At 37.5% G+C, this 64,922-nt stretch overlaps 11 protein-coding genes across 12 annotated transcripts; 1 reads left to right on the forward strand and 10 right to left on the reverse strand.

The window, feature by feature from the left end:
- Positions 1-1,577: 1,577 nt before the first annotated feature.
- Positions 1,578-4,811, reverse strand: LOC122081960 (probable inactive receptor kinase RLK902). The gene is made up of 2 exons (XM_042649401.1): positions 3,356-4,811; positions 1,578-2,588 (listed from the first exon to the last, which is right to left on the reverse strand). Exons 1-2 carry the CDS (start codon positions 4,683-4,685, stop codon positions 1,933-1,935), a joined length of 1,986 nt encoding a protein of 661 aa, XP_042505335.1. The 5' UTR covers positions 4,686-4,811; the 3' UTR covers positions 1,578-1,932.
- An 11,419-nt stretch (positions 4,812-16,230) lies between these two features.
- LOC122081501 (histone H4) lies at positions 16,231-16,774 on the forward strand. Its single transcript, XM_042648651.1, has one exon. The coding sequence runs from the start codon at positions 16,339-16,341 to the stop codon at positions 16,648-16,650; it is 312 nt and encodes a 103-aa protein (XP_042504585.1). The 5' UTR covers positions 16,231-16,338; the 3' UTR covers positions 16,651-16,774.
- Positions 16,775-20,431: 3,657 nt separating this feature from the next.
- On the reverse strand, positions 20,432-21,206 carry LOC122081500. Its single transcript, XM_042648650.1, has one exon. The coding sequence runs from the start codon at positions 20,969-20,971 to the stop codon at positions 20,576-20,578; it is 396 nt and encodes a 131-aa protein (XP_042504584.1). The 5' UTR covers positions 20,972-21,206; the 3' UTR covers positions 20,432-20,575.
- A 1,474-nt stretch (positions 21,207-22,680) lies between these two features.
- On the reverse strand, positions 22,681-23,751 carry LOC122081499 (15.7 kDa heat shock protein, peroxisomal). The gene is made up of 2 exons (XM_042648648.1): positions 23,295-23,751; positions 22,681-23,188 (listed from the first exon to the last, which is right to left on the reverse strand). Exons 1-2 carry the CDS (start codon positions 23,431-23,433, stop codon positions 22,902-22,904), a joined length of 426 nt encoding a protein of 141 aa, XP_042504582.1. The 5' UTR covers positions 23,434-23,751; the 3' UTR covers positions 22,681-22,901.
- Positions 23,752-24,279: 528 nt separating this feature from the next.
- On the reverse strand, positions 24,280-34,176 carry LOC122081497 (chaperone protein DnaJ-like). Its single transcript, XM_042648646.1, has 11 exons — positions 33,085-34,176; positions 32,651-32,719; positions 32,271-32,366; positions 32,001-32,101; positions 30,676-30,871; positions 28,815-28,990; positions 26,289-26,418; positions 25,938-26,098; positions 25,449-25,525; positions 25,238-25,346; positions 24,280-24,662 (listed from the first exon to the last, which is right to left on the reverse strand). The coding sequence occupies exons 1-11, from the start codon at positions 33,427-33,429 to the stop codon at positions 24,455-24,457; spliced, it is 1,668 nt and encodes a 555-aa protein (XP_042504580.1). The 5' UTR covers positions 33,430-34,176; the 3' UTR covers positions 24,280-24,454.
- Positions 34,177-36,651: 2,475 nt separating this feature from the next.
- Positions 36,652-39,236, reverse strand: LOC122081498 (plasmodesmata-located protein 7). The gene is made up of 3 exons (XM_042648647.1): positions 38,401-39,236; positions 37,223-37,342; positions 36,652-37,131 (listed from the first exon to the last, which is right to left on the reverse strand). Exons 1-3 carry the CDS (start codon positions 39,131-39,133, stop codon positions 37,118-37,120), a joined length of 867 nt encoding a protein of 288 aa, XP_042504581.1. The 5' UTR covers positions 39,134-39,236; the 3' UTR covers positions 36,652-37,117.
- Positions 39,237-44,969: 5,733 nt separating this feature from the next.
- On the reverse strand, positions 44,970-45,744 carry LOC122081627 (calcium-binding protein CML42-like). Its single transcript, XM_042648810.1, has one exon. The coding sequence runs from the start codon at positions 45,621-45,623 to the stop codon at positions 45,027-45,029; it is 597 nt and encodes a 198-aa protein (XP_042504744.1). The 5' UTR covers positions 45,624-45,744; the 3' UTR covers positions 44,970-45,026.
- Positions 45,745-46,859: 1,115 nt separating this feature from the next.
- LOC122082755 (probable peroxygenase 4) lies at positions 46,860-48,803 on the reverse strand. The gene is made up of 6 exons (XM_042650518.1): positions 48,511-48,803; positions 48,292-48,387; positions 48,098-48,183; positions 47,913-48,004; positions 47,392-47,517; positions 46,860-47,305 (listed from the first exon to the last, which is right to left on the reverse strand). The coding sequence occupies exons 1-6, from the start codon at positions 48,560-48,562 to the stop codon at positions 47,155-47,157; spliced, it is 603 nt and encodes a 200-aa protein (XP_042506452.1). The 5' UTR covers positions 48,563-48,803; the 3' UTR covers positions 46,860-47,154.
- Positions 48,804-50,174: 1,371 nt separating this feature from the next.
- Positions 50,175-53,515, reverse strand: LOC122081968 (probable peroxygenase 5). Of its 2 annotated transcripts, none has more exons than XM_042649416.1 (6): positions 53,196-53,515; positions 52,975-53,070; positions 52,790-52,875; positions 51,022-51,113; positions 50,686-50,811; positions 50,175-50,599 (listed from the first exon to the last, which is right to left on the reverse strand). In XM_042649416.1, exons 1-6 carry the CDS (start codon positions 53,248-53,250, stop codon positions 50,449-50,451), a joined length of 606 nt encoding a protein of 201 aa, XP_042505350.1. In that variant the 5' UTR covers positions 53,251-53,515; the 3' UTR covers positions 50,175-50,448. The 2 variants fall into 2 exon arrangements, with proteins under 2 accessions (XP_042505350.1, XP_042505349.1); XM_042649415.1 differs by having other exon boundaries at positions 52,975-53,076; positions 53,196-53,510.
- Positions 53,516-54,301: 786 nt separating this feature from the next.
- LOC122081969 (probable peroxygenase 4) lies at positions 54,302-57,291 on the reverse strand. The gene is given in 7 exon segments (XM_042649418.1): positions 54,302-54,632; positions 54,723-54,848; positions 54,971-55,062; positions 56,696-56,758; positions 56,760-56,782; positions 56,926-57,006; positions 57,097-57,291. Coding segments are annotated over 7 exon segments (582 nt in total). The 5' UTR covers positions 57,143-57,291; the 3' UTR covers positions 54,302-54,481.
- Positions 57,292-60,258: 2,967 nt separating this feature from the next.
- Positions 60,259-62,059, reverse strand: LOC122081971 (ubiquitin-conjugating enzyme E2 variant 1B-like). Its single transcript, XM_042649422.1, has 4 exons — positions 61,898-62,059; positions 61,534-61,659; positions 61,328-61,454; positions 60,259-60,495 (listed from the first exon to the last, which is right to left on the reverse strand). Exons 1-4 carry the CDS (start codon positions 61,958-61,960, stop codon positions 60,437-60,439), a joined length of 375 nt encoding a protein of 124 aa, XP_042505356.1. The 5' UTR covers positions 61,961-62,059; the 3' UTR covers positions 60,259-60,436.
- Between the last annotated feature and the right edge of the window lie 2,863 nt (positions 62,060-64,922).

Consider the following 64,922-nt stretch of genomic DNA (forward strand, 5'->3'; position numbering starts at 1 on the left):
TTGAACCCTTGTTTGTTTAAAGTGAAATGAAATAAGAGTGGTTTCGAATGGGGCATTTGCTCAAAGTATGGTTGATGTAAAATGTTATCAAAAAACATGTGGGAATCACAATTAAAGAAAATGAGACACATGAAATAAGTGATCTCCTTCAATAATCTCTCTAAGCGGTCTTGTGTAGAAAAACCTTTGTCATAAATAAGCATTTTGAGTAAAATACTCAACAAAGAAAAAGGTTAGGGGTCCACAACAATTTGCATTATAAGGAAACTTGAAAATTGGGTTTCAATGAATATAATAATTTGAATTTGTTTGCATCTTGAATAATTTTATCTACTTAGTTTTACTCAATTTATCATATTCATTTTACAGGTGAAAATTCTATTTCACTTTACTTCAAACAAATGGACTAACGTTTCAAATTCGATTACAAAAATAGATTACCTGTTGGGTTATTTGCTTGATATATAGCCCACTAAATTTTGACATACCACTTATGTACATAATTTTTCATCTATCCAACGATCAAAATGTCAGAAAATTTTCCTTATACAAAAAACAGTAGTGCACCCAGTGAAACCCATTTTCCTATATTTAAATTATAACATCATAATTTTGCCCAAACTAGTTGAAATGTGTGGGACTGGCATCCTCCACCAACTATTTACAAATAATATATAAATTAAGGGAAAAGGCTTTGCAGTGGGCACACCGGCCTGCCTATTTCTCTCCCATAAATTGACTAATGATTAAGGGCTATGACAAAAATCCTTGTCAAGGTAGCCTCAAGGATAAGCAATCTTTGCCTTACAGATTCAAATTCCAATGGCGTAACATGAAAGAGAGAGAATAGAGAGAAGCCAAAATGCATGCTACCTCACAACTTTTGCTACAAACCCTTTTTGATTCATTCTTTATAATCCTTTTCACCGGCAACTGATTATCACCTCTATATTGAATATGCAACAATGTGGGACTTCTCCATCCTTTGTCAACCTGAAATTCCAAAAACTCATGACCTAATCTCTTCTGTGTCTGCTAACCGTTTACCCTTCAACCTAGAGGTCCAGAAACCAGTCAAGAGCCACAGAATTTAGTGATTGACCCGAACCTATGTTATGAATTTATTTTATTTTTTAATTTTTTTAATTTTTTATTATATTATATTCTATGAGAGTGATGTTTTTATGAAGGCCGGTCTAGAGAGAATTTGGTTTATGTTGTATTGCTTAAAATGACTACAAAAGGAAAGACTCATACCAGTAAGAGAAGAATTCATTAGTTTCAGAGGGAAAAAAAAAGACAGAATTCATCGGCTATGAATAGAAATTCATTCGATTGGAAGGAGGTTTACGAATTCACGATGACCTTGCCGTGCATCAACTCAGGTCATTACTCCCCTAGACTCAGCCTTTCCTAATTTGAGGTAGGACTCCAATTCTAGAGCAGTAGTTAATTCCAACCACAACAATGCGCGCCAGAAAACTACTAACTTCTAGGCTGAAGACCCTCTCTTATTCTAGAGAGAGAGAGAGAGAGAGAGAGAGAGAGAGATTGAAAACAACAAACCAAGACACAACTTGAAGCCAAGAACGAAACATTTCAATCTCAACAAATCAGAAGTTGCTTCAAAGGTGAAAATCAATGTAATTACAGCAAACACCATCCCGACCCCCAACCCACTATTAAGAACTAATAATACACAGTTACATACGAGAAGCATGTAAGGAGGAAAAGAAAAGGAAAGAAAGATAAAACCACCTTCCCCCATCCCATCATGTAAATATGAAGGTAAAACTAATTAAAAAAAGGCTGCCAATGCTCAATCGATTCTTAATGAGAAGATTTGAGCAGATCTGAAATCCTGATTCAATGAAACCACCAAAAACCCAGATTAAACTTGCTTAAAATGGGCATGACAATTGGTCCTCTTCTTCAGTCCAGAAAAGAGGGAGGTGGTTGGCCCAATCCAACTCGCTGGGATGATCCATCGTCCAATTCATCAACCACATCAGGGTGCAGATCTATGCTGGAACGTCGGAGGTCTTCAATTCGCCGGGTCACCTCAGTCATTGAGGGGCGCTTATCGGGATACTGAGCACTACAATCTATTGCAAGCTGTAGGAGCTGAACCATCTCATCCTCCACATTCTGGTACCTCAAGAGCTCAAGGTCAAACACCTCTGATGTCCACTCCTCTCGCACTACCGATTGAACCCACCTTGGTAGATCAACTCCATCTTCATTCAAGAGTGCATGGGTTGGAGGCTTCCCGGTCAACAGCTCCAATAGAAGAACACCGAAGCTGTAGACATCTGCCTTTTGCGATACCTTACGGGCATCTGTCACCTCAGGAGCACGGTATCCTGCAACGCGGTTGGGGGTGGAAGTAGGACCAACAAGGTGTGCAAGACCGAAGTCAGATACGCGGGCATCATAGGATTTGGTGAGGAGGATATTAGATGACTTGATGTTGCCATGCGAGATATTGGATCCCCTCGCATGGAGATACTCAATGCCACGAGCAACTCCAAGAGCAATGCCAGACCTGATAACCCAACTCAATGGAGTCCTACCGGCTCCTCTGTTTCCTGTAGTTGCGAGAGATAAAGAGATACAAAAAAACAGAAAAAATTGTAGTTAGGCACAGACAGATTCTGCTCTCATAAGCTCACTTGCTTTTCTTCTATCAGTGTTTGATGGGTTTCTTCACATTTAACGTGGTTGAGAGAAGTTCTAAGGGTGACTCGAATAATTTTATTTCAAACTCAATTTAGTGAAAACTGCAGATGAATGAAGAATAACTTGTAATTACACTGCATACATCAAGATCACAGTAATACCAGAAGCAACAACGAAGCAAGAGTAGAAGCAACTATAGTTTTTTCCATTGATAATGCAATCCAAAACAATGTATAACTTTTTTATTTTTTTGGTAACAATCCAAAACAATATATAATTAGATAGAAAAGATCCATTAGCCAGGAAAAATCGCAAAAATTGCTGGCATGGATGGAGGACAAATCCCAAGCAGTAAGGTATAAAAAATTTAGACAAGTTACCTATTCAAAAAATTAGGGGGGGGGGGGTGGATCTCTGAGCTTCTTGAAGATTTTTACGCAATGTAGACATACAGAGCAATCCCAATAAACAATGTGAGCAAAAAATTTAAAATTAGTAACAAGGGGAAATAAAAAAATCTTAAAAATAAAAATGAGGCACAATAAACATATCACAGAGATCATTAAAAATGAAAACCCCCCATTAAAAAAGGGAACTGAAATCAGACCCACAAAATACTAAAAGCAGAGCATGATGCTGTAAAGGTAATGAAAGGAAGAAGACGGAAAAGTCTCACCATGCAATAGTGCAGATAGACTGCCCATAGACAAGTAATCGTAGACAAGGAGCTTCTCGTCTTTGCTGTAATAGTAAGCCCTGAGCGGGACTAAGTTTTCGTGATCCATGGATCCAACAGTTTCAAGCTTCTCCCTGAATTCCCTCTCCGAAATGGTAACATCTTTGAGCCTCTTCACAGCCAAAACCGTACCCATCTCCAAAACGGCCTTGTACGCCGTACCAAACGTTCCCTTCCCCAAAACTTCCGCCGAAGCCCTCAACAGATCCTCCAGATCGAAAACCCTAGAAGCATTTCCGAAGAAAATAAGCTTCTTATTCCCACTACCGTTCATGTCACCCTTGGAAGCTGTTGCCACTGCCGTGGTAGTAGCTGTGGGCGCAGCAGTAGCAGAGGGAACCGCACTGCTACTCAGACCACCATTTTCTCTCTTCTCACCCGGCATCTCTACTTCAGACCCCTGCTTCACTGAAGCAATGTCTACCGATCTCGTCTTTCCACTACTCTTCTTCCGGCACAAAATGAACAAAACGAGAAGAATCAACAAAAACCCAATCACGGATCCAATCGCAATCCCAGCAATTGCTCCTCCTGACAACTTCTTCTTTTCACTACCACTACCGCCACCTTTTACGCTACTCGTGGGCGATGGTGCCTCCCCAGGACAAGCAAGGAGTGGACCGCCGCAGAGCGAATTCCCGACAAATGCATTGGCACTTTTATCACTTAGACTCGGCGGGATTGAACCATTCAAGTGATTATACGAAACATTGAACTGAACAAGACTCTTGATTTCTGGTAGATTCGGAATCGAACCACTGAGTTGATTGTTCTCCAAATAGAGAGTCCCCAACCTGGTGAGGTTGTTAAACTCCGTCGAGATCCCACCAGAGAAGTTGTTCTCCCCAAGGTTCAGACGAACGAGGTTGTCAAGACCGAACAAGAAGTTAGGGATCTCACCAGAGAAATGGTTTCCATGCAAGTATAGATTACGGAGGTCCGTACAGGCGGCGAGATCCGACGGAAGTTGACCGGAGAGGGCGTTGAGACGGAGGCTGAGAGTGCGGAGGTGTGTGAGGTTGCCGAAGACACCAGTCGGGATTTCTCCGGTGAGTGCAGTACCGGGGAGACGAATATAGGTAACGCTGTTGTTCACGCACTGAATGCCCGGCCATGTGCATGGCGTGGGTGAACTCTGGTTCCACCGAAGATACTTGCCGACGGCGGCCTTGAATACCAGAAGTGCTGCCTTTTCCGACGCGAGATCTGGTTTTCCGAGAGGAAGGAAAACCAGAAAAGAGACAAGAACTAGACAATGAGATAACGCCATTGGCGTTTTCGCAGAGCCAAAACCTCTCTTTTCTCCTTAAAAAGCAGTTTTCATGACTCCACCATTCTCCTCCTTCTCCTCCTCCTTCACAGTCCACGCAGAGAGTGAGAATAGAAAGAGGAAAATAAAGAGCCCTTCGCTAAGCGTTATAAAACCCTTGTTATAGGGAGTTTATAGTAATTTTCTTGCAGAGAGTGAGAATAGAAAGAGGAAAATAAAGAGCCCTTCGCTAAGCGTTATAAAACCCTTGTTATAGGGAGTTTATAGTAATTTTCTTTTTAATTTCTCTACCAGAGAAGTGTGAGTTACAGATAGCTTTTAATTATTTTTTAATTTTTAAATCTGTAACCAAGCTGGAAGTTTTATTTATGGTAAAAATGTGAGATATTATCATAATGACGCCTGATGACCAATGGGTGGGCCCCTGTTGGCAGACTTTATAATCGTCTGTTTTGGGTTGTGATCTTGTGGTTTTGCATCACTTGGGACCCCACATAACAAACGGTATAGATTGGTCTGTTAGTTAATTGTCTGTAATGGAAAAGTCAAGATTATAGTTGGGGAAATGGGGAAATGCTTTAGTGTCAACGGCCGGTAACCTGTACGTCAAGATAGGGTCCACTTCCCAAACTCCTAACGGCAGATAGCGGCTGTTTTACTGATTAACCCATTCATTTTTGCACATAAAACCCACATATCAGTACCAACTCCCCGTTGCCGTTACTGATTAACCGTCAAATCAAAGATGGAGTGGGACCTACCAGGTCTGACGCCGTTCCATCCGGATATTGGCCGTTAGAGTCGGAAGGAAAACGCTGTAATTTTTTTTTTTTTTTTTTTTGGGGAAAGACCGCCGAGTTGCGGCTTTTCCGACTCGTTGCCTCGGACATCGCCAAAACCTGGAGGCTTGAAATACCTAAAACACCCGTGAAATACTGGCTTCATGGGGATAAATTTGACATTTCAGGAAATGCCTTTTATGATTCATCTGCTTTTGCGTCCGCCGAGGCGCGGGAGGGAAATATTGTTTGGGTGTCTTCCCAAGTGTGGATTATGGAAACCTAAAAATAATAGGGAAGAGAGGGGGTGAGCTCTGCCTGTGGGTCCCACTAAAGCTCACTGGACGAAGCACACGTTTAATCTTGTTCAACACAGATTCGAGATTTCCCAAGAACAGGGAGTGGAGAGAGGGACCACTTTGTGAAACTGTTACTCTTAACCGTTCGATCTATCACGTCATACAATCCCAGTTAGTCATCCACGCGCTGGCTGTCGGCCACGTGTAACTGTGTCCAAGAGGATACTATAGGTGAAAATTGGTTTTCGTCTATAAATCTGGTCCACTAGACACCATACACGTGGTCGACACTTGTCTGGGACCCACTGCTTCACTGCTCTTTACTCTCACTTTGGAGGTGTGTGGACTCCTACTGTGGAGTGTGGATATAAAGTAGTTGTACCTCGAGATTATTTATAATCATAACCTATCTGGCTTCCAGACCATCTATGTGACCCCCATTGGGCTTGTACCTGCCACCAAATATCTCCATATCTTCTGAGGTGGTTAATGTACGGTGAAGATCTCACTTTGATCTGATCTTCTCAGTTTCTATCGGGGTTGATGATTGGGACCCATCTAAGGCTGTGTTGTGGTGTTGGTGATGGTGGTAGGGACATGATATCCTAAAAAAACAGGGAGAGTGGGTCAGGTGGGCTGTCTTTTGCTGTGGAAGAGGTTAAGAAATGAGACAACAGTGACAAGAACATTATTTTGAGGCTGGCAGCTTTGGTGGAGTGATTATGAGGAGGGAAAATTAAAAATGGAATCCAAAGTAACTTTTTAAGATCTCAAGCAGGGAGAGGATCCGCCTCTTCTCCAACCGGTTGGGCTAGAAAGATTCAGACACATATTTTATCATTGATTGGTTTTTTTTTTTTTTTTTTTTACAAAAGATGGGTATTCAGGCTTCGACCTGATTAGTCATGCGGGTTTATATTAACCTCACAACTATATAGATTAGATCATATCGAGGTTGAATAAAAATCATTCGATTTTCATTGAAAGCAATGAAGAGTACTAAACACCCCTGTGTGAGTGATCTAAAATGTCATTGATTTAAACCCTCTTTAGTTGGGGTAGTTGGAGAAGACCAACATATGAACATACACCCTGAAGTTCCCATCAGATGTCTAGTTGGGTGTCCCAACAATTAGAGGAAGATCTTTTTTAGTTCAAAGAATTAGTTTTGATATCGATGTTGATCAATATAGCCAATGTAATACTAATACCAAAAACCATGATCTCAAACATCTATAAGTTAAAAGCTATCAGCTATCAAGCACAATTTCAAAAATCAAGATCATATCAGTGGATCCATATCGGGCTGAGCTAGAATTTATCTCAATTCCACTTGATCCAGCTCATTGATTCTTGTGTGAAAATCTTAGATGCCAAGAATATATCATTTCCAAGCTACTTTAGATTGATCTTGGTCGATTTGTTTCAATCCATGTCGAAATTGGCCAGGACCAATTTGGATACGGATTCCATGTTTAATCCCTGCCACCAAGGCATGATTCAGAACAAAATGAAATAAAATCAGACAATCTGGATCAAGATAGTCCAAATTGGCTGATTTGGATCTGAATCAATTGCGGTCAATCGTGACTCCTCCCTTCCGAAATGGTTGATTCATACTTGGTTTCTAGGATTCAGGTAGAACTTAATCAATTCTGACTAGTTTAGAATGAAATCAAATCAAAATCGACTAGACCCAATCCTGAATCGTGATCCTAATCTTGATTCCAAATTTAATAACCTTGTTAACAAAGCTGCCAACAATAAAACAATGGAGAAGTGAAAAAATTGGAGGGAATTGGAAGAATTTAGGTAAGGGGGAGGAGTAAAGTGGGGATTTCTTATGAGACATTCATTATAATTAATAAGAGCAGTCAAAGAAGAAGAGAAAGAGAGAACCAAAATTGGATACTAATAAGAGCAAAGTAGACAATATTAGATAAGTAGAGCCAACTACCCATGCATTGAAAAAGTCCTTAAAATTTGGCTGTTGGAGTAACTCACAATAAGGGTTTTGGCTTTTCTTTTCTTTTGTATACTTGTCGGCTGTTCACATGCACAGTAATGGGTGCTTTCAAATAGAATACGTGCTTTTGCTTTCCTTTTCTCGTGATTCCAGGGCCAATCCAATACTTTTTAATTTACTTTCCATGGCTTACGTTTGGTTGGTTAGAATTTAGGAAAGTTTAGTTTCTCAAGAAACCTAAAAATCCAACAATTCGATTGACACTAATCCACCCTTTATGACCCTTACCCAACCAATAAAAACAGAAAAAATGGTATTTGGGTGCTCACTCTATTACAGACCTATAATTTATCCGTCGCATTGAATTGTATTAGACAGTTTTGCCTTTCATCAAGAAGAAAAAAAGAAAAAAAATTTACCATCAATTTTAATTAAAGAATCAAAATTTTGAATAAATTTATCCTTACTAAGAATCATTTCACCCAAAGACGATTTGCTAGGTATTAGTATTGGTCTTCGTCTTTACGATGAATTCGATACTAATATTTAAAACTATGAATAAGACCTACATTTGATGAAATCCATTTAATGATTCTAAAGTTAAATTGTCGAATTAGTACATACAACTGAACTTAATCTTATCCCAACTAAATGTGATTGACTTCAGAATAAGTAATAAGAAATTTAATAGCAGTCTTAAGGACTAAAATGTGGACTAACTACGGTACGCAACACAAGAACAATGTCGCTGAGCAGTATTTTTGACCAAATAATTTTAAAAACAAACACTTCATCAGCAAAGTTTAAAAGATCAGAATCAAAACAGTTGGATCGATTTGTACTAAATATCTAGGATTAGGACATATATTTTGGCTGGTTTGGGATTCCATTCTTTTAAACCCTACCAATCATTTCAGTGTCTAACCAATTTTAGAAGCAATGGGAAATCATTAATGGCTGTCCCCATCTATAATCTCCCCTTTCAAAAGGGTGTAGTACATGTTAATATAACTAATGGATGAATACAAGGTAGGCTAACCAAATTGTAGGCTGGTTGGAAAAATCTATCTGTTCGATTTATTATTTTTGAAGTCTTGATCCTATGAAATTGTTTGTCAAAATTAGTATGTTGTCAACTATTCAAACTTTAACAATATATATATATATATATATATATATGTGTATGAATTTAAAATCAGTAATAATTATGCATTTATTATAGATTTAAAATTGTGGATAAAATGACTCCTCCATGGGTTTAGGAAAACCTTTTCATTTAATATATAAGAATCACATGGCTTCACTTGTTAAATATTTTACATGCATGTCATTACTCATTATTGCAGTTAGGGGTACCAATCGGTCAGGCCTCGTCAGTCTTAGTAGGGCCTAGCTCGGCTTATGTCCTTGGACCATGATCTACCTATTTAAGGAATGAGTCGGTCTTGATTGGTGTCATGTCGGGCTCGATCGAGTTCTGGGCTTCAATCGGGCTATAATTGAGCCTTAACTGGGATAATGTATCAATAAAGCCTTAAACAGTATTTATTTTTCTTAAATTTAAGATACTTTAATTTTTTTTGTTAAATTATCAACAATTTTGAAAAATTATTATACTTGATTATAATCAATAATTGATAAAAATGTCAATATATATCCTATTCTATCCCGAAAAATCAAAGTACCTATATAAATTATCGGGCTTGTAAACAGGTCAGGCAGATTGGGAGACCCCATCGGGTTTATCTCTTGCACCGTGTACTACTTATTTATAAACGGGCTAGTTCAAGTTGAGTCATAAACGTGTTGAGCTCGATCGAACCTACCGATGCAGGCTTGAAATTGACACCTCTAATTACATTTATTATTACTGGTAATAGCCAAACTTTAATAAGACGACGTTTGGATTATTGATAGTAGAAGCTAATTAAAGCTGCCTAATTCTAGGTGAGATGACCAGGTGGAGATGAAACAATGCAGCAAAAGGAGTCAGCTTTGACTGCTAAAGTTGAATCTTATCTCAAAAATGAACATGGCCATGGCCAACTAGTAACTTTTTGAAGGTCCAGATTTAAGGGTAATGAGAATCATGTTGGTGGAACTGTAGCATTAATTTTTATTTCAAAAAGAGAGAGAGTTTCCCATGCGGATAGTGTTGGGTGGGTGGAGGGAGGGAATCTCATATCCTACATTAATCATGGCGTGAGAAACAATTTCCTTTGATAGGGACTCGTATATTTAAGATGAGAGAGAAAATCATTGTGGGATCCACATGGCCAGAATATGTGTTGAAATGTTGGTGTAGAGTTGTCGACTTGTAGTTACACATGGGTCATATGAGGCTCTAGATATGTTTTCATATGCCATTGGATTTTCTTTACGTGATACTTCAAATATGAATTTAGGTATTAATATTGTAAGAATTGTATTCGATACATATTGACCAACACAATCAAAATGTAGGTTTATTTTTCTCATCAAAAAGTGATTTTTTTTGTATTGGAATCGGCCCAATATAACCATTTTGTATGATTATTGATATTGATATTGCGTCTGGCACCGGTATCATGATCACTAAAACCTTGACCTTAAGGATGTGAGTTGGATTTTTCAATATGGTATAAAATCTTACATTCATTTGTTTGTTCTCTTAAGTTGTATGTTTATATGTAGAGTATAATGAAGCTATATCCATCTAATAACTTGAGTTTTTTGTATTTGAGTAGTGTTTCAGTTTGAAAATCATCTATTATGAAACAATGAAATGCAGTGAGCATCCAACTGTTGAGGTGCATGACTGGGCCCTCTCAACCGTGTAATGTTCATTACACCTTATCACTTGTTGTAGACAATTTCAACCTAATATTTCATGGGGTTATCCCACTTTATTTAGCAATAAAGAGAGAAAGTGTGTGATAGTGTGAGTGTATCCCGCACTAAGTGTGGAACCATTTTTTAAGAAAAGAAAAAGAGCTTTACAATAACTCAATTTGGTAGACTAATGTGCAACATAACTAGTTCCACATGACATCTTTTCATAAAGGATGTCTTCAGAATCAGAAATCTCTGTTTCAAAAATGATATCAAATTTATTTTGTTTCAGATATTTTATCAATTTTTTATGATTATTTTTCTGGTTGGGACATTCATTGCAAAATGGCACAATTCATTACAAAGGAAGCAACGACAATCTTTTTTTGATTTACGTTGTCCCGTGAATTTAGATTTTGTAGGTTGTTTATATACAAAACGCCTTTTTGAAAACTTATTTTTTGGTTGAAGCCTATTTTTCCAAGGCTTCCATTTTCACCATTAAAATTTTTTAATTATCTTTTACCTTCTTGAAGGTTTATAATGAGAATGTGGTTTACCAAACTCATAATTTGTTGAATAATATCTTCGATATAAAACTGGGTTAACTTTATGTTTAATTGCCTTAGCTGCTTTAGCTTTGAGGTAGTCATCAATAATAATGCGAAAAATGAAATTGATTCAGTTTCCTAAGGTATCTGAATTCCCTGAACTGGTAAGGTATTTTGAATAATTTTTTGCACCTAATTCATCCTAAGGTGTGGTAGTTTTGAAAGAATTGTTGTAACCAATGGTTAGAATGTGTGTCATCTAACAGATGATAATAATGCATGTATGCTTTTGCAAAGTCTTCAAAAGCTTTCATTTTATTAAATTAAAACTTATATCATCTATGTAGGTATTAGTGGGTTTGGTACCACAAAATTTTGTTTTTATAATTTTAGTAAATTCTTGAAGGATGTCTTCCCAACTAGCAAAGTTAGCTAGGAGGTCAGCCTTCTTAGTTTTTTCTGCATTTGTGTTTTGGTATTTTTGAATAAATTACAGAACATCTCCTTGTAAGCTTCCTGCAATGTATTCAATGAATTTTTCTTTAGACCATAAATTTTTATGATTGGTTATCATTATACCAAATGTTTGTGCCCAATCATCAATTGTTGATTCATAGTCTTTAAAAGGTATATGGGTCGGGTCAAGATAGGTTCCTCTTGAAGTAATATTGATCTTGTTTAAGTCATATTTTCTTTGGTAGAAAGAAGTGGGAGTTAGATCATCTTCTTCTTTGATAGTGAAGATGTTGTCTTCAAAATGAGTTTGAGCTCCATATTAAGGGGCGAACTCAAGATCTTTTTCAAAGTAATCATCAGAAGAAATTTTTCGTTTCGATTTAGAGCTAGACTCAGGTTGGTCTGTAACTAGCTCTTCATTTTCATTTGAAGACTCATCCGTTGTTTTGGACTTGTCAGATTGATGATCTGTAATGGCTTGGATGTCAGTCTCAGATTCATCATCACTAAACAACATATATGAATGTTCTCTAAAAACTGATTTGTGTTCAGTATAGAAAACTTGCTACATACTTAAAAGTTTTTTCTATTCAGTGTGGTCTGAAGACTCTTTATATCTATATTTATAATGATCTAAGACTTCCTTGTAGTAAGGATAATCATAATCTTGATTGTTTATTTAGACCGTTGGATTGTTAATTGTTGATATAACGACAAATTTAGAACGAACAGTAAATGGTTGATCCGTTTCTGCTCTAGGTCCGAATCTGTATATTTTTTCATATATTTTATTAAAAGAAAATAAGAAAAGTCCATTAAACAATTTAAAGTACTACTAATAGATACTAAGATAGGGTCAGAATGAAAACTATGATTATATTTTTCTTGTATGCTTGAATCACAAGAGAAAGCAGAAGGATTCATAACCTCTGATTAAATCTGTAATTTTGGTACCTAAGACCGTCTCTTTCTTACTGATCTGCCAACAACCAAGCTCTTTTTTCAAACGGGAACTAGCCAAAATTAGAACCAAAAGGTAGATACGAAAGAGATGTATGAGTTTTAAATTAGTAGATGTAACCAGAAAGTGTATCTTTCTATACTTTTTTTTTTTAATTAAACAAACACATTTTGCTATTTGAATAATAGAAAGTACAGTAGAAAACATATTTACTTACTTTGTTACCGTCCACAGATCGGAGGCTAATAGAAGCTATCCCCGCAAGAGATAGATTAGACGATCTGCTAAAGATCAACAGTAATCCACTCTGATCAATAGCCCTGATATGAGAATCATGTGATCCCCTTAGCTATCTAACCAAGGGTAAAGTTGAAGAGCCACAGTGATCGTTGCTGCCGCTCTGATACCAACTCTAGCCGGAGGCTGCCGGGGCAAAATATAAGAGAGTTTACATAGAAATTTCTTACAATAGAGAAACCATACAACAAGAGAACTTTACAGAAAAACTTAGAGAGATACTAAGATAACCGAATGATCACAACTGAGGAGGGGGTCTCTTTTTATAGACTCTAGATTTAAAGACCTTTGAAGTCCGTGGATTTCAGTGTAACTTAAATCCGTAAACAATAACTTGCTGCAGTACCGATAATAAGTGCATAGTTTCTATAAAATATGGTGACGTCAACATAAGAGTCATGTGTGATGTCATAATGGTTCTATATGGTTGGTCTATTTGATGCTTCTATCATATTGAGAAACAGTGGTAGAGTGCATCATAAAAACAAATTCGACATTTGAGTCGGAACAAGCAGAAGTCGAAACAGTTTCTAATTCATAAAGGATGTCTTCAGAATAAAAAATCCCTGTTTCAAAAATGATATCAAATTCATTTTGTTCTAGAGATTTTATCATTTTTTTTTATGATTATTTTTCTGGTTGGGATATTCATTTGGAAAATGGCCTAATTCATTGCAAAGGAAGCAACGACAATATTTTTTTGATTTACGTTGTCTCGTGAATTTGGATTTTGTAGGTTGTTTACATATAAAATGCCTTTTTAAAAACTTATTTTTTGGTTGAAACTTATTTTCCAAGGTTTTCATTTTCGCAATTTAAAATTTTTAATTATCTTATACCTTCTCGAAGGTTTGTAAACCACCTTCTCATTATAAACAGTGAAAAATACTAAAAAATAAATAAAAATAATAATAAAAAAATAATGAGTGTTTTATTTTTTGTAAATAATTTTTTTGTGCAATAGATTATGAGATTCTAACAACACACAAATATTTAAGAATTGTCAAAAAGTGCATGATGTTGGCTGTCTTAGGAGTCCATTAATAATGAGTTCACTTCAGGTCATTATAGAATTGGTTGAGAAGCTTATTTAATTCTCTCTCTCTCCTTTTTCATGTGGTGGGTAAGCCATAAGGATTGTGGAAATTTCGGTCAATGAAAGCAACAGGTAGTGGTGGTTGGTCGGTTCGGTCGACTGACAGCTTTACACCCAAGCTTTAACCCGACCCATTTATTAGCCAGGTTGAAGAGATGCCAACCCTTGCCTACTAATAATAGTGTCAAACACTAAACTCAAGTCGATCAAATCGAACCAAACCAGGCCAGGTTTTGGTTGGGGTGTTATGACATTGGATAAAAATTGGTTCAAAAATAGGCTCAAACTAGACCGAATGAAACTCAGTCTTCTCTTGGACTGGCTTCAATTTCACTCATTATCAGTCGGAATTGGTTTAATCAGTCTAAAATTATATTGAACCGACTGATTAACACCCTTATATACATACAAGAAAAAGAGCAAACAGCAGAAGATGAATCTGGATGACTAGATCTATAAATGGATACAACCAAGTCTTTCTATTACTTGCCATGTAATTAATAACTTAAATTCACCAAAAAAATAAATTAACGACTTAAATTGAAAACAGAAGATTAACAAAGATAAATGAATCAAACACACAACATTGTTGTTACCCGTGCAAGCAACGTCTTCCTTGAGGAGTAACACAGGGTTTTGTTAAGACTTAATTATGAAGGCTTTCCAAAATTACCTATTTTAATTAGTGTTATAGATTATTCTTTTGAGAGAGAGAGAGAGAGAGAATTAAAATATCTTGCAATGGTTGAATCTCTCAAATAAAAATTCGAATTTGATATTAATTTTGACAAAGTGGATACTAAGGGCCCGTTTGATAACGTTTCAAGAAACGCATTTCTGCCGTTTCTGTTTCCAGAAACAGCAGAAACAGAGTAAAAAGCGTTTGATAAAACTGTTTCGTTTCACTTATTTTCAAAAATAGAAATAGAAATTTTTACTTATTTATGGTTCAAAAAACGACCTAGGCGAAACAAGTTCAACTTGTTTCGCCGTTTCTGAAAACGACTTGTGGCCATTCTTTCATTGGTTACTATCGATTTCTAAAAACATGACTTATCAAACACCTTCAATTCCGTTTCTGTTTCTAGAAACGAAAATTTATGTTTCTGCCGTTTCTTAAAACAAAAATGACAGAAAACATTATCAAACGAACCCTAAGAAGTAATTAAAAGAGTAAAGTTTTTGTAGTATGAACGTCCTGTCAACATATTCTCACATTCTTGTAGCTAACGGCTCAATCAAGTGGAGCGGGGTGGGATAAAATAGGGTGACATGGGCATGAGATAATTTCTAGAGAATAAAAAACAGAAAATGACACAAGCTGAGCACCCGCATGACAATTGCCTTTTCCCTTACATTATAAAGCAACTATGTTATAAAAAATGTCCTTAAAATTGTGTAAAAGAAAAGTGAAAATGCCGACAAGAAGAGCCACACCTTTTCAGTGATCATGTAGGGAATAGATGTGTCCACATTCACATGTTACTGCTCAATCAAGAGGGCACCATAACTATAAGTGTCCCTTTTATCAATGCAAAAGGGAGAAACTGAGACTCTGTTTGTTGATAAACTATTAAACTATGTTTTGATTAGTGAAAGGCTTGATAGAATTGAAATACTAATAATTAATTACCGTGGCACCTTATCAATTAATGATATGGTTCTTAAAATATACCACTTTATCTTATAAGATTAACATGACTTGTTCTCTTAAATACCAAATTTAGGACCACCTTTTCCTTTTTTTTTTTTTTTTTTTTTTTTTTGTTTGAGAGGCGAAGGGGATAAACAATAAAAGTGAACTAATTATAAAACCATGTATTTCAAATATGTTAGTATGTTACATAAAACCCTCATTAGTAAAAAAAAAAGAGATTCCTTGTTTAGTTAAAGAGTGGCATTAGAGAGTCATATGTACGGGCGAATCCATACAGATAGAATCCACCATAGAATTAATTATTGGGTAGATTCTATCTGTGTGGATCAACCCCGTGCAAGAATAATTCTCATATGAAGACTTGATCTACTAATTCCATAAATCACATCATCAGTTAATGAGAGACTAAGTTTTGTGAATTACCAAAAAAAAAAAAAATGAGTGGCTTGAGACTTGTGAGGGCTTATGGTAAGGTGAGTGGGTCATTGGTTCATCGGGTTCGTGACTAAAAATGTCCATCGTCGATTCATATATGATCTACGACTCGTAATCAACCAAATCGTAGCACGCGGATCGACCTCTTCAGCCGTAGATTAAGCGCTGAAATCGGCTGATGGCGCTATCAACACCCGCCAAGAATGGAATTCAAAAACTTTCATCTATAAAACCCCTCTTGAATCTCCCTACCCACTTCACCAAAACGGAAACCAGAAGCGAAGCAGTGGTTTGCTCCCGATCGAGATATCTTAGCAAAAACCAGGTTGAAGGAGGCATTTGAAGATGTCTGGTCGTGGGAAGGGTGGTAAGGGTTTGGGCAAAGGAGGAGCGAAGCGTCACAGGAAGGTTTTGCGAGACAATATCCAGGGCATCACTAAGCCTGCAATTCGTCGACTTGCAAGGAGAGGAGGTGTTAAGAGGATCAGTGGTCTCATTTACGAAGAGACAAGGGGTGTTCTCAAGATCTTCCTTGAGAATGTCATTCGTGATGCTGTGACTTATACAGAGCACGCAAGGAGGAAGACAGTGACGGCCATGGATGTCGTCTATGCCCTGAAGAGGCAGGGAAGAACCCTCTACGGATTCGGTGGTTAAGGCTTTTCTTTTGTGTTTTATTGCTGTATTTTCTGAAATATTATTAGTGATTGTTGATGCTGGCTGAACTTTTTCCTGAATTTCACAAATTTCTGAAATATTAATGACAAGAACGGTTGTCTTACCATTGTCTCACTCTGTTATGCCAAAATATGATCTTCGAGATTACTTTACAGAGAGGTCATGGCAAATCTTTAATCACCTAAAGTTTCTTTGCTCAAAAGGTTGCTAAGAGCTTGAGCTGATATAGAAATGTAAGAACTCGAGAACTAATCAGAAACAGAAGACATCCGATGACCAGTCTCAATAATCTAGTCACCATTTTATGAAGGTAGGGAAATGCCAAGTCCTTGGGCAAGAGTTTGTGGGCACGGATGGCTGTGGTCTCCCTGTTAGAAGGAATCACCTATGCACAGATTGGATCTACTGCTACTGCAATCCTAATGAAACACCAAAACCATGGAATCTCTCTTCATCGTGGTTTAGGAAAACCCAGTCCAAAATATATATTGAAAATTGAATTCCCAAGTAGAGAAAAAGGTTTCATCTGGTCCAATCCTAAAATTATCTGTGAACCTGACCTGGTTACTTCATTTTCAAAATTTTAAGTTGATCCCATAAGATTTTGAATGAAGTTTTCCGAACAATCATAGTTATCAAAACCATGAACAAATCACTAGGGTTTTTTGCCAATTGGTTTAAGATGAAAATTTTAACATGATATTAGAGTGGGTGCATTGGGCCTCCGTGGATGTTGAATTCTTTGTTTGACCCACGGAGACAGTCCTAAGATGCCTACACATAAAAGGGAGTATTGAGATAGTCCCATATCAGTTATGTGTGAATAACTCAATTATCTTGTATAAGAACCACAAGATATAATCCCACTTTAAGCCAATTGGTTTTAAGATTAAAGCTTTAACATAATCTAAGGTCAAAATATCATCAAGCACATCCATTACCCCCTTTTCTGGGTCATGGACTTAGATTGTTGCAATCCTCATCTATTCCTAGCCTGTTATCTCCAGCCCATGCTACTGATATGGCCTTACCTGGATACTTTGAGCTGCTCTTATTATCAATCCCACATAGTTAACTGCAATGAAGTTTCTCTACTAAATGTCATGAAAGAGGGACATCTGTTTCTCGCTTGTGATAAATAATTTGTTGCTCCCATAGAATTTGGATATACACAGCACATTGGAAGCAGAGACGAGGAATGCTCCAAAGAGTACAACAAGCAAAGCAATTGGGAACTAGTTCCGCAAGGGTTTAGACTAATTGTCAGAATTTGGTCGACTTGTTACAGCAAAGTATGGGCAAGTGACACAGGAACTAATTCACTTTCCTTTATTATATTAAGAATGTTATGAAGAACTATACTTCCGTATTGATTATTAAGCAGGATCGTAGGATAATATCATTAATGCATAATCCGGCTACAAGGGCAAGGATGAACAGAAGTAGTCTTCTTTTTTTTATGGGGGGGGGGGCGGGGGGCGGGGGGGTTAAAGGAAGAAACGAAGATTAACTGTAGGGCCTGTATGGCAACGTTTCTATTCCAAATTAGAAATTCTACGGCTGAAATTCTATTTTGTGTCTGTTAATTACATCCAATACTTCTAGCCAATAAATGTTGTATTACTTTCATTAACAAAAAAAAAAAAGAAAAAAAGAAAAATGCATGGAATGCGTCTTTAATTGAAGTATTTTTCTTCTTTTATTATCAAACAACCTAATATGCCATCTTACAGACTCAAGGTATGATCAGAACCATAGTTGCCGCGGGCAATGCTTTGATGCCTAAGCTGAATAGCAATGCTCATCTCTGCTTGTTTGCTGTGTAGCTTCTTCATCAAGTTGTTTGGTTCTATCTGAAAATGGAAAATATACTTTTATCAACCATTACATCATCTCATCCACTTGGGAGATTCACTTGGAACTTGAGGTTGCATTGCTTGCCTTTGCTTGTATATGGTTCGAGTTGCCGGAATCAAAGGAAAGCAACCCACAATGAAAACGGGTGGACTGAGGGAGGAGAGGAAGAAAAATTTCCTTCTTCTAGGGTTACTGAAAAGTGAAGAACCACGGGAGCAATCAATATAAACCAAGGAGATTTCTTACCAAATGGTCATTGCAGTCGAAAATGGAGGCCAGCAGCGAGGTCCTTCCATCAGTCAAAATCAAACTTGAATGCTGTTTTGCTCACAATACATAATAAAGAGCAACAAATGACCCCGGCGGGACCAGCAGTGACATTCCGGTGACTGTAGACATGCAGCGGTGTGGTGGAATGGATCAAGCAGTGGTTCCCTTCGGGAGCTTTTACTTGAGAGGGTCGAGGAAGATGAGAGTGCAAGATTTTAGTAACTATGATGTTCCAACTCTCCTGCTCTACTATCCACCTAAACCCCAAAGAAACTTGCAAAAGCAGCATTGAACCCTGCCATGCATCTTCCCCAATCTCCCCACGGTATAGAAAGCCAATCCTCCACACAACTCCCTCATCATAATGCAAACCATTACCCAGTTCATTAACCTAAGCATTATGGTAGTCACATAAATTCTACAACTCACTAGTATCAATCTCCTATCACTACAGGAAAGATTGGTTACAGAAGAACAAATACGATGAAGCTGATCCTAACGAGGAGCAAAAATAGAGGTGGTCCTCAAGTATTCAGTACTAAAGTGTAACCTGAGGCCTACACAACTAGTTAATAGATCATGCTCCTCAGATTTCCAATGGATGACAAGCATTAGATGATCACAGGCAAACAACAATCCCACAAAAATCCAAGATTCCACCAGTCATCCTTGGACAGATCATAATTTGCCCAGATACAAACTAGAAGATCAGTATACATGAATCTTATCAGAAAAAAAAAAAAAAATCCAAGAATACAATTATATCTGTGTTCATAAACTTCATCAGTCACCAAAAAAAGATTACACCAGCCTAGATCATAATCTTAAAAACTATTGTTTTCTAGAAAAATCTTCACTATTGGCATTACTAAGTCAACAACCGTCGAACATAAAAGCAGACAACAGATTAGCACTGAAAGCAGTGATAGGATTGAGCTCAACAAGGACAAATCACAGACAGATACCAAAGAGATAAGAACTTCAGTTGAGCAATACTCCATTGTTGTCTCCAATTATAATGCCTTCACAAATCCTACAGAACACACTAGGAACTGTTGGAACAGAGTGTGATTTTGTTTCAAGGAGAGGAACATTTATTCACATAGAAACCTCCAGCATTTTTGTATAGTGCTTTGCAGGGCATTCTCGTTCACTTGGCTAAGACATGTCAGCTGGCACGACTTCACAGATGATTTTACATAGGAAACTTCAAAACTAAATCAGTAAGAGATAAGAAACCCCAAACGCATCCATGTTCCCAGCAGTCTGGAAACTCGAGGATGCAAAGAGAGCATAAACTCAACGGAAAATCCTCAAATTAACAGAAGTAAAAATGCACACCAAAATCATAACCTCTCCACATGTAGGTCGTAAAACATATGCTTTAAACAAATTAGTGCGATTTGCTCTCACACCGACTTCGAAGATGATCTGTGAAAGGTTATGAACTGTCATATCTTTCTGCAATACTTCCCAAATCTAACAAGAATAAAAAGCAGGGTTGTAAATCAAAATCCAGAACTAATGGATCGATCCAATTCAACTCTAACAATCTCATCATCATACTCGCTCGCAAAACATCAGATTTTTAAACCATCGAAGGAATCATACTCGCAATTGACTAGCATAAATCTATCAATTATGACTGTCCTACCAAATCTCCATTAACATCCATAAATATGTAAAACGTGTACACAAAACAAAATCCAACAACAACAAACTCCAATCGAAATAGAAGAAATTTTTTTGAAGTAAAACCAAGCTTATCTTTCTCCAGTTAGTCCTGATTCTTCTTCAACTTCTCAACGCGCTGGTTGAGCTGCTCGAGGCGGACAACGAGATGGGTAACGGAGTACAAAAGCCAGTAGAAGATGAGAGCAGCAGCGATCAAAAGGGCATTCCGTTGGCTCTTCATGATGGATTTCTGGTGGCGGAGATGCTCCGTAGGAGTACATGATTGACCCTCACAGCTCGGCCTTGTCTCGTACTTCCAGTATATATCCATCAGCAAAAACAAACAGAACGGAACCACCGAAAGGAAGGGCTTCAGTAGGTTCTTGGTGACAGTTATGAGACCCTTCCGCAACCGATCCAGACCCGGTAAGGTCAGTAAGAGAAGCATGATCGCCTCCGCACCGGCGGCATATCCGAGAACTACCCACTCCAAAGCCATGGCTGAAACACAAACCCTAACTTCCTAAGAAAATTTGAACAGAGTTACAGTGATCTGTGTCTGGAATTTCGATTCCAATGAGCTAAGACAGGAAGCAACTGGTGAGAAATCGAGATGCAGATCGAGATTGGAGAGGGAGTTATTATATATTAATTTGAGAAGCCATGGAAAGATGACGAGAGGGACGGGACACGGGCGGCCAGGGTATTGAGTCTAGAGACAGGGCGCGTGGAAGCTTGAGAGCTTTTGAACACTTTACGCGTCAATATTGGATTTGTATTACTTCCAAAAGAAGGAAACGGAATTCGCCGGTTCGCCATCTTGACCGAGTTGGAGAGGGCAGTGGTCAGGCCGGACGGACCGGGATTGTACCCAATCCGTTTTGGTTGAATCCATGCCGACAACCACCAGAAAATGGTGAGGGCATTAGAGGAGATTGAATTCCTTTGTGGAGGAGCAGGGCATTTGGCTTGGCGCTCATCCAATGCCCAGGAGCCCAAGGCAGTAGCACATAACTCAGGTTTTCTGAGCATTGGATGCATGTCAAATGCTCTATTATGCCACAAATGATTCAAGTCCCACTAGGAGGAGGGGAGACGAGTATTGTACCATCCTTGGTTGTAACCATTGTGATAATCAAAGCAACTAATGTCAATTAACAAACTCTTTTGACTCAATTAGAAGAAGAAGAAGTCCAACAATTAAAAAACCATTAACCTGCCTCATTGAAATTTTTTTGGTCTATTTCTCATTGAAATTAACGATATGAAAAATGTTTATGTCAAGTCTATTTTTGTATTCTTATTTATCATGGACATCATTTCTTAGTCACGTGAGATTATGCTTTACAAACTAATCTCATCCATATGATTCACATTGTATAGTTTTTTAATTTTCTTTCAAATAATTCTTGTTGCATTTATTTTGTTCACTTTTTATTAGGTATACACGAATTTATTTGGATCGAAGAATTCTATGAATAAGAAATGGTCTGAACATGTAGATCTTGTTATCTGGTTAAAGAAGATAGCCTATAGGGCTATGAATAGAAAAAATATGATTAGCAAACCTAATTCTATGTTAAACTCTTTTTATGACATCTAATATATATATATTCTAATAAAAAAATAGGTATTGAGACTAACAAAATCGTCATAATGTAATTATATGGGAGTGGTGGAAAGAGTTCCATTATGGCTGAATAATGCATCAATGATCCTTAGACTCCATAAAATTTGAGCCCCATTTAACTTAGTATCACATGGCCCTTGTTGCAATTATGAAGAAGTGTAGGCCAGTGAGTTAAACAACAAATTTGGATTTGAGTTTACCGTTCCCCCTCCATATAAACTTGCATCAATTGCATGCCAAGTAATTGATTGTCAATTATTTATTTATTTATTTTTAATAAAAAAAATTCCCTAACCAAACAGCATGGAAGAATGTACCAATAAAATGCAACGAAATCAGACAAGGAAGGTAAGGTCATTTAAAGTGAAAAAGAAAGAGAGAAAGGGATAAGGAGCATGCTCACCTACCCTCCCCAAAGGCTTCCCTCACTTGATAGTGTAATTCACAATTGAGATATCTATGTTTTAAAAACTACATATAAATTTGAAGTATCGGGTATCGTATTGAAAAAGGTAATTTGGAGAGATATCGTATTATTAAAAAGACAGAAAATTCACTTAAACAGATACACATGAAAATTGTCAACGAAAAATAAGGACTTGCTTATAATATATGCAAATAGAATTTTAAAACATAAAATACTATAATTAAATAGGGAAAACGTTCAGAATTATTCAGAATTTTATTATACAATCTCAAGAAACCAGAGATTTATCGGAGTTGTCGTTCCTGCTGTTATATATATATATATATATGTACCAATCACAAGTAGACTTCCATTTTATCTGCAAAATCAACTTCAAAGCTTGCTGGAAATATTAATATTACGAACTTTCGATGACTTGGGATTTGTATCTTTGGGGACGACGATAGTAAGAACACCATTTTCCACCTGAGCTTTTACCTGATCGACCTTCACATTCTCCGGCAACACAATTTCTCGAGCAAACTCTCCTTTCGAAGTCCCCCTCTCCGCGATGTGCCAAACTGCATCTTTCCCAACGGATTCCTCTTTTGTTCTTTCTCCTCTTATCTGTAGAACATTCCCGTCTTCTACCTGAACCTTTATGTCATCCTTCCCGAATCCTAATTGAACAGAATCATCAAATTCAATCAAATCAAACACAAACCCATGAAAACCCACAACTTCAATTGGCGGAAGAAACAGAGAATTTGGAGAATTGGAAGGTACCTGGGACGTTGACCTTGTAGATGTGGGCATTGGGGGTTTCAAGCCAATCCATCAGGGCTAGTGACCCAGACCACTGTCGAAAGATTGGAGGGCTCCAGAAGAAGCGCCTGAATGGGTCTACGAAAAAACTCTCCGCCATTATCGATATGTTAAGACTGAGCTGTGGAGAAGATTCTTCTCGGCCTGCTGCTATCACTTACCTTGCTGCGAGATGATAAGTTCTGCAATGCCTTTTCTGGGTTTTATGCTTTTTAGATTAGAGGGCCGCGGAATTCGGTGCAGGGCCTAGAAGCTTCTCTTGGATTCTGGGTCTTATCTTCGTTTCTCTTCTCGGCTTTTCTCTGTTGGGGACGACGAATTCAATCCTATGCTATGCAAGATCATAGCAGCTTGATCTGCATCCTTGATTTAGTATCTAATTAACTATTTTCCACTTACCTTGATCAGCGGCTGTTTTGGTAAGGTACAGCCGATCAAAAATGTAGATAAATGGGCTCCCCAATCGAATTATAATTTCCACCAAAAAAGAAAGAAAAAAAATCGAATTATAATGATCCAAAGTTCCGAACCATCTTATCTAATTATCTATATAGACTGTAGCGCATTATTTTGGCATGGTTATTAAAAAAAAAAAAGTTCCATAAAAAGCAACATAGCTTCTACACCAGGGCATGGACTAATAAATTTTCATTTTTCATGAGAGTTTGGGTTGTTATTCCCCCCGGGTCTAGATGAACTAATAAAAAAGTAAATTTTCCTTTTCCATGGGTGAATGAGGCACTTCGATGAGTATTTAGGGACAAAAACGGAGAAACCTCTAACATATACGGGACAGGTATTCACGACGGTAGATTTAGGTGAACCCTTCACCTGGATGAAGGAAAACTTTCCCCTATAAACAAATGCACACAATGGTAGCAAATTAGACCTAGAATGTACGAGTACTCACTTTGATGTTTCCCTACCAACTTGGGAGAAGCATAAGTTTTGAAAAGAATACAAATTATTTTCAATCAATCATGAATACTGCTCATATAGAAGATAATTTATTTTCTTTGAACTTGAGGGATGGATGGCAAAAAAACTAAAATTATCGTCCACCCCATTTCTATTCTTTATTACAATATGGGACGACAAACTACATACTGCAATAAGATCCATCAGTGAGGATTTTTTGGTTGCTTTACACGGAGTGGAGCGGCCCTGCCATTAGGGGAACCAATCCTACCCATCAAGGAAAAGATGCATGTTAATACAAAAACCATTGAAAAAGATATCACAAGTGATGAATTTAGTCTTCTACAAGTTAATATTGAAGCTGATGTTTCTACATTGAACGATGCAAATCCTGAGCTAGATTGCTTTCTCCTGCAAAAAACACAACAGGAAGAACAGAACATTTCTTAAGATCGAGTCATTGTAAAAAACATGCCAAATATTGCCAGTGTGCAGAATTAAACTTTCCAGTTATAAGGCATTAATTTTCATACCAACATCCAACTGAATGCATCTGCTATGGAGAGTTTCAACTTTCAAAAGAGGTTTCTACATTTTGCCTATTCTACTCTCCTGTGCGTCTATATTTACACTTGCAGCACTCTTTCTAAATTTTATGTCTATCATAAGAGGTCAGTACCTCTACATTGTTATCTTTCATATATCTATGGATATATGTCAAAAATCATCAACAAAAATCCCATCTTAATGTGTCCACATTTGATCATTGCCAAACTGATATCTGTATAGGGTGACATCAGTTTGAAAAATGTCTAAATGCCAATAGCATTTCCCATGACATATTTTTGACATTCATCCAACTTTAGTTCAATGCAGTTACCGTTCAAGAAACATTAAAACCGAGTAGCAGATGCAAACTTACACAAGTGGACAGGTCAAGTGTACTCACAAAATGAAAACTGTGAACTAAAAAACCAAATACATACCCCAAGAAGTTTCTGATCGAGTTCCATAATGATGTAAACTGACTAGTGCCTTTGCTTGAAGCATTGCCCCGTTCATTTTCAGAGTCATGTTTGCCAAGGTTGGTTTCATCTATGCATGGGAAGGTTCAATCAGGAAAACCACACTTCATTTGACCTTTCAAAAATTTAGTATGCTGTGCCCTTAGATGATCTAATAAATTAAGTGAAGTACCATTGGCAGGAAAGGAGTGGTGTCTCCTATATGCCCCCAATGAAGCTAACTTTTCAACAAGTATGCGTTCTGTATCACTGCAATTACCATGAACTTGAGTCAAAGCACAGAAGGATGCAAGAAAGAAACTCATAAAAGCGAACAGGGCACAGATAAGAGGATACAAGATTGCCATGCAAACCCGTGTACAATTTCATGAGGCATATGAAAAGATCCAAGTTTAGATGGCCCAATGGAACACACATAAATCAGAAAGTGGAAACAGTCACGAGCCCTTGCATTTAAGAAAAAAGTCCCACTCAAGAGTCTCAGACCTCCCAAAAATTCATTAATAAGGTAATGCCTAAAACAAAAGAATTTTTTATTTTTTTTTCCAAAAGGAAAATCTAAATACTACCTATGCTAAAACAAAAAGTTCAATGCCTAAAAGAGTGAGACCGTGTACTTTGAGATCCAATTAAATAGACACAGAGAGAAAAGTAACTCAACCTGATATCCTTTGGGATCTCAATGTTCACGATGAAGAGATGATCACCTCGAACTGCAGGTTTCTTCATATTTGGAACACCCATTCGATACAATTTTATTGTATCACCTGGCTGAATCCCATGAGGAACTTGAAGATCTCTCAGACCCTCTACTGTTTCCACCTGATGTTTATGTAAGCAATCCATGTTAAACAACTAAAGCATTAAATGCCATAGTAGTTAATCCATAGCAGCATTTAAGCAATCCATGTCAAACAACTGATGAATTAAATGCCATAGTAGTTGGTCCATAGCAGCAATATAATTCACGAATCGACTTGTTTGTATCTACTTCTCTTTCGGATAGAATTACCTTGACAACAGTCCCTAGAATGGCCTCAGTATAATCAATGTTAATCTTTGAGTAAAGGTTCAGACCATCCCTCCAAATTCCACGTTTTTCATTTACACGAATAAACAAATAGAGGTCACCAGCTGCACCCCTGCATGAGAACAAAAATAGACCATTCTCACAATATCCAGTCTGCTTTATATGGAGGACAGACATATGATAGGAACCTAAGATGCAAGGGATTATAATAATGAGAAAAAACCAGTACTAAAAGTATGAGTAGTCTGTTTGAACTAAATGCAACAACAATGAGATAGAAGTATATGAAGAAATTGTTTTTTTGGGGATAGTCAGTAAAAGGTGAAAGGTTACTTGAGCAGGAGGGAGGAGCACCAATAAACAAATAAATAATATAGTAGACAAATCCAAACTGTCCAAATAATGAATCATTCTGATATGAAAATATATAAACAAAAAGAAAATGATAAACAAATGATACTTATCCATCACATGTGGTACAGTATAGGAGACAACAGGCCATCTATGTATATGTTGTCTTGTTTCTCAAGAATGTTAATTTCATTCCTATGGATTTTTTTAATGTGCTTTAAGCCCACTTTGGGAAATGGAGGAGCACTTTATTTCAGAATTGTTTAAAGGTTTCAGCAAAAAGGACTGTTTTCCTTGGAATCTAGATCCTTTAGCTATATGTTGGAAACTACGAAGGAAACTATAACACTCAGAATTACCCACCATTTGCAAGTTCCATCTGCTTGCTGATCCTAGAATGGGTTTCAATTCAAAAGGTGATACAGGATATTTACAAGACCAGAATGTTTTTTTCATGTTCAAGATTCAATATCGTCAGAGTGACCCTCTTGTACTTTGAGGTTATATGGAGGAATTATAATACATGTACAGCACAGTTTTGCTTATACATAAAATTTGTTTTGGGTGGGGGGGATCGTTTTTCATCTGTCCTATAAAGGGAAAAGGAGAAACAAAAATAAATGCACGTTACAAAACAAAAAAGCCTTAACACAATTACTATGGTAATAAATGCGGATACAAAACAAAACTTACAAATTCAAACACAAAGAATACTTAAAAATAGAAATTTGGGCACATAAACATCCAGATCAATGGAACACTAACCACCAACATGTGCAGTGAAAATATTTATTAAACAAAAAAAGGGAAACTGTGTGCATTGGATAACAAATAAACCTTAAACACATTCAAAAGATAAATAAAATACAAAATAGGACGTAGGCAATGTAACATGCAAACTCCTACTTGCCATTTCTCTCTGTATACAAACCTCTAGGACACTGAAGTGCGTCTCCACACAACCTAACACTTCATGTATACTTTCCTTTAAAATGTAAACAAAGAACGAGGGAGGGAAGGAGGGAGAGGGAGGGCTAATTTGCAGTGAAAACACATTTTACGTACTGGCGTAGATGGAAACATGATTTTATTTGCACCTAGGTGATTCCCCACAAAAAGGACATACTATACTAACAGTTTGAACTTTTAGGTGAAACGGTAGTGAACATGGTATCGGAGCAAGGAGGTCGGGTGTTCAACTCATGGGAAAATTGGGTAAGAGAACACTTCTTCTCCCTTGGTGACATGCGAAGAAATGCCGCTTGAGCTCCATGTGCAAGGACCACGGGATATTGGCCTGCATGTGGGTGGAGTGTTAATGTCTACATTGACACTGCCCTTCCCCAACATTTTGAGCTTTCAGATGAAACTATAGAGAACAACTATTATATTAATATTAACATAAAAAACCCTTATTTCCATGTTAGAGACACATAAGTCTGTGGCCTTGTTAAGTAGACGTAACCATGCACATCTGCACATCACAGCCTATAGATATTGTAGCAAAAGAGTTTTATCTATGAAATTCTACATCTAAGTACTCTCATCAGTGTAATGAGAAACCCTAAAATCTCACATCATATGAAACTGATCTGGTGGGTCAAATCTCGTAGTTAATTTTACCATTCAGAAAACCCTGAAACAGTGATATCAGCTGAGGCTTTGGTCACCTTATTTCCCTGTTACTGACTGGGGTTAAGTCATGAATTTTTATTCAAGTTTACCATATTAAAAAAAAATTTCTCCATAAACAGATGTTGCTGGTATTGTTTGAAAGATCTATTATTATTAATGTTGGAATTTAGAATTCTCCGATTTGGCTACTAATATTGCTTGGAAATGTTTTTTGGTAGCCGACCACATTTAGTTGGGATAAGGCTGAGTGAGTTCTTATTCTTGTATTGCTTGGACATGTTTCTGTTGATGTTTTGGACCCACAAAAACTGGATTGAATATTCCTGCATCACATACATTCAACAGCTCTCTCACTCTCCCACCCCCTCAATGCACCTCTCTTTTGGATTTGTGTGTGACCAGAACAGGTGGAATTGCTTTTGATTGGGACCAAAAAAAATTTCCTTAAATATACCCAGTACATAGAATAATAAAAAATAAGCCATCAATAAAACAAACATGGAAACTGAAACTGTCACTTACCTTTTCTTATCAAAGTTTCCTTCTCCTTGAATTTGCATGGTGGCTCCATTATTCACACCAGGAGGGATGACCACTTTAATACTTCGTTTGGATTGTATTCTACCTTGGCCACCACATCTTCGGCAATGGTCAGTGATTATCTTTCCATCACCACCACATTTTGAACATGTGGTAACCTGGCATGTCATATCATCAATTTAGCATATATCAAAACTGGAAAGTGGAGTTTAAGGGTAAAGCAGTAAACAATAGCAAACCACTTAACAATACTTTGAACACATCATATAAAGAGTTACAGGAACAAATTGTCAACACTGGTGACAGATGGATGCAGGGGCCAATTTTCAATTGTTTTCTGGGATTTTAACAAGTTCCTGGGCCCAAGGGAAGGGCCAATAATAGTTCTTGATCACATTGGAGCCTTTCTGCCAACAGCCAACCTCATGTGTCACCAGACTCGCCACAGGTAGTGATTGAGACTCATCAACCAGACAAAGACAAATCAAACAGCTCCACAACTGATCAAGTTAGCCTTTAACTTTCCTATGTAATATTGATTTACTTAAGGAGATCCAAATTAGAAAGATGAAGAGCCCTAGGTTACTCTACTGATTTCTAGAATTAATAATGTTGGCAATGGTTTAGACATGTTTGATTTGCAATTGAAACGTGTCTCACTGAAATTTGCACTTGCTAACATTCAGTGAGAATATTACTTTCTAAATCGTTACTTTTGAGTCTTAAATCACCAATAGCCAGGGGATGCTTTCTCATTGTAAAATATTTATATCAATGTACATAAGTTCTTGAAATTCCTCCGTTGATAAGGTGTTATGAATTTTGGAATTCTTTTCTACCAAAATAAATAAATAAATAAATCTGTGAAATAGAAGTAACAATGTAAAATAGATCTCTATCCAGTTTTGAAAAACCATTGGAGAGACACATAGACGAAGTTCCATTGTGAATGACATAGTTTGTGCAAAAGACTAAAGAAGCTATGGAGAAATAATTAGAAACAAAAGGTTTTAAGATACACCACATTGAAAATGAATATAAGGGTGCAATTTTATTGAGTGCATGTTTGGGTAAGCTTTTGGGGCAGCTTGTAGAACCAGCTCCTGAGACGTACACAGGTTAGGAAGGGCGCGAACCAAACTATTTCATTTGGAATGTCTACTGAAGAAGCTGGAGAAGCTGCCTCCCTCCTGCTTCTAGGCTTCTCCAGATTTTGGATGTAAAGATTCTAAACGAAATAATTCTACTGGCCCACCCCACTTTTAACACTAGAGGCTTCTAGAAGCCCAAGAAGCTCAGCCAATTATGCCCTGAGTAAGAGAAGGGGTGAACATTGATGATTAAGAGATGTTTCAAAGTGACCATTTCCAGAATCTTGGTTCAATCATGAATAAGGAGATTTGAAGAATAAATTGCTCGGCAACTAGAACTGAAAAGACGTCTCTGGACCACATTTAGCAGAGAAGAAAGCAAAAGCAAGAAGAGATGCAAAAGTGAGAACCAACAGATATGCAATAGTCAGAAGAAAAGGAACTCACAGTTATAGATGCTAAAAAGCTTTATATCCATAGCAAATGCAAATTTTATTCCATGTGAGAGATGGGGGAAGAGGGCATCCAAAACAATGTTACACCAAAATCTAGTTAATATACTGATGGTAACATATGCTGACGAGTGTAACTTATCCAATTTACAAGCATCAGGAAACATAAGCTAATAGATAGCATGTCACCTTGAAAACTGAGAACTAGATGAATGTCCAAGTTAAGGAACATGAAACACTAGTTTTATTAACATGCAATAGCTAAAATATACTTCTGTTTCCATCAGAGTGTAAGCACACCTGAGACACTATCCCAAAAGGTGTTCTCTGAGTTTTCATCACCCCTCCTCTACCTCTGCAATCTGTACATGATTTTATGCAACTGCTAGATTTTGCACCTGTACCGTCACAATTATCACATGTTTCAAAACAGGAAACTTCAATGTCCCGCTGTCCTCCAAAAATTGATTCTTCAAAGCTCAAAGACAAGTCATACCTAAAGCCCAAAGATATCAGGATCAATTTCCGAAACTTCAAAAACGAAGAGAAACATCAACATTTCTGCCCATAAATTGTTGTCACATGAGAATCCATAGGTTATAATCTTACATGCATGGTGGAGCCACCATCATGCCCATTAGTTACGTCAATTAGTTACTTCAAAACATTTTGATCCCATGAAATCAGAACAATAGAATGTCATACAAACTTTTAAACACCCCCCCCCCAATGAAATGAAGAAAGTACCTTAACTTTCTAGCCGTCTACACTTTTGTCTTTTTTTTTTTTTGGCCATGAAACTATGGCATCAGTTTCTTCTCTCCATTTACTGGTACGTGTGAATCAAAGCCATATATAATCTGGCAATTTGATTGATACCCCAGTACATATTCAAGATGGTAACACAGAGCCCGAAGCTCGATTGGCCAATTCATTGCATTGAAATCATGAGGTCACAAGCATCTAGCATGTCTCCCTGCTCCTCTACCATGCTTAAAAACTTTAATATTCCAAAAATTTCATGTCAGGAATAAACAACAGAAAGGAAAATGCACCATATTTATATTTATTTGACAGAATGCATCTTCACTGATGGTTAGCCGACCCCACTTAGTTGGGATAAGGTTTTGTTGTTGTTTGTTTGTTCGTCATCTTCACTGATGGTGAAAACTAGGAAAAAATGCAAAAGAATTAGGAGAACAAATCAAGGTCAATAAGCCAGACAATGAACATACAAATACTCGAGGTATTAGATTAAATATCCTGGAGTTAAATATCAGAGTGCTTTTCTTCCCTAGATCTTCAAAAATGAACAAAAATTAGGTTTTAAAATTGAAGTGAAATATGTTAGTTCGAAGTTTAAGAAAATAGAAAAGAAATAAGAATAATTTAAGGCTTCAAATAGGAGAGATAATAGATGGGTCTACAGTAGCACATATACAAGTTTCAGAACTATAATGTTGCAATATTATTACTTATATGAGTGAAAATGATGGTCCTGAGTAAATGGAAAAATATGTTATATTGACAGATTTTGTTGATGGTCAAAGTTAGATGGATTTTTCTTTCATAATGCAGTCTGTGATCATTGCTTACAATATCAGATCCTTAGCTTAAATACTTACCGAATGTCAAGACCCAGATTGCGGTTATTTGAATACTCCTTGCCTCCAAAAAATCCATTTGAGTCACCAAAATATGCATCAAAGATATCGAAAGGATCGACCTAGGAAAAGAAATTTTCATAGAACATGTAACATCAAATTCCAATGCTGAACATAAATAGACTCACTCATAACAAAAAAAAGTATGATTAAAAACATGCTAACATAATAGCCAATAAACTTTTCTTAATCAGATGTTACAGAGTCAACAAGAATTGAATATGTGCTTACCCCCTGAGAATCAACACCCGATCCAACAAATTCTCCTTGCAGACCTGCCTCACCAAATCGATCATATAAAGATCTTTTTTCATCATCTGATAGGACCTACACAAAGACCTTATTACCGTATGAATAAAAAGGGCAGAACTAACAGAAAAATCCTAATAGATTAGCTTTGAATCTTAGATGAGCATTCCATCACCCAACATCATAAGCATACATATCCAGATGCAAGACAAAAAATGAGTCACAGATGCACAAATTATACAAGTCTCAATACTATGCTAAACAAAACTAAGTACACCATTTCCAGCTCATCAAACAAAATATTCTAGGATGTGTAATATTGATAAGAACAGGCGAAACAGTACATCAGGGGGAGGAGATACCTCATATGCTGCACTAATCTCTTTGAACTTTTCTTCTGCCCCTGAGCTCTTGTTCAAATCTGGATGATACTATTTCAGAAAAAGAAAAACTATTCAGTAGGATGGACCCCAACCATAAAAGGCAAAATAAACCAAGACTGTGAACTTGTAGGGAAGCTAATGCAGTACAGAATTTGATGCAGGGGGAGATTTTGAGTTGAAGTTCAGGAGGTTAAGGGTTCCCTATGAGTCATGCTACTCAGGTGCAAGCTGAAATCTTATAAATAAATAATAATTTTAAAAAAGGAATTATACAATAATTGGAAATATTCCAAATTTCGAGTAGTCAATGTGAATCAACCCACTCATTCAGTTTTCATATGCCAAATCAAACAGTTCAGAATAACAGACTCTCTATGCAAAGAAAGATTATCGAAAGAGATGAAACAACGAACCTTGAGAGCAAGTTTCTTGTAAGAGGTCTTAATTTCCTGCAACGTCGCATTTCTATCTACATCCAAAGTAGCATAATAATCTGAGCCCGCTGCCCTTATTACAAAACAGTGACTGCCTTTTTTGCGAACGGAAGGCGAAGGAGAATAAGGGTTCCATGTCCGTTTAAATCCGCGACGAAGTCTCGCGTCTCTCGAACTCAAGCCGAAGCTTTTAACAGTGGAAGATGCATTCAAGAAGCCAAACTGCTTGAACTGAATTGAAGAGTTGGAGATTGAAGGTAGCTTCGGAGGAAAAATGCAGGTGGAGTTTAGATTGCTACGGCAGCAATTAGGTCTAAGTGGCATGGCAACAGAGCAGTCTCACTGTAGCACTGAGCCACCGAAAAGATATAATCTGAAGTTACCTAACGAAGAGAAGAGAAGGTCCCTTAAACCTCTCGAGAACCTCTCCAGTCAAAAACTTCACTTGTCCCGATTCTCAACTCGATAGCGAGCAGCTTTGACGAACTCATTGCGAGCCTGTAGCGCCCAGATACTCACCAATGCGCTGGGCGTCCAACGCAGCATCCAACGACTGGGACTCGAATGGATTTGGGGTGAAAATTGTCAGCTGCCGTTGCACCAGTGTAGTGAGCATTGGCTGATTGGGAGTTCCTTGGGATGTGTGCATAGATGCTTTCAATCGTAATGGGCATCCACCATGTTGATGAAGATCACAATTTATAGCTTGATGATTAAATTATACTATTGCAACATGTTGGTCACAGGTTCAAAACTCGAAAACAATCTCTCCAGTGAAGCAAAGGGTAAAGCTATGAATATTTGCCCCTCTCAGACCATGCAATTGCGGTGACCTTCTACACTAGATTGCTCTTTATAGAATTATCATTTTTTTTTTAATAATGCAATCTAATTGCATTTTTGTAATTATCTATGACAATTGGACTCACTTTCATGGCACTTCCCCTATTTATCTAGGGTAGAAAACTTAACAAGAAGATCTATTTGAATCTACATCCTCTGCAACGAGTGGTGAGGTGCAGTGAGTATTAGACTGTTGAAAATATTTAAACACGTACCTTAAGGGGCTCCCAACCACCCGATGTTCACTGCACTGGTACAACAACTATGGATGATTTTCACACAGATCTATTTAGGGTCCCCTACATGCCCATGAGTTGACAAGTAGTGAAAAGTAAACAATTGAGTGACAAAGGAAGTTTCAGTCTATAAGCTCAGTGGGCTTATCACGGAGCCCATGATGAATGTGGCAAACCAATAAAGCCCATAGCCTAGGAAGGGTACCAATAACCAGGCTTGTGTTTTTTATATGGCAAGTTTCATAAGGCAGTGAATTTGAATCATAAGTATGCACAACCCAAAAATATCAACCAAAAAAAGAAAAACCCAAAGATGCCACCAAGTGGCAGTAGAGCACATTCTAGGATCTAGAGGCTGGCCTTGCTCCATGTTCAGGATCACTTAGGAACTGTTGACCAGGAAAATAAAGATGGCTAATTATCAGCCAATCATTTGAGAAGTGTCTAATCCAAGGGTCCATGGGCCATCCTCAGGGCCAACCAAATGGGTATCTAAAGATTTACTCACTCCATTTATTGTACAAAGGGGTTGGCTCATAGGCTTTTCCAGTGTGGTCTTGGTCCCCAAGGGTCTACACTGATATTAACAATATGTTCCTATTCCTGCTCATTGTTCTGAACTTCTGATAATTGATATTGCTTAGTGGACTATACTTAATGGATGAAGATTCTCAGATAATTTTTGTTCCTATGAAAATTAACTAAGATCTGTTAACAAAAAATAACAAAAGATTACCCAGCCAATTCAGCCTTCACAATCATCTGACTCCATTTTCAGCTTTAAGTAGCAGGACATTTTTAGCTTGTGCTTGGAGGTTAATTAACACAATCTTTTTTTCTTGTATAGTTTTCGTTGAATCATGAACAAAGGTTAGATTTACTATGATTTCTATCTTAATTTCGGTGAAATAATAAGATACAAAAATCAAACAAAAAAATATTCAAAATATAAATCATTCTATGAAACTGAAATAAAAATCATTCCAAACAGTCAAAATAACGAGTTTAGAAGATTGCATGGAACAAGCCCTTGTGTAGGTGTTTTGTCCTATATAAGACATGCTGACTGAAAAGCCTAAAATCATATCCAACTATGAACCAATTAAATAATGTAGACCTAAAGAGTAGATAATGGAGGTAAGAAGTATATTCCATTAATTTGGCTTTATAATTGTTTATTTTCACATCTCTACCTTTTTCATGACCTATGCCTTTATATCTTAAATTACTTTCATTTTTCGCTTCATTGAACATCAGATCCAACGCTTTATTGTTGAATTGATAGGAATATACGTAGAGCTTTTAAGTACAATTAGTGCCTCCAAATATTTAATATGCCAAGCCACCAATCCTCCATTATCACTGTCCATTGCATCATCAATCACCTTTAATTCATTTCTTTTCTATATATGAGCAAATCTCATTGATTTTCCTTCTTTGGAATGTGTGGAAGGATTTTATTCTTTAGAGCTTTATTAATCAATAAGAAAAGTAGATCTCTCTCTCTCTTCACACACACATTGTTATCACATTAAGAAAACAAGTCCACACAATGGTTCCTTGAATAGGCCCCACTTAACTTATGAATAGGCCCCACCTAACTTATGGAAAACAAGTCGATCTCTTGAATATTAGGTCCCATCTAACTTATAAAAAAAAAGTGTCAAAAGGGTATCTTAAATCAGTAGGTCCCATGAAAACTTAGAGAAGGCCATAATCTAAGATAAGGATGTCCCTTTGTAACCATTATTTGATTAAAAGGAACATAGTAGTAGTGCCAAACACTAATTAAGTATGTCCTACCCGACATTATATCATATCAAGAACTACCTTCTCCAAATGCACTCTAATATCCCATAGTAGTAGTGCCAAACACTAATTAGGCATGTCCTACCCGACATTGTATCATATCAAGAATTACCTTCTCCAAATGCACTCTAATATCCTCATCTTAATGTAACTAGATTGATTGGTCCACCTTAATAGAAAAATCCTAGGTCATAAGTATTATCAAAAAAGCATTGTGATAATGGATGAGAGAGAGAGAGAGAGGATACCAGCACATTCAACTTGACTTTTATTGGCCATAGAGTATAGACTTCCCTAGACAAGCTATAGCTCTTCATAATTTATATCCTTGTGGATGAATATAGGGCACAGAATCATATATAAGCTCAAATAATCTATAGATGATAAGGAAAAGCAATGTGGAATCCATACTTTATAAATTGTTCTTGATGACTAAACCATACACTTAAACTAAACCAAAGTTCCTTAATCATTGTCACAATCATGATTACATTTCCAAAACACATGTTAAATTTTATAATTTGATGCTTAAATGATCCGAGGCATCGAGATAATTTTGCTGTCAAATAAGAATGTTCATTGTTGATTTCTTTTCAGAATATAAGTTGGATGAAATTCAAGGTCATCTCTAAACCATGGAATTATTGCACAATTTAGATTGATTAAGATTGAATTATTATTGACAATGAAAAAATTTCAAGAACAAGCAGGCTTAATCCTTCTTACAAGAACAAACAAATAATAACATTTTGAAGGCCAGGAGCCCTTTAAATAACCCAAATTACACAAACATGGGGGATTATCATCTACACTTTCACAAAAGAATTTGAAATCTTCTTTCCAGACACAGTTACAGGACATATATAACTTTGTTAAGTGGGCTGGGAGTGTGGAATCTTAGGCCTCTCCTTAACTTTCACTAGTACCAAGGGTTCTGTCTCCACTCATCCTTGCTTCACTTTCTTAGTCTCCTTTTAGAAGAAACACTAAAGAAACTCCCAAAAGATAAAGAGAAAGAAAAGTAGAGAACAAGGAACAAAAGTGAAGCAAAAGAGCCACCGAAAGCAAGTTCCCGGAGATAATGTTAGAGGTGGTGGGCTGTTCCCGGAGCTTCCACTATATAATTATTTACCTCCACCTACACCCCCCAAAAACAATATTACAGATATCCAATAATAATTAAAAAAAAAATTAAAGTAAACAATTTTTTAGAAAGTAAAGGATCATACCTGCTTGTCTTTCCATGGCTCTGCTAATGAAAGAAACAAAAATAATGATCAGAGCAACTGCAGCCAAAATTCCAATGATAATCGCAAGAGTCTTTGAAGGATCATCTCCATGAGAAGAATCTGTGGTTCACAATAACAGGGTAAGAATTTATGAAAAATATTCTATTTATATACCTTTTCCTTGTGAATGGAAATAAATGCATATTTTGTCTTCATATTGGGATTGGCTATTAACATATCATGGTTCTATTTCATGAATCATGTTCTCTTTTGCTTTCCATACAACCCCACATAACTAGGAGTATAAGATGTTGTAGTCATTTCAAGGTCTTTTGCTAAGATTAAGATTTTGCTTTATTCTTCATAATTATTTCAAACAATTTAGAACATATTATGTTTACTTCAACCATCAAATCTTGATCAAACATTGGATTCTCCCATTGTGCCACCATTGAAGTGATTGGTTGGAAACTCCTCTTTTTCTTTTTTGGGTAATGGAAACTCCTCTTGTTTATGCAAGAAAGTCTTCAAAACTCTTAAGAACTCATTTCAAAAAGGGCTTTTCTTTGAATACCAGCTACTAGTCAAACACACATGGAACCTCACACCCACATAGAATTTTGGGTCTTCCTCTCACCTTTTGATTCAATATAATTACAGTTCATAACAACTTTATTAATTCTTCTTTTGAAGGATTACAACTTTACTAAATCAGAATTAAGTAATGCATTCTTGGGTTCTCTATGTGAAAAGTTTTTTTTTTTTTTTTTTTTTTTTTCAACCGTCAGGTATTGATCAAGCAGGTCTCATGCTCTAAAAGTAGTTCATCACAACAGCTAGCCAGGTTGTATCAAAGCATGGGAAATTTGGTCACAATTGAAGGTTATTTCTGTAACTTTCCACATTCAAAACAACCCCAATACCCATTAATGGGAAGAGAACACTACTAAGTACAGAGAGAGAGAAGAGAGAGAGAGAGAGGTTACAAAATCTTAGCAGACCCAATTCACTTCTCAAAACACATTTTCAAAGGGAGAGATCGGTAAATTCAACAAGATCCAAGGAGATGCCTGTAAATTTGCAGGAAGCTTTCAAAACCTCACACCTGCACTAATGGATGAGGCAGAAAGAACTAAAACCAGAAGCCACCATGAAGGCTTGTAAAATTAACCACTTACCCCTACTAGCTTTGGAATAATCTCCACTGGTGGAATACCTCACGTAACACTTAGCCAAGAACATATCACCGTACGCCGCCGCACCACAGTCACTCCTAAGCCGTCCGATTGCTGACGACACACAATCCTGACAGTCACCGGAACTCAGATCGCCCACACACTGAGCCATACCTTGGACTACTCCAGACCCACCAACCCTGAAAAACCCACCTCCATTATTGGACAAACTGTTCAAGACCGAATCACTCCGGCTCAACAGGTCCGAGTCATAACCAATCGGCGGTCCACACTTCTTTAAAACCACGGTCTTGTCTTCCACTCCTAAGAAGGAGGTGTTGTCGTACTTGACGAAGCAGCCCTGCACCTGTAACGCGCCGCCCGTGCAGCTCGAGCAGAGGTTTCCGATTTGACTCACTGCGTGATCGACACAGGAGGAACAGTCAGCCATGGAGAGGTCACCTCGGCATTGGTAAAGGCCGTAAACGACGTCTACTGAGCTGGAGCCGTAGATGGTGAATTTGTTGAAGGCAGAGTAGGTAGCTGAGTTGACGAGTGAAGTGAGGAGCGAGTTGAGGTTGGACTCGTAAGCTGAGCCTGGGGAGAACCTGAGCTGAGAGCAACCACCGAAGATGAAGTTATCTGTGGCTGATCTTGATGGGTTTGAGAGAGATGAGAGAGAGACAAAGAGGGTTAGGAGAGGGAGCAGAGATGGAAGTCTAGAAGCTCTGGACATGGCTCTTTCTCTCTGCTAATACTCTGTTAACTGACCTGTGTGACTTGTGAGAGAGAGAGAGCGAGGGACTTATGTGAGATGAGTAACGAAATCTGGACCGTTGATGGTGGGGTCTATCATCTATGTAACATTCTCTGAGCCTCCTCGTTGCTTCGAGGAGAATTTACGTAGAACAGTTAGTGAACTCGAGTTCTTTTTTTATTAAGAGGACAAAAGTACCCTTGTCTTTTGTGTATAATCGGTTCTGGCAAACAGAACTTTCTCGGGTCTTGGATCCCCCGGTACTGTAGAAACGCAACCCTAAAGCGATGCAGAAGATAATGGAAAAACAAAACAAACAATGCACACAGATTTTACGAGGTTCGGCAAGGTTGCCTACGTCCCCGGTGAGATGAGATCCTGCTTCACTATCAATGGAGAATAGGGTTACAACGCTCTTCCTCACACCTCTCCGTATTGCTTGCATTACAGAGAAAGAAATCCTCGTTACAAAATATATAGCGGAAAAAAACCCTAATCCGGATCAAATTACAATTTCCAACCTAATCCGGATTAAACTACAATTGCCCTCAAATAAAAAAATTCGAGCGGGGGGCTGCGCCCCCCTACACCCCCTGCTGTGCAGGGGGGCCTCCTGCCCCCCTTGCAACCCCCACGGCCCGCTAACCGGCGTCCTGGCTGTCTAGGTGCTGCACCAGTACTTCCTGGATTAAACTGCGACGGAATACAAGACATCATACACCAACAATCTCCACCTTGGCTTGAATTCTGTCGAGCCTCTTGTAAAGATAACTTGTAGACGTCTTCATCATTGTACCTCATTAGAGGCACAAACCCGCACCTGTTTGGTGCGTCCCTCATCTTCAACAATGAGTAATATTAATCAAGTCCAAACAGGACTCGAACTTCTCTGTAATAACTGGCTTTGTAAACATATCTGCAAGATTGAGATCTGTATGAATTTTTCTCAAGTGAATACTGCCTTCTGACACAAGCTCCCTGATCTTGTGAAATCTCACATCAATATGCTTTGTCCTTGCATGAAACACTTGATTCTTTGCAAGATGTATGGCACTCTGACTGTCACAATGTAACACTGCACCTCCTTGCTCCAACCTCAACTCACGAACTAGTCCAGCCAACCAGACTCCTTCCTTGGCAGCCTCAACTGCTGCCATGTACTCTGCCTCTGTAGTGGACAATGCAATTGTAGACTGGAGCATCGCCCTCCATGATATAGGTCCATCAGCCAATGTAAACACATACCCTGTCGTAGACCTCCTCTTATCTAAATCACCGGCATAGTCAGAATCAACATAATCTGCCAATTCTGTAGAACTTCCCTTGCCACTGAACATAACACCTATATCTTTAGTCTTGCTCAAGTATCTGAAGATCCACTTAATTGGATTCCAATGCTCATTCCCTGGATTACTCATGTATCTGCTAACAACACTGACTGCATGAGACAAATCCGGTCTGCTACAAACCATAGCATACATGAGGATTGGACAGGGTATGACCCCCACGGGTCCACGGCCCGTTAACCGGCTAGCGGGACCGCCGTCCTGGCTGTCTAGGTGCTGCACCATTACTCCCTGGATTAAACTGCGATGGAATACAAGACATCATACACTAACAGGTACCATCTGATCAAGCGGGTCCCATTGAGAAGATTTTCGAAAATTCGTTAGGTTCTTGTTGGATGATTCACGGGTTTGATTAATGACCAACTCGGGCTTTCCCGTTTGATTCTTTGCGTCAAAGAGACGGAAAATGGAGGAGGGTATTATCGTCCGGATGACTGAGTAGCCACTAGCCACTAGCCACTAGAGTTTAGGTCACGGGAGTGAACTTTCTGGAACCGGAAGGAAACCAATCATTGATAGTTATCAGGGTCAAAAGAGGGCGAACAAAAAACTGTTTTGGTCCAGTCAAAAGTGGGCCAACTGTAAACATGTGTTCTTGGGTCAAGTCAAAAGTGGGCGAACTATAACATGTCTTTGGGTCAAAGTCTTCGGAACTTGGCCTTTATGCTTTGCCAGTACAATAGTAAAACAGTGTAACTGTAGATTGTAAAATTTAAACTCCCAAACCCAAGAAGGAACCGGTGGTTTTTAAACATTTCATGGGGTATTCTCAGGTTCACCGGCTCGACCAGCTGGTCCAGTCCAGGTTCCGCACTGCTCATGTAGTGTATACGTAGCAAGTAGCTGCTGATGCACAGGACTATCGAAAGACACACACACGGGCACACTTGAACTGAAACCAACTCTGGTAGACTATATGCATAGTTTAAAGAACCGGATCAGACCAGCCAGGCAAACCAGGATAGATTGCAATTGGATACCAAAACAGTCCTGGTTCCGGTCTGACGACTCTGACCCACAATTTTGGATGAAAGTCTTGTAGCTAAACTGGTAAAAAAACTGAACCAGAGAACCTAAATGGTATGCCATCTGCTTCAGGATTCTAAAACTCTAGGCTTTGTTTGGACCCAAATGGTCACAATACTCATTTGTCATTGTTACGTTTGGATGGGATTTCCGGAATAGTAAAAGACATTTTAAACCTTCAATAATAAGGGACAGATTATTATGACGATAAATTTATAGGTAAAGCTGTAAAGGATTTTCCTTGAGTACAGGTAAAACTTTCTTCATATTTGAAATATAAAGTATTAAAAGATGTCATGTAAGATTGAGATGGATGACAGATAGTTAGTTAGGGATAATAGGTTTGGATTAGGTGATGTAAAATGGGACCATTTGAAAGCAGATTGTGAAACAATGGCTTTGGGATTTGTCTTTTCTCTCTAAATTTAACTATTTAAAGTTAATTTAATCCCAAGTTTTTGTTTAATCCTGATTACAGAGCCGTGACTGATACGTAATTTTTTTTCCCCATGACAATCAAGACCTTTCATGTTTGTTCATTGGGCAGTAGGAAAGTAAGGAGGGTTTTCTTAGTCAAGTTGTGGTTTCTAACTTTTTAAGGATGAGATTTGGTTTAGTCATCACTTCCCTTTTGGGGTAGAGACCAGAAATGGTTTAAGGTTTATGATATAGGATCTTAATTAACCTCAAAATCAGTAAATTGGACTATTTATAGTTCTTTGTCTAGAAATATTGAATAATAGTATCTTAATTTTATTAGTAAACTGGAAAGTTTAATTCATTTAATTAGTCTAAGAATTGGTGAACAGATATTGGTCGGACCAGTGAATATGTAATTTTTTTAGTCTAAAGAATGAACTTGCCCTGAAACTATTGAATAAGTTTAATTCAAAGGCTTAAGTTGTTCGGTAAAGAAGTCCAATAGGTCTTTATATAAAGTCATCCATAAGTCCCAGAATTCTAATGTGACTATCCCAACATTTTCCTCACTGTTGTCGTTCCTTCTGGGTAGCAATACATGTGGCATGTGTGCTCCTTCTTTTAGATAGTCATGCATGAATGTATCATTAATCTAGTAGCCCTCGTGACTTTGATTCTATGTTGAATAAATCCAATCAAAGAACTTAAGATGTTAGGTGAAGAAGCCCAACTGATATAATAAGGTACTCTATGTTATGTTATTTCACCAAAGTATTTGATCACTTTTTCATTTTGAGCTTTATGAGAGAGAGAGAGAGAGAGAGAGAGAGAGAGAGAGAGAGTACAAAGTTTGAAATTGATGAAGGAACTACCTTTAATCTCTTCTCCAGCTTAAGAGAGAAGCAGATCATGTGTAATTTCTGTCTTGAGAGAACAAGAGGTGGTCGCACTTTCAGATGGACCACCACTATCTAAAAATATAAGTCATGACCTAACTTGATAATTGAGGAGGGAAATCCCATCAAACTCAAACATTAGGCATTTTTAATTTAAGATTCTAGTCATATATAGATATGTGTATTGCGTGGGTTTGTTTTTGGAGATTAGCTAACTTATAAGCACAAGAAAATAAAAGTAGAAATGGTTAGCTAACTTGTATCTTTTTTTCGCTAAAAGAAAATTAATCAACTTATAAGCATATAGAATAAAAGGGAAAAGGACACCTAGGAATAAACTCATCTTTCCATGTGTATCAAATTCTGGCACATGGCATTCCATCCCCACTTTCACCCCATAAAAGAAAAACCTTCTCTACAATTATTCCCATTACATTTTGCTCTATTCCATCCATTTGATTTTAATTTAAGGACTCAGCTTCTCTTCACCCATGTCGAAGAGAGAATCTCTTTAACCATTGAAGAGAGAATCTCTCCCTCCTTCTGTATGTTTCTTTTGTGTGTACATGTGGGAGCTTCTCTTAGACTTTTACATATACATATTTTTTTGGCTTTGCTCTATAACATTATTGTTGGTGATATTGCAAAAGAAATTTTGGGATTATAATTGGTTGCAAAACATTATTGTTGCACCATGATTGGCCTCAAAGACTTGAAGATTTTGGCCATTAAATTTAATAGATCCACGTAAAACATGAGCCATGCATGTTTTGATCTCTCTCTCACTCACTCTGGATGTCCCCCCCCCTTCTCCTCTTCCTCCACCTCCTCCTCTCCACTCCATCCATTCATTGCTGGGGACTTCCTTAATTAATATGGTTTGTCATATAGGTTTTGTGCTGTGGAGGACCAATGCATGGTTGTTCCGGAAAGCAAGAGGAAAGAGATGGAAGAGGTAAGGGGTCTCATTCAACAATGTCGTTATTTTATTTAAATTAGTTTGTCTACATTCTGCATTTAAACAGCCATTGTCTCTTTGCTTTTCCAACAATAAAGTGACTTCTCATTGGCTGGTCCTGCACAACTTTTATTTACGTCCTTCAATAAGCCCTTTAAATTCAAGAACTTGTGGAAGGGATTGAGTTTAAAGAAGACATGGAAAGTTCCTGCTTGTATCATTTATGAGAACTTTTTAGCACCCTGAGCCAAGGGTGGCCCGGCCCAGCCTGGTGTTTGGGCAGGGCTGATCCAAAGATCTTAGTTCATACAAAGTCAGCCCAGCCCAGTCTGAGCCTTGTGAAGGTCTTCTGATGGCATTATGGGTCTGGCCAATAGACTAGTTATATATTAGTATTTCCATTACATCTTTTTGTACATATATACATAAATCTTTTTTTTTGGGTAAGATATAAACATATAGTCTTGAATGTATATATATATATATATATATATATTTGTATTTTTGGAATGCATAAAAATTATTATGTTATAATATAGTTGGAAAATTAATTTTTTATTCGAGTGAGTCACTTAAGTCGAGTAAAAAAACATGAAACCCAATCAAGAGTCATTATCCAAGTTTTCATTGACTTGGTATTTTTGCTCAAGTCATGTGAAACTCCAAGTTTGGATTTTTTTTTATTGGATCATAAACCATTTATTAACTAAAAGTTTAGTCTACTCTACAACTAAACAAAACCCTAGATTTTTTTTTTTTTTTTTTTGTTAGGATTCTCGAAAGAACCCATTTTTTGGCATTTGATCTCTCCAATAACACTTTCGAAGATGATCTCTACAAACTGTAAAATCAATGCACTCTATTTCTACATAATCTCCAACTATTTTGGGTACTCCTTCAAATTCTCTCATTCCTTAACAACTTCGAGTTATTCTCCATCAACCCAATCTCATGCCAACCCAATCTCTTCCACAATCTTCTCCTTCATTGCTCATTCTTCTAAATGAGCAAATTTCTATAGTTGCTTAGAAGATAAATCATTGAAATCCTCATGAACACGAAGAATTTGAGGCCAAATAAAGCTTGGAAAAGATGTGTCTAATCAGAAGAAAAAGCTAAATCTCATGAACATCAAAAGTTCCAAACCCAACAATCAAAACAAAGTAAAAAGATTAAAGGAAATTTTATTGATCCACCATTTATTAATTCATTTCAATCGAAATTCAAGAGCTACGAATCATGACACTATGCATCATATCCTTGAATTCAAGGAAATCAACAAGACCATCTTGGTTACGATCAACAGAAAGGATCATACGTTCAACTCGACCAATATCTCTACCCTCAGGCATCCCAAGCTTTCTCAATACAACCTGCAAGTCCATGGCCGAAATAAACCCATCACCATCCTCATCAAACACCTTGAAAGCCTCCGTCAGATCGGCCTCCTCCTGCACAGACGTTTCCGCAATCTCACCACCACAATCACACGTAGTCTCGTCTTTGCAGTTGTTGTTGCCATCTTTGTGGCCAAAGAAGGTGTCATCGAGAGACTTGTGTAAGGCATCGAAGTCTTCAAAGGCGAGGCCGGTGTTGCCAGGCCTTATGTAGGAGCGAATTATGGATTCAATCTCCTTAGGATCTGTTTCCAAGCCGAGTAGGTCGAGGGCTTGGCTTAGTTCTTCCACAGAGATCATGCCATCACCGTTCTTGTCGAATATATCGAAGATTCGTCGCAGGCGGATGCAGTTGAGACATGCTGTCTTTAGCCGGAATGAGGGTGACGGGCGGCTTAGGCTTCCTGCCTTTGCCTCCGCCATCTCTCCTCCGCTACCTTAATTTGCAGAGGCGGAGGCGGAGGTAGAGGAAGGAGGTGGACTTGGTTCTTTAGTCAAACGTGGACAAGGTTTTAAACACGGAATTCGGATTTGGGAATTAAGTAATGGCGATTCTGATCCTCGTTTTAGATTCGAATTCAGATTAAATTAAGTAGGAGTTGACCGATTCTTCCAACCATTGTGGATCGGCCAATAGATTTGTCTAAATAATTAGGAAATGAAAACTTATTTATAGATAGGAACTACTTACCATATTCATCAAATTCATGTCAATTGACACGTGTTTATAATAAAGAAAAAAAAAGAATTGCTTGTTGCCATACTCGCACATTGGAAATAATCTTTTCTGAGAAGCGCAAAGCAGGAGTAAGGCTACGTACACTTGTCACTCCTAGACGCTGCATTTAGAGGAGCCTCATGCATTGGGTTGCTCTACTCTGAATAACTCACCAACATACTATCTCTTGGGTATAAATTTGACCTTCATCCCTTGAACCCGCATTGACCTGTCCTTAGTCTGAACAAAGTATGGGCTAAGATTTCTCACACAGAGGATGGATTAGGATTGAAAAACATTGACTCTGGATCAGGTTGTGTTGAACCTGGGTTGAGGCCTAGAACCTATAGACTCTGCCATTCTCATTTGTTGGAAGGCCCATCCATCAATGCTTCAAATTAATTTTAGGGGCGTCAATCATGCTCTAGGTCTGGTTTTGGTGAGGGTGAATTGGTTTAGGATTAGTACTGGGCTAAATCAAAACCAAACCAATAAGCCAAATCTTGATGCGGTCAATTTCAATTTTGGTCCGATTAAGTTCGATCTTTTATTGGTTAAATTTAACAGGCTCCTTCGGTGAAATTTCAGGTTTGATTTTGCTCTTCCATATATACATGTATAAAAACATACCGGAAGTAATGGCTTTTTATGGATTTTTTAGTTCACTTCTGTTTCTGGTTCGGTTGGTCCAGTTGGTCCGGTTCACGCTGAAAAAATGACACCCCTAGCTTCAATGTGGAGCAGTTGTTTATAACTGACTTATGGGATTCTTTTAAAACACTGTTGTTGGATTGCTTGAGACTTCAGATATAAGTACTTCATGACTAGTGAATTTCATTCGTTCATTCATTCCTCAATGTGTATTTATGGGCATTGTTCAATGAACTGTGAACAAAAACCAAAATTAAAGTACATAAAATTTTATTAATCACCCATTAGAATTCGTGAACACAGAATCTCTTATCTATCAAGAACTTCAATCCATGTAGCAGAAAGTTTCCATCTAACATTTTTTACAACCATGGCTATCCTCCTTGGTCTACCAAGTAAAGATAATAATTGGCCAAAACTATATCTATTACTACCTGTGTAGATTATAGATTCTTAATGCTTGTGCTGATAAGGTGTTTATTACAAACTTAAAGGAATATAAAGCCATTGGTAAGTGACAGAAGGCACACACAAAGAACAACCCAACTAGAAATGGAAACAGTATTTCTCATTATTTTACTTCAACTACTCTTTCTTGTGGGCTGAAGCTCTGTCCCTGGCCATCTTTTCAAAGAGGCTTCCATCATAAACACCTCTAATGGTGTCTTTGTATAGAAAACCATCTTTGTCACTGCAAAGGTGGTATAATATATGCCATTCTACCTTGGATGCGAACCTACCACCAATTCCATCATTTTTACCTCATTAGATTTTAGACAAGATCATGAAGCTACAAAACTCTAAGCAGAATCACAAACTAACCATCCTTTCTTGTCTTGAGGATCTCTGTTATCCTTGAGCATTTCTGACAACTCTTTCGATGTTAAAGCATTTGGATTAGTATGGGCATGTTTACTAAAGATCTCCTCAAACTTCTCTGGTACAAACCTGAACAAAATCAAAGTTACTATTAAAGAAACAGAATAGAGCCGAATAAAATGTCTGAATAGTTCATCCCATCTTAGAGAGATGTACATTAATATTTTGAAAGTTTTACTAATATTGTGACTTCAAATGGGAGCTAGCCATTTGGAAGATGCCCTTCCTCTTGAACATTCCCCTCCTTCCCCCACCTCTCTCAACCCTATTGGGTCCTCTGCCAAGAGGAAGAAGAAGAGTAAGAAGTATGCTTTTAGGGTCTGCTTTTATCTGAGTCTGGAATTAAAGGGTATCTTGAGGCTGATAGTTCATATGTCTCTTTTATCAACACGCCCTGCAACCATTTTCTACTTTGGTGTCTGTATAGTATAGCACTGAACAATGGAAGTATATAGGTTCTTCACCTTCCTTCTGTATCATAGACACCACTGTCACTCTTATGTTTGGCTTTTTTTATGTTCTTTACCTCAATTGGGAAGAGAGGAGAAAATTTTCCCTGCATCACACATTGTGAATCAATGGATCTTAGTTTGGGATTGTTGTGAAATATAGAAATTGATTGAGAGAGAGAGAGAGAGAGAACACTTACAGAACGAGTTTTAGCACTGAGGGTGACATTAATGAAGATAGAGGCCACGGTGGACATAGAAATCCCAGCACCAATTGCACGGAACCCTGCAATTCCATGAAGTAAGGGAATTGATTGATTGAATTGAAGTTTAATCTAAGCATAATATATGATATGATGAGAAAAGAAAGGGAAGGGAAGGGAAAAGGTGGAACCTTGGTAGGTTTCCCAAGGGTAGATAAACCCGTCTTTGTCCCTGTCAAAGAAAGCCGCATGCTTCTCCAGAGGGGTCAGTTCTCCGTCGTCAACCCCTGCAAGTGTTTTTCCAGTTTCCATAAGGCAATATGCAAATAGTCACACAGGAAGAACACCAAGGAAATAACCCTGTTCGACTCCTTAAGAAGAAAAGGATAAAATTGACATAGACAGCTCACCCTGACTACCAGAATCATAATCACTGGAGAGTGCAACAGAGGAGGAAGCCATGAGATCAATTTCTTTTACTCTTTTCCTCTCTGGAGAGAGAGAGAGAGAGAGAGAGAGAGAGAGAGAGAGTTTGCAGTGAAGAGGTGAGGGTGTTGGGACTTGGAAGGGAAGAAACCAGGGAGGAAGGTATTTATTGTTGAAGATAGAAAAAGGGGGGAGGCGTTGGGGAAGGAATGGAATAGCAGTAGGAGTAAGAGAGAGATTTGGGCGCAACTTGTCTTTCGGTTTTTCAGTTCCCCTTCATACATCCTTCATGGGAGGGTTAGCGCTTTTTCTTTTTCCCTTTTTTTTTTTTTTTTTTTGGTTGTAAGGGAGTCGAAGCAAAAAATGTTAGGAAATGTTTGATTTTCTCTATGGATTGATGGCTTTCCTTTTTGGTGGGTTTTTTTTTTTTTGGGGGGGGGGGGTGGGGGTTGGGGTGTTGTTGAGGATGGAGAATTGGAGCTCATATCCTATTAACATCACACATTCAGAATCTCCACCATTGGATTGATGGAGTTGATCTATAAAAGGACAAATCCTGTTTGATCTACACGCCATCATTGAATGATTATGCAATTGAATCCTTTGTATGTATGATCACTTGATCGTACATGTGAGCATCCAACACTTTTTTCATTTCCTACCATTACAAGGGTAAAGAGGGATATATTTGAAAGCAAAATGGACAAGCGTTAGATTCTGATCACATGTACGACCAGGTGATTATACATGTAGCGGATTCAAAATCTTGGATCAATGATGAAAGAGTGAATACTACTAACTTGGGCTTGCTTTGATATGCATCACGGGTGTCGATGATCGATTTTGATTTTCAGTCAAATTAATCTCAGTTATAATGGTTGTAAATATGTTTGTTTCGGTCATTTGTCTCAATCATGTTTGAAGTTTGTAGATTTTCCATAAGCAAAACAATTTCTTTTATTCTTTTGAACTTTGTCTTTCTTGATATGGGCACTATCAAGTTAGACATGGATTTAAAATCCTTCATTCTTTTGGTCTTATCATTCTCTTTTAAATCAGATGATCATTTGGTCATGAGTCAAGTCATTTCTTTCATGTTTCATATTAAGTTTGAAATATTGAAGAAACTAGAGTTTCCTTTATAGGAGAACCAACCATAAAGTCATCGGGTAAGGTCATGTCTTTTTAGCTAATTTGGCTACCATGACTTGAAACTCATCAATTTTGTGCAGAAACTTTTCTATCATCTTTGGTAAACAAATCCAAAGAAATTGACAATAACATCTATCTTACTTCCATCTTTTTTCGACAACATATATCTTCTCCAATGCATTCTAAATAGGGCAAGCATACTCTTCTAAAAAATAGAAATTATTCAACACATTGGATAATGAGTTTAAAATTCTGTTTTTCATTGATAGTCTATCCATGCATCTGTCTTAGCATTAAGATAGAGATTATTGCTCTCAACAAGAACGCTCTTAGTAAAAGCAAAAACCTAATCATTTTCTTTCATCTCTTTTAGTTAAAACTATTAAATGATTCTATTTTATCAAAATAAAAAATGACTCTTAGATTTTCCATTGCACGAAAAAGGAAAGTAATTTGAAAAATGATTTTCCACTCCTTTCCATTCCTAGAAACAGCATCAGGGAGATCACCCAAAGGTTTTTGGAGACTTTTTATTTATTTATTTAAATAATAAATACAATAGAAACTCACAAAGAACAACCCAACTAGAAATGGGTACAATAAGCCAATTCACATATCCATTTCCAACTTTTCAAGTAAAAATAGTTCCAATAAAGAATGTTTCCTATGTCTTTCTCTTTTCATTTCATATAACTAATCTACATGCACAAATTAAGATGTAACAGAAAGCATAAATGGTACTCGTAGTAATTCTAATTATTTTAGTTTAACTATGCTTTCTTGTGGGCTGATGCTCTCTCCTTCTCCAACTTTTCAAAGAGGCTTCCATCATAAACACCTCTAATGGTGTCTTTGTGTAGAAAACCATCTTTGTCACTGCACAAGAGGTATAATGCCTTCCATTCTGTCCAGGCCCCAAGCCTGCCACCAATTCCATCATTTTTACCTCATTAGATTTTAAACAAGATCATGAAGTTATAAAGCTCTAATCAAACTGACAAACTAACCTTCCTGCGTAGTCTTTAGGAACCCGGAAGCTCTTAAGCATTTCTGATAACTCTTTTGATGTCAAACCATTTGGATTAGTATGGGCATGTTTATGAAAGATCTCTTCAAAATGTGCTGGAACGAACCTGAAAAAAAAAAAAAAATCAAAGTTGACATTAAAGAAAATGAATAGTGACATTGAAGATTGTTATTCCTCAGGAGCAAATAGGTATGATCAATAGCTTTGAAGAAACAAGATTTATCAATAGGCCCAGCAACTATTGTCTAGCTACTTAGGTGCTCTGTATAGTATAGTACTGAACAATGGAAGTACATAAGTTGATTAGGTTCTTTACCTTCCTTCTGTATCATAAACACCACTGTCACTCCCATGTTTGCCTTTCTTTATGTTCTTTACATCAATTGGGAAGAGAAGAGAAAATTTTCCCTGCAGCATACATAATAAGCCAATGGCTCTTAGTTTAGGATAAAATTTTGATTTTAGAATGAGAAGGGCTAGCACAAAGCATAATTCCATGCATTGATGTCATGCAATATTTTGAATAGAGAGAGAGAGAGAGAGAGAAACATGGGTGTGGAGAAGGCAGTGCAGTTGGATAGCCCAGAAGATCCATTACCAAGAATTTTTGAGAGCCCAAACATAAGGCTTTAGATGGCCATTACAAGTTTTATAGTCGAGCTCTAGTTTCAATTTCAGAATGCTTCAAAATTTTGACTCTTCAACTTTCACTACAGCTTAGCCTATACAAAATTCCCATGAGCCCAACAAGATTCCCACAATCATCATAATCAGTGTTTCTTGCATACATGTGTCTATAAGCTTAAAATTAGAAACCTGAGTAATTTCTGGATGGTTATATTATAACATGTGACATGTTAGTGGAATTGAATTTTTGATATATACTATATGGTATAACCTATCCAGAGAAAAGAAAATTGAAAATCCGATGTTGGTCTTTAACATATTTTGTTGGATTAATGTTTTACTTAATAACTATTGTCCCTTGTATTTTAGGTTGAACCAAGGGAAATGATTAATGAGGGAACCAGGGTATAGTCACTCTAAGGCTGTGTTTGGTATGCATTTTTGGAATAAATTCTGGATTTAAATCATGTTCTTCTCTCTTTTCTAGATTTCAGGATGCATTCTAGACTAAGAATCTGTTTCTTAGATTTGTATCAAATAATGGTTGTATGTGAGTTTTTGTATTGGAGTCGAATCACTCTATTATTTATCCATATGGAACCATCCATGGGTGCAAGTATGGCCCAATGAGCCCAAAGCCCACATGAAACCTGTCACACCTTCTACCATTATAAGGATAAAGAGAGGTATATTTGAAAACAAAAAAGATAAGTGTTCGATGTTGTTGATTCGTACGATCAGATGATCGTAAGAGCAGCTGGTCCATATGGATTGATTTTCCGAAGATTGCGTGGATTTTAGAATTCAGTTGTTTCTATCCATCACCCAATCCCATATTTTTATTATATCTGGTAGCAGTAATCAGGAAATCTTGATCTTGGCTGCTACTATGATCACCTGATTGTACGAGTCAGTGACAACACCTGTCCCATTTTCTGCCATTACAAGGATAAGGAATGGCATATCTGAGAACAAAAAGGACAGGTGTTGATCGTTGACTCATACGACCAGGTGATTGTACGAGCAGCAGATCCGTTCTCTAATCGGGTGATGCTACCGCAAGTAATGGTCTCCGTAAGACTCGGTCTGAGTAGAGAACTTATCAGACTCGATCCGAGTTCTGCTCTGGTCCCTCGGCACTCGCGTGGTTCCCCTACCTCCGTCCCAAGATGGAAGAAGCAAAAAGAAAAAAATGTGAACAAAAGTTAGCAAGGAGAAAAGCAAGAAGCTTTACAGTGGCTTCCATGGAATATTTGATCTCAGTGCAGAATTTACAGAACAAAAGAGTGTAGTAATGGGTCTAATGTCCTCGACCCCTCGTCGTTGTCTCTGCTATCTTATTCTCTGCTTTTTAACTTTTTGAAAATTATCAATGGAATCATGGCTACGTTGGGCCCCAATTCTCTAGAACACACGAGAGAGAGAGAGAGAGAGAGAGAGAGAGAGAGATGACTTACAGGACGAGTTTTACCACTGAGGAAGAAATTAATGAAGATAGAGGCAATGGTGGACAAAGGAATCCCAGCACCAATTGCACGGAACCCTGCAATTTCATGAAATATGAGAAAACAGAATAGGGGTTTAATCTAATACTACTAAATGATATGATGAGAAAGGAAAGGGAAAGAAAAAAAGGAAGAACCTTGGAAGGTTTCCCAAGGGTAGATAAGCCCATCTTTGTTTCTGTCGAAGAAAGCCGCATGCTTCTGGAGAGGGGTCAGGTCTCCGCCGTAAAAGCCTGCAACTGTTTTCCAGTTTCATCAGTTAATATTTAAATAGACACACAGAGGAAGAACACCAAGAAAAAATAACCCTGTTCGACTCCTTAACAAGAAAAAGATAAAATAGACTCAAAAAACTCACCCTTCCTATCGGTATGATGATCACTGGAGAGTGCATCAGAGGAGGAGGAAGCCATGAGATGAAACTTTTTTTCTCTTTGCGAGAGAGAGAGAGAGAGAGAGAGAGGTGGGGGGGGGATTTGCAGTGAAGAGGAAATGAGTTGTGAGGGGAGGAACAAGGGGGAGGGAATTTATTATTGAAGAGAGGAGGAGAGGGGTGGGGCCTGCGGAGGATTGGGAAGTAATCGAATAGGATAGGAGTAAAAGTAGAGTAAGAGAGAGATTTGGGCACGAGGTGTCTTTCACTTTCAGTTTCCCTTTATACTTCAGGAGAGGGTTTAGGTTTCAGAGTCCTAAATTTGAGGAGTTAGAAGATTAAAGAAAACGAAAAACAAAAACGTAAAGGGAGGGTATGGATTTCATCTATGGAGTATGGATTGATGGTTTTTTCTTGGGGGAATGGAGAATTGGAGCTAGCTTATATCCATTTAAACCACACATTCAGAATTTCCTCTGTCAGATTGATGGAGATGCTCTATGAAAGGACAAACCACATGATCAGAATTTCCACTGTTAGATTGATGGACACGTGCACACTTTCTGTTCCGTGATGAATTAACCATGGAGTGAATAAGGGCGGCAACAAGGTCCCTGGCCTGTCCTCAGGCTGGGTCAGATTGACCATGATTGGCCTTAACCATGGGAAGGGAGAGGGAGATACAGGGGTTGGGTCGATTAGCAAGAAGAAGGCAGGTGAAGCCTAACTCATGGCCAGAAATTTCAATCTAACCGACCCTCATGGTAGGATAGGGCAGAGCCTACTATTGATGTTAATGATGGATCTGACTCCTCTCCAATGACAGGCATCCAATTCCCCTCCAACGACCATTCAAAGGCTGTTGGGATGCGTGCTCAACTCCTCACATCCCTTGAATGAGTCGTTGGAGGGCCTGTGATGTTGGAGAGGATCTTTTTCTGTCAATGACTGATCTATTTTGATTTTTTTTCAACTAAACTAATATCAATTTTAATGGTTGCATATATGTAAGTGACAGAAGAAGCTATATACAAAATTGGCCAGTGACGGGAGGAGGTACATACAAAGAACAATGCAACAAGAAATGGTTGTACAGTAAGCTACTTTACATATCCATTCCATCTTTCCAAGTAAAAATAATTCCAACATAAGAATGTTTCCTTTTTTAATTTCTCCTTTCATTTCATACAAACTCATTTACATGTATAAATTGAGATGTTACAAATAAGCATAAATGAGAGCTTCTTGTAATTCTCATTATTTTAGTCTAACTATGTTTCTTTGTGGGCTGATGCTCTCTCCCTCTCCATCTTTTCAAAGAGGCTTCCATCATAAACACCTTTAATGGTGTCTTTGTGTAGAAAACCATCTTTGTCACTGCACATGAAGTGTAAAATCTTCCATTCTGTCCAAGCCCCGAGCCTACCACCAATTTAATCATTTCTACCTCATTAGATTTTAAACAAGATTATGAAGTTAATTATAAAGCTCTAATCACGATAACAAACTAACCTTCCCACATAGTCTTTAGGAACCCGGTTGCCCTTGAGCATTTCAGATAACTCTTTTGACGTCAATGCATTTGGATCAGTATGGGCATGTTTATGAAAGATCTCCTCAAACTTCGCTGGTACCAACCTGAACAAAATCAAATTTGACACCGAAGATATAGAATAGTGCCATAGCATTAGTTTGAGGGCTCAACTCAAAATCGTAATGCATTAGGTGAAAAGAGTTCCTCGAGTACTTGGGGTCTTTACCTTCCTTCTGTATCATAGACACCACTATCACTCCCATGTTTGGCCATATGTATGTTCTTTATCTCGATTGGGAAGAGGGGAGAAAATTTTCCCTGCAACATGCATGGTGAACCAATGGATCAGGAGGCCTCATAGGCTAAGTATGGACACACTTAAATTCGGCTGAGTCCACATGAAGCCTGTCAAAAATTTTAGCGCTTGGGCTGAGTTTTTCGGCTTGCGGGCTAGATAGAGTTGGCATTTCCACGTCCGGGTTGGGCCGGACAATATATGTGCTGCGTTCTTGTTTTTTTGGTTGAACCCAGACCAGTGATGAAACAGTGGCAAAAACTGACAAAAATAAGACCAAGTCCAACGAGCTCCTCGCAGAACCGGAAATGGGGTAGATATCCCAACTTGACGTTGGGCTTAACCGGCGGCCCAGGCAGAATGCACCCCCTAAATCAGAAGGGCTTAGCACTATGGCTTCAACTCTTTGAAGCTTATCTATAATAAAAGGGTTAGTTGTGGTCCTTGCCTCGACATGGACATTATGTTTAGGTGATCTCTTGACATATTCAATTATTTATGGGTGCATCTTGTTATCATTAAAATTGATGAAATTATTTGATGAGAGATGGACATTTGAGGGTTTTACCCTTTCGAATCTTCCAATAGAGAGATTATTTTAGACATTTTTTTTTTTTTTTTTTTTTTTTTTTGTGAAAAATATTTCACTATGTTGCATGAACAATGAAATATAAAGGATGTGCACAACTGGTCCATATACTAGTGTTGTGGGAATGTTTTTTTTCTCTCATTTATTATAGGAAAATTGTGGATTTTCAAAACAATTTGAAAGTGATTTGTCATCATGTCATTATTAAAAATCTTACAATTTTGAAATAAATATATGAAATGACAATATTTATCCTTGTTTAAAGGGTAGAGAAAAACATATGATATACTAAATATTAAAAAAAAAAAATTTATTTATTTACTTTTTCACCAACTCTGATTACAACAGAATGTTTCATTATAAAATCCAAATATTAATTATTTAAGTTAAAAGTTAACACAATTGCCAAAAAAAAAAAAAAAAAAAAAACCACGAAACCGTTAATGACTTGGATCCCTCTAATATAATTCACTATAAGGAACTATGGAGTCCCCGTCTACTAAAGAAAATTCATACGGTTACCCCCCCTATCACAGTGGGAAACCTCTACCCGAAAAGAATTTTTTTTTTTTTGGCAAAGTAGAATGGTTCCTTTTGGAGTGTGGTGAGATTCCTTTTAGTGATGGGATGCCCTCATAGAAAATGGGAACCATGAAAGGCCCTACTAAAAACTCATTGGTGTAGAATGGTTGCTATTTGGTGGAGTTCTGTTTTGAACGAAGTCTGCCACATGGGTAGGTCATGGCCTCATAAGGTGATGATGATACTGCAGGCCTTTAATCACAAAACATCTCTGGTTTTCTTCAATCACAACTTTCCTTTGAATGGATTGGTTTTGGTTTTCCAAAGAACGCCTAGATATTAGGATTCAGAAATGGTCACTAACCATCCATCACCTAATCCCCTATCTTCGTTATCTCCGGCAGCAGTTACGGGCTAAACTACGTCGTCGCTGCCGTAGGTGAACTCCGCAAGACTCGGTCTGAACTCTGAATACACCATAGCGAGAGAGAGAGAGAGAGAGAGAGAGAGAGAGAGAGAGAGAGAGAGAGAGAGAGAGGACTTACAGGACGAGTTTTACCACTGAGGGCGACATTAATGAAGATAGAAGCAATGATGGACAAAAGGAATTCCAGATCCAATAGCACGGAACCCTGCAATTCCATGAAATATGAGAAAAGAGAATTACCAGTAGAATCCTGAAATTAAAGGAGTTAATTGATCGAAAGAATAACACAGAAGTTTAATTTAATCATAATATATATGATATGATGAGAGAAGTAAAAAAAGGAAGAACCTTGGAAGGTTTCCCAAGGGTAGATAAGCCCGTCTTTGTTCCTGTCGAAGAAAGCCACATGCTTCTGAAGAGGGCTCAGGTCTGCAATCATTTTCTAGTTTCATCAGTTAATATGTAAATAGAAACAGAGGAAGAACACTGAAGAAAAGAAAGAACTCACAAACAGCTCACCCTGGCTATGGGTCTCACTGAAGGGTGAAACAGAGGAGGAAGCCATGAAATGAAATTTGTTATTTTCTTTTTTACTCTTTGCGGAGGGAGGATTTGCAGTGAAGGGGTGAGGGTGTCGGGAGGGAGGGAAACAAGAAGGAGGGTATTTATTATGTAGGTTTTGTTTGATTGTACGGGAAATGCAAATTTTTGATGTGAAGTAGAATTTTTTTTTGAAAAAATAAATTAAGATGTTTGATTGCAAGAGTAATATATTTTACAACCATTAAAATATTTCTTTTTATTTTTCCACCAAAAAAAAAAAAAAACCCTACTCTCACAATCTCTCTCCCACTCTCGCAACTCTCATCCCACTCATGACGCTCAATGATCTCTTTCTCTCTCACGCGACTCAATTGGGTTTGTTTTGACCAAAAGACTTTTAGAATGGGCCTTTCAATCGTTATCAATTGTGATCTATTACCGTTTTATTTGTGATAATCTTTTATATTATTTTAAATATTTATTTATTCTACATTCATTTGATATATAGAATGAAATGGTTTATTTTGGTTAGTGATAGAACATAGTAACTGATGACATTTGGTTTGATTTGGTATAGACCTTGAATGACCTAATTCACATAACTAATAGAAATTTTAAGGAGCTGGGTGGATTATGGAATCTGGATTGAAAAGTACTCTCCCCCCACCCCATATATTTTTGAGGAATTTGGTTGGATTATTAGTTTTTTAAAATTTTACATTTGTTTTACATCCAACCAAACAACTATGGTAAATTAATTTCACTTCATTTCTGTTGCAATCAAACGACTCAAAAGGAAAAAAAAAATCGCTTCACTTCCCTTTCTATTTCTCTTACAACCAAATGCAGCTGTAAAAGAGGGAAGACTGGGGATTGGGAAGGTATTGAAATTTCCCTCATAATTCATGAGAGGCCTATGGCCTTTGGTTTCACTTTCACAGTTTCACCCATAAATTTGTAGACTTTGTGGACAGTTAAGAGATCAGAGAAAACGTGATAAATCAATGGTTTTTTTTTTTCCTTTTTTAAAACATGAAGACATCAAGAATAGTGCCACAGCAAGTCAATGCAAAATTGAGCGTTGGTACACATGAAATTGATCAAACCGAAGAGTTAAAATTCTGCCCGTCTGACATGGGCGAGCAGATTTACTTTCACTCAATTAATTATACAACATTACCTCCAGAAATGATGCCCTCACTCCTGTAAAATTCATAAAAACCATCCCATACTGGCATGCATGCTGGCATAGGCACGATCAGAGAACGTTTTCTTCCGTCAATTTAATATCAAATCCATACACACAACTTCTTTAGCTCATGGAAAAACAAGTGAACTGGACCCAACTTTGGCAAAGAAGAATACACCAAATCTTGTTACCTTTTTCCTGGTTTTTTCATAAGACGTTTTTTTTTAAGACTCCGTTTGGTTACAATGGAAATTTAAAGGAAAGGGAAATAAAATTTCCATATTTTAAAAAGAAATGTTTGTAGTCATTATCCCATATGATTGTATAAACTACTATTATCATATTTAGTAATGATGTATTTTATTTTACATATTATAGCAAAGGGTTTTGGATGGAGAGTAAAGTGAAATTTTATAACCAAATATGGAATGATTTGAAGTTAATGTTAAAGTCACATTGGTAATGATTACATATATTTCTTTTTGAAATATAAAAATTTCATTTCTCTTCCATTTAATTCCCCTTATAACCAAACATAACCTACGGTGTGGAGAGATGTCAGTAAGCTCTTTTGGTTCAATGAAATTATTTTCTCTAAAAGCTGAAGGGCTTAAAAAGAAATGGGAAAGGGATACATGTTGCCCCCTTATATTCACATCCTCTAAAATGTGACTGTTATTATTAATTCGTATACAAAAGCTCACCTCATTGATTAAAGTAATTGTTATTATTATCCAAAAATGAATTCATTGAAACAAAACCCAGAAGAAATGGGCTAAGCCAAAAACCTTACCCATTGATCATGCAAGACCTACATTACATGCATCCTAAATACAAGGCCAGTAGTCATTATAGTAGTAATAAGAGCTAAATTAGGTTGAGGTTGGGTTTAGACCTTGAAGATCCCCAGAGATAGAACTTACCTCCTAAATCAGTTGACATGTGACTCACTAGACGAGCGGATTTGTCAAAGAACTTCAAAGACTTGGGAAAGGGGGGGGGGGGTTTACGGTATTAGAGAAATCCATCTTCAACCGGTCTCATTGCCACTCCTCCTTGTGTTCCTCAAACCACCTTGTTCCCAGTATAGAATTTTTCTGTAACAGAGAAAGTAATGGCATAGTAGTTGTGTAGTTTGAAGAATCCTTATTTCTATGGATTTTTATAACTACCTCGAACAAAAAATCCATTTAATATCCTTTGGACTGGTTTTCCCTTCACCCATGGTGATACAAGAATCCCCTGCCATAGTCATGTACACCATTGGATTGGCAAGGAGACGGGTAATTTCAACCCTATACAATAAAGAGTGAGAGGTAATGATGACACATGAACCAATCATATTAATCACATCACCAATAGGGAAGGTAGGTATATGAAGGAAAAACCAAGTCCATATCCATTAAGATTTAGTTTATCTTCACCGATTCTTCGCCCATGGTAATTTAATGCTATAGTTGGCATCATGGAAGAGTAGATGTCATCATTAACTCCCACCCCCTATTATTCAAAGTCCAAAATACCTTTCACCCCAATCAGAAAACCAAATCCAATTGATGAAGAGATACTTTCTTCACCAATGGTCAAAAGAATCTAGGTCTATTTTTGATGTGTTGGTCTCCCACATGCCACAACCAGACACCAAAGAGATGTCTTATGAAGCAGAGAAAACCACCCAGACCCAACCATAGGACTGAAAACAACCATCTCCAGGGATAAATACACCTGAAGTGTCCCATGCAGATACTAACAGTACATTTCCGGAAACACCAGTGAGGAGCCTTTACCCACCTTATGATAGGTTTGTACCTGGTGGGATAATCACTTCTCAATGCATCCAATAAGCATGTTTCTAACTGGAAACTGGACTTCTAGATGGAAGGTTTGGACAGACCATATCACCTCTACAATCACTTGTACCACCCAAGATATGTTCTGTACTCAGCTGATATTCAGAAGGTCACTATTAGTACTGCACTAAATATCAAGCAAATCCAAGATGCTGGATCGGCTAGGGTCCAATTTTCCCTGCTTTCTTTAGACACAAGCAACAATTGAAGGAAAACAGGACCAGCCATAAGACCTACATGGATATTATATACATTACTGTTGGTTCATTTCAATTATTTAGAGAATACAACATCTCAGCACCAACCCCTTTGGGTCTACCCTTTGCTCGTCATTGCCTGCAAAAGTATATTTCACCACATCAGTAACTCTAAATTCCCAAATAATATAGATGGAATACCTCTGCAAGTCTAAATAAGCATCAGGCTTTAATTTAATATCATTAATTCTATAAAGCCCTACAATTGACTGATCCAAACCATTGATAAGTCCCATATTCTTCAATCCCAACAATAAAATAATGCCAACCATCCAACCAGCTTCTGGTTCCTCTTGGTTTAGTTTATACAGCAAAGCACTAGCCACCACCCCTTTCATCTGGTTAAGATGGCCCAATCGGTTGGTCTTTCAAGCAGCATTTCAAAATTGGAATTGGCCTACCATCATATGGTTGGAGAATCAGCAATAGCAAGCAAATTTGCGAATAATTCATCAAATTCAAATTGATTTGAAAATTTCCAAAGAATCCACAACTTTTTTGAGTTTACATATAATTCGGCTAAAATTTCAGTATCCAAAATTTTTCCTCAATAATAGTTTGCAGAACTTCCAATAAAAAGAAAGAAATAGATGAAATTTTAGAATTTTGAAAAAAAATTCAATAAAGAAATCGGGAAAACAAGCCAAACTTTTTGTTCTGAAATTTTCAAACAGAAACAATTAATTCCCGAATTAACCAAAATATGACTTCTTCCCATACTCCGCATTTTTACCAATTAGTTGAATGGGTGAAATGAATTATTCTCCTAATGACTGGTTCACGAATCCGAATTTGTCAACTATGGGAATCAGTCAAATGCATCCATTGTGGGGAAGCAAACCCGACACTAATAGTATTGTTTCTTAAAACCTTGAAGAATGTAAGAGGCTGCAGTGGCACATGGGTCTCACCTTCAGGAGGCTGGGCCAGCTTCTGGTTCTGAGGAGACATCATTTCTTTCTTCAACTGGGTAAGTATGTCCTCCATTGTGTATTCCCTCTGCCAATCAGCAAGCATTGGAAACTGACTAGGTTCAACCTGTTAAAAGTGGTACATAAGGTAAGAACCGAAAAATGCCTACCAGAAGCATGCGACTTTTATAAGTAGCAATGCCTACCATTCCAGTTTCCTGGCTGACACAGGTCATATTGATCCGTGTTTGAAATCGCACAGTTGGTGGGTTATCTGGGTAGTCTTTATCGCAGAAAAGTTTCAACTGGTAGATGCGCCCCTCATGAACAGTCTGACATCCACAATGAATAAGTAGAACATGAATTCTAGTTTCTTTCTCCATCATGAAAGAGGGAAGATTGTTAAGTACTATAGAGAAGAATCTCACATATGTAAATCTCAAAATTATGAATCTCAACAAATCATAAGATTATTACTGGATTTGCATGACCATGCAAATTGAAGATGATATTGCCCCAGATAGTTAATGGATCCACGGCATTATAAGGATTGGAAGGCGGGAAACCTACATTAGGAGGACCAATGATGGTCCCAGTCCATGACCGCATGAATATGTCATCAGCATCATCCATTCCATAGCTGACACTTCCATCTCCAATTCCCTTCTCCCCTCTCTCGAGTTCTTCCAACAATCTGAAGTTTCTAGGAACTGCAAATAAGCCACAAAAAATTCAGTTACAAATTGAATTCCCTTTTCTCATCTATAACCTACAAAACATAAAAGAGATACAGGAGGTACATAAGGTGTCTCTCCATTGTGCATATCCATGGGACAGAAACCAAGGAACCTTTACTTAAACAGATAAAGCAGCTACTTGGACCAATTCAGAATTTCCACATTCGAATCAGAAACAGGATTATCATGCAAGACACACACTCAGTTGGTAAGAATTTGAAAAACTTAAAAATCTAACCATCAATTTATCTGAATAAATGAGGGAAAACAAGCCTGACAAATTTTAGTAGCATAGGTAAATCATAGAATGTTTAGTATCAAAATATATGAATAAAATGGATGACATAGATGTCAGATTACCTGACTCATTTATAGCAAAATCTATCTACCTAAAGGCCAAGCATTAGTTATCAGTTATCAACAGGCTACATATCGAGCCAAAAACTGGCAAGGAGCTGAGGAGCCCAAAAAGTGATTACATGGAGCATTAAGATTGACCGTGAAGGCGAGGTGCACAAGCTATCTTAAATATATGGAATGAGAACATTGTTAACTCATAACTAGTTCAGCATTCTATGTCATAATTCCAAAAAATTGTTAGGTTCCCTCCTCCCTTTTAACAATAACTTTATTAATTTAGTAGACGACCAGAAAGATTGTTTTTTGCAGTAAATTGATTAAATGACAACATAAATTTTAGTACCATAGCACTTCTTGATTATGCCATTTCATTTTTGGATGTAATCAGAGACCAAATAATGAGTTAATCATTCTTCTTATTTTGTTTCTTGCCAAAGGGTGCCAATTATTAAAAAAAAATATATATATATTTGAAAATAAATATCCAGCTAGAAATCTGAATCTCAGATTACCCTCTCATCAGCCATCGCGCAGCTGTAGGGAAAAGAATTGAGAAATTAAAAATGAAAGACAGAATGGTACACTTTGTCAACCAAAATAATCAAAGATCAAATAATGAAGCTAATCATTCAATGAAGGATTGAGAAATTCAAATAAAAGACAGAATGACACAATGTCAACCAACAATTGTATGCTAAATAATAGAATACCAAGTTTCAAGGCCAACTAAATAAATGAAGTTCCTTATCTAAGTATAGGAAGACAGGTATCATGAAGCATATCCATGCAACAAGCCTTTGTACACTCATGAAGTACCCTCAGAATGCAATGGTAAATAAAGAAGGACAAAGAAGTTATGATTTGGTCATCTAAGTAACATCCTATAAGTAAAGTCTTTGCTTTATGGAAAACATTTTTGAGGCAGAGAGCTAACAAAAACATAACAGGATATATGACATATCACAACTAATCTGCTAAAAAGTAAACCAATTGAAAATGGAAAACCAAGAAAGCGCATTGGGAGAGGTCCTAACTCGTACAGGTTATGCCATGACCTGGCAACTCGGACCCTCAAACCTCAATGAAGGAAAGAAAGAAACATATTTGAAAACAAATTCATGCAATCAACATATCTCCAAGAGCTTCACATGACTTGGTTATACTTGACGTAATATGATGTGCAATATTTACATAACACGCCTCTAAGAATTTTGTGATCATAGTGAGTGTCAAATGTATCTCCAAGAGCTTTGAATAAACAATGACTGGTTCACAAAAGGCATGAGAATGCACAATGTAGCGCACTAACACGTGCAAACACACACCAGTTCAATGAAATAAGAGTTCTTTAATGGTTACGCAGTTACATTCTCAGCAATGATCAAACTGAATCACTCTTCAACCCCATATTCTATGTCAGCAGATACTTCTACAGTATTGTCTCGCCCAAGTCTCAAACTACTCTATTTAAAGGCACCAAATACATAAATAAATGGAAGGGCGGAAATCCATTACTAAATCAGCTCTTCCCATATAATTACCACCAGTAGATTGCATTGATTGATTCCTTAGGGAGCTTGATAAAGCGAGAGGAAATCGGCCAAAGGGTCTTGGGAGTATGGTCAGTTAGACAATGCCTAATACATACTAAGATTGGTAAAGAAAAAAACACATATTACCTCTTGATGGTACAAGTGAAAATGTGTTTTAGAGTAATTCTTTTGATACATCAATTCAACCAGATTTGTTTTGAAAAAATGACACCAAGTTAGTTTATCATCTGCGTATTTGACATGAAAAGGCTAATTAATAGCAGCACCCTGCGTACTAGAGAATTCAGACAACACTGCCATTATTATCTCCATAGTTGTCAAGGCGACTAGGAAACCCCTAAGAAGTTGAAGGGTTGCGCCCTCCTAGGCCTGCAATATATGACTATATCTCGGGTAGCAATGAGAGTTTTATATATTATGCTTATATGCAATATAGAAGTCATATGAATACAATATGAGATAATTATTCTAGTAATGACCTAATATGAGAAAACTAATTACATTAAACAAAGCAATAGACATAATACAAGCATATTCATCAAAAAACAAAGCAATAAACATAAATCAACGTAAACTCAGTAAGTGTCAACAAAGAATATTGTCGCCTTGGATCTAAGAAACAGCATTGGCGCTTAGGTGATGATTTGACAACCATGATTATCTACCTAGAGCCCCAAAATAATATTTTGAGACATATTTCCAGTTAAGCAAACTAACCACCCGTAAAAGGATCAAAACGTAGATACATCTATCCGCATCACTCATTCCAAGCTCACGATCAGTTCACAAACATTACAGGATCCCACCCGTGAATTGTCGAGGTGTTTCATAACCCATGGCCCGCTGGTATAGTCTCCAGCAGTTGATAGTGGAGCCTTGGGATGAAGTCCAAGCCTCACTGGTTGGGGGGTAGTTAACCCTCCTCCCCTCCCCTCTTCCCCACCC

This window comes from Macadamia integrifolia, chromosome 6, assembly GCF_013358625.1.
Source record: "Macadamia integrifolia cultivar HAES 741 chromosome 6, SCU_Mint_v3, whole genome shotgun sequence".
Lineage (NCBI taxonomy): Eukaryota > Viridiplantae > Streptophyta > Magnoliopsida > Proteales > Proteaceae > Macadamia > Macadamia integrifolia.

Coding starts and splice junctions, on each gene's coding strand:
- LOC122081498 (XM_042648647.1), bottom strand. CDS start 39,133: ATGTCCAGAGCTTCTAGACTTCCATCTCTGCTCCCTCTCCTAACCCTC. Junction 37,343..38,400: donor TTATTCCAAAGCTAGTAGGG/GTAAGTGGTTAA, acceptor TGTGAACCACAG/ATTCTTCTCATGGAGATGAT.
- LOC122081497 (XM_042648646.1), bottom strand. CDS start 33,429: ATGCCACTTAGACCTAATTGCTGCCGTAGCAATCTAAACTCCACCTGC. Junction 32,367..32,650: donor AGATTAGTGCAGCATATGAG/GTATCTCCTCCC, acceptor GTCTTTGTGTAG/GTCCTATCAGATGATGAAAA. Junction 25,526..25,937: donor GAGATCCCAAAGGATATCAG/GTTGAGTTACTT, acceptor TGGTAATTGCAG/TGATACAGAACGCATACTTG.
- LOC122081968 (XM_042649415.1), bottom strand. CDS start 53,250: ATGGCTTCCTCCTCCTCTGATGCACTCTCCAGTGATCATCATACCGAT. Junction 53,077..53,195: donor TCATCATACCGATAGGAAGG/GTGAGTTTTTTG, acceptor ACTGGAAAACAG/TTGCAGGCTTTTACGGCGGA. Junction 50,600..50,685: donor CCTAAAGACTACGCAGGAAG/GTTAGTTTGTCA, acceptor AATTGGTGGCAG/GCTTGGGGCCTGGACAGAAT.
- LOC122081960 (XM_042649401.1), bottom strand. CDS start 4,685: ATGGCGTTATCTCATTGTCTAGTTCTTGTCTCTTTTCTGGTTTTCCTT. Junction 2,589..3,355: donor TCTATCTGCACTATTGCATG/GTGAGACTTTTC, acceptor TCGCAACTACAG/GAAACAGAGGAGCCGGTAGG.
- LOC122081501 (XM_042648651.1), top strand. CDS start 16,339: ATGTCTGGTCGTGGGAAGGGTGGTAAGGGTTTGGGCAAAGGAGGAGCG.
- LOC122081971 (XM_042649422.1), bottom strand. CDS start 61,960: ATGGATGATGCTGATGACATATTCATGCGGTCATGGACTGGGACCATC. Junction 61,455..61,533: donor TCAGCCAGGAAACTGGAATG/GTAGGCATTGCT, acceptor CACTTTTAACAG/GTTGAACCTAGTCAGTTTCC. Junction 60,496..61,327: donor GCTGGCCCAGCCTCCTGAAG/GTGAGACCCATG, acceptor ATACTTTTGCAG/GCAATGACGAGCAAAGGGTA.
- LOC122082755 (XM_042650518.1), bottom strand. CDS start 48,562: ATGGCTTCCTCCTCTGTTGCACTCTCCAGTGATTATGATTCTGGTAGT. Junction 48,184..48,291: donor CCCTTGGGAAACCTACCAAG/GTTCCACCTTTT, acceptor ATGGAATTGCAG/GGTTCCGTGCAATTGGTGCT. Junction 47,518..47,912: donor GTCTATGATACAGAAGGAAG/GTGAAGAACCTA, acceptor GATTTTGTTCAG/GTTTGTACCAGAGAAGTTTG.
- LOC122081500 (XM_042648650.1), bottom strand. CDS start 20,971: ATGGCTTTGGAGTGGGTAGTTCTCGGATATGCCGCCGGTGCGGAGGCG.
- LOC122081627 (XM_042648810.1), bottom strand. CDS start 45,623: ATGGCGGAGGCAAAGGCAGGAAGCCTAAGCCGCCCGTCACCCTCATTC.
- LOC122081499 (XM_042648648.1), bottom strand. CDS start 23,433: ATGGCGGAGAGTTTTTTCGTAGACCCATTCAGGCGCTTCTTCTGGAGC. Junction 23,189..23,294: donor CTACAAGGTCAACGTCCCAG/GTACCTTCCAAT, acceptor CTGTTCAATTAG/GATTCGGGAAGGATGACATA.